Source organism: Lathamus discolor, chromosome 4, assembly GCF_037157495.1.
Source record: "Lathamus discolor isolate bLatDis1 chromosome 4, bLatDis1.hap1, whole genome shotgun sequence".
Classification (NCBI taxonomy): domain Eukaryota; kingdom Metazoa; phylum Chordata; class Aves; order Psittaciformes; family Psittacidae; genus Lathamus; species Lathamus discolor.
The window spans coordinates 44,774,121-44,845,165 of NC_088887.1; the positions used below are offsets into that span (position 1 = coordinate 44,774,121).

General features: G+C 41.4%; 2 protein-coding genes across 7 annotated transcripts; one reads left to right on the plus strand and one right to left on the minus strand.

Annotated features, from left to right (window-relative positions):
- The first annotated feature begins 1,017 nt into the window (after positions 1-1,017).
- Positions 1,018-25,546, plus strand: ACOT9 (acyl-CoA thioesterase 9). Of its 5 annotated transcripts, none has more exons than XM_065677283.1 (16): positions 1,018-1,128; positions 2,984-3,075; positions 4,902-4,928; positions 7,940-7,985; positions 11,617-11,787; positions 11,868-11,905; positions 14,115-14,198; positions 14,754-14,857; positions 15,917-15,990; positions 18,085-18,152; positions 19,086-19,197; positions 20,334-20,424; positions 20,911-20,996; positions 21,857-21,944; positions 22,132-22,282; positions 22,528-25,546. In XM_065677283.1, the coding sequence occupies exons 1-16, from the start codon at positions 1,070-1,072 to the stop codon at positions 22,584-22,586; spliced, it is 1,350 nt and encodes a 449-aa protein (XP_065533355.1). In that variant the 5' UTR covers positions 1,018-1,069; the 3' UTR covers positions 22,587-25,546. The 5 variants fall into 5 exon arrangements, with proteins under 5 accessions (XP_065533355.1, XP_065533356.1, XP_065533357.1 ...); XM_065677285.1 differs by lacking the exon at positions 1,018-1,128 and adding an exon at positions 1,182-1,479; XM_065677284.1 differs by lacking the exon at positions 4,902-4,928.
- Positions 25,547-27,134: 1,588 nt separating this feature from the next.
- Positions 27,135-37,120, minus strand: PRDX4 (peroxiredoxin 4). 2 transcript variants are annotated; one of them, XM_065677290.1, is made up of 8 exons: positions 36,858-37,120; positions 33,027-33,144; positions 31,906-32,022; positions 31,244-31,366; positions 30,469-30,599; positions 28,866-28,900; positions 27,593-27,639; positions 27,135-27,258 (listed from the first exon to the last, which is right to left on the minus strand). In XM_065677290.1, the coding sequence occupies exons 1-8, from the start codon at positions 37,069-37,071 to the stop codon at positions 27,255-27,257; spliced, it is 789 nt and encodes a 262-aa protein (XP_065533362.1). In that variant the 5' UTR covers positions 37,072-37,120; the 3' UTR covers positions 27,135-27,254. The 2 variants fall into 2 exon arrangements, with proteins under 2 accessions (XP_065533362.1, XP_065533361.1); XM_065677289.1 differs by lacking the exon at positions 27,593-27,639 and having other exon boundaries at positions 36,858-37,118.
- Between the last annotated feature and the right edge of the window lie 33,925 nt (positions 37,121-71,045).

The window sequence follows — 71,045 nt, forward strand, 5'->3', positions numbered from 1 at the left end:
ACAAATCCTATTTTTCAATTCACATGGCTTGAGTTTAGGTTGTTTGGAAGCAATTTATCAAAAAGGTGGTAGAGAAAAAAACCCTGATCAGGTGTTACTCTTGCAAGTGATGGAATCCTAGAATGGTTGGGTTGGAAGGAGCCTTAAAGACCATCTAATTCCAAACCCCCTGCGTTGAACGCTGCTGGGGATGGGGCAGCCACAGGTTCTCTGGCCAACCTGTGCCAGTGCCTCACCACCTTCACAGTAAACAAATTCTTCCTAATATCTAAATCTCCCCTCTTTCAGTTTAAAGCTATTACCTCTTGTCCTGTTACTACATGCCCTTGTAAAAAGTCCTTCTCCAGATTTCTTGTGGGCACCTTTAGGTACTGGAAGGCCTCCCCAGATAGAAGGTCTTCCCAGAGCCTTCTCCAGGCTGAACAATAATCTGGTTAACGTACTTTCACTGATTGCGAGAACATTCATTTTCTCATAGCCCCATAAAGTTTTAGTGGTGCCTTGGGTAAGTCTTTAGCAAAGTCTGTTTAACAACTTCATTGCTAACTGGTAGCGTTTTGTAAGCACCATTTTGCTCACAAGTTGAAACGACCAGTGGGACCGTATATTCTGGTCTGTGTGAAAGCTGCTCCTGGCCACTTGTATACTGGTCAGTCAGAGCTGCTGACACGGGTAGCAGCTAGATCTCCAGAAGTTAGATCCTGACTGGCTCTGTGGTCACTGCAATTTACATCCTCACTGGCTCCCTGGTGTCTCCGTGCAGAGCAAGGAGCTGCTCCACAGACCCTGGCACAGGCTGATTGTCCTCTCTGCTCTAAGGCTGTTCAGTTCGTATTATATAAATAGAAGCAATTCTAATTAAATTTGTTTACTATTCGCCCACAGCTTATTTATTTAACTGCAGTGTTTTCTTAAAACCTCTTCCCCCTACCCAATACCGGAGCTCTCAATTGCCCTCCCTAACAGTGCCACCAAGTGACCGGCCGGGGCACGAGGCCGTTCCCCGCCCGTGCAGACATCCAGCGACTGCGGGCCTAGCGGCTCGGGAAGCGCCTCTGGGGCCTGTGGAATGCCTCTGAGAGACGCAGCGGACCACAGGAGCATTACAGAAATAGTGCACTCATCACGGTACGTATTAAAGGCGAGGCTCACGCAGCTCCCTGTGGGCAGGGCTCGCCCTGGGTCTAACGATTGCCGGCGGCGCTGGGCGGGGCACAGGGAGACGGCGGCGCTGGCGGCCCGCCCCTGAGTGAAGGCGCGGCTGCTGGCAGGACTTCGGGGCTGAGCGGAGGTGCCTGGGGGCTGGAGGGACGAGAGGGGAGACGGCTCCGGGGACCGCCCTGAACAACGCGGCGGAAGGGCCGCGCCGGGCGAGCCGCTGGTCTGTGGTGCTGGAGAGCTGCGTGCCTCTGACAGGCGTGGTCCCGGTGACGGTCCCAGTGCCGGTGGCGGCGAGGCGAGCACCATGCTGGCTACCCGGTAAGGCTGGCCCCGCGCCGCTTAGCTTCTGCTGCCGCCGCGGCGGGGCCGGGGAAGACGGTGGCGGTTCCCTTTGGCGGGCCCCAGGGAGGTGGGGCAGAGCCCTGGGCCGCCGTTGCCGCCTTACCGGAGGGCGTTGTGGCCCGACCCGGGCCCCGCGGCTGGGCTGTCCGCACCCGAGAGGGGATCCGGTGCATGGCTGGTGGGGGAGTGTGGTGCGTGCCATGGCTGGCAGGGCGCTGCCGGGCGTGGCTGCCTGGAGTTTAAGGTGATGGCGTCTGGCCTTGGCCGTGGTGGCCTGTCGGTGTGGGGAGCGCCTGTCACCTCGCTCAGGGCGCCTGAAGTGGCATCGGGCGTGATAGGGTCCCGCAGGGGTGCGGGCGGGGTTGAGGTGGGAGTCATTCCCTGGCTGTGCCACGGGTCTAGGGGCTGCATCACTTACACAGAGTTTTCACCACTGCCATTCATGGCATCTCTGGTGTGTACGAGACTGCTGGCTTCTGAGCTGGGTTATCTGTTTGTGTGTGTGTTCCCTTTTACTCTCTTATGTACTCCTGGTACACCTGCAGACAGGAGGAAACTTATGTATGCAAGATATATGCGTGTAGATATGTACCCAGATTGGACTGGGCTTTGAGTAGCCTGGTCTAGTGGAAGGTATCCCTGCCCATGGCAGGGGTTTGAACAAAGTAAGCTTTAAGGTCCCTTTAAACCCAAACCATCCTATGATTCTGGTGCCCAGGAACTTGCCTCTTTTTTGACCTGAAACCCCAGCCTCAGCAGAATAAAATTAAGGGGCAGAGTTCCTGTTTCTTGTCAGGATAACACTGTAAATTATCATGAGGAGTTTTATTTCTGCTGACCCTCTGTGTATTTTTGTGCTACCACAGTTTTGCTTGCCTGGGAGAGCCTCACTGGTTGCTATCTGATTGAACTCTTACTGAATTGTTGGGTGGATTACATTCTCTGAAGGGTTCTCATGGTTGTCCCTTCTTGCTGAACAGCTAAGAGGATTGTATCCTGCACATTAGGCTTGTTCTGAGTTGCAGCAGTAGTAAGCTAGTAAGGAGAAGACCGGGCTTAGCTGAATGTGACTGTGTGGTAGGCCTTGTGATATCCTTCTTGGGGTATTCCACCTTCCACTGCTATGGACACCTGCCAAGTGCAGGACAGGTTTATGGTTAGGGTCCTGGATGATTTCCCAGATGCACATGGACCTGTCTACAGGATAGAAGCTGCTATTTGTCCCAGGACATCTGAGTCAGTGGAAAGAACAGTTACTACTAGTGAATCATTCTTCCTTCCTGTTTTCAGATGAGGACAGGTATCAGTTGAAATTTCAGCTGGCTTGGAACTGTTGCACTGATTGTATGTGATTCTAAAAATCAGGATAAAAATTAAGAGTGTGGTTTCTAAAGTAATCAGCACCATTCCAAAACTAAATCCGAAACTACTTTAATGGCATTAGTTTTAATGACAGTAAATTCTTCTGTTCTGCCTATAGGTTGTGGATGATGAGGAAGCTTCCTTCTCTTCTGGCTCGGACTCTCACTTTTGGGACCACTGGGTCCCCAGAGCTTCCTGACATGAATGAAGGTAAGGTATTTGGCTGTACTTCGGAAGTTGTAGCAGTATTTTTGTGTGCGTTTGGAGGTTAATGGCAACAGGTATGCACAGTCATTAAAGTTACAGATATGGAGGCTCATCTGGTTCTTTAGTCTTGGCAGAACATGTGATTCTTCTTCTGGAGGGACATCTGCTTCTCAAGTTGGCTCTGCACAGAAAGGAAACGTAGTACAGAAAGCTACTATGGTCACTGGAGAGAATCATAGAACCATAGAATGGTTTGGGTTGGAAGGGACCTTAAAGGTCATCCAGTTCCAACCTCCCTGCCATGGGCAGGGACACCATCTACTAGACCAGGTTGCTCAAAGCCTCATCCAGTCTTATTGCAGAAAGAATAAAATGAAATGAAAGAATAAAGAATATTGCTATTTTCTAACTGACATTCATTACCATAAATGAAGCCATAATCAAAGGCTTAAGTGCAACACAGGTCATGAGTCCTGAATTAGCAAAGTCTGGGGAGCAGAAAAATAAAAATTAACGGCCTTTTCAACCTGTCCTTGATCTTTTTTGAATTTATAGTATCACTTTTTTGCTACCTAACTTTCTTTTGAATATAAAATGGCCAATAGATGAAGGAACTGAATGGGAATAATGTTTTACAGAGCTTTTAGTGTGTTAATATCACTAATTTTGTAAACTTAGAGAAATCTTTTAATCAGATTGCCAGCATTGCCTCGTGAAAATGCTCTTGTCAATGGAGCTCTGTGTTGAAGGATTGTTTTGGCACTCTAATAGTAGTAATAAGCCGTAATGTTCCTGTTGCAGAAGTTTTGAAAAAAGTTTTCTTGCATTCTAATCCCAGGTACTGAGAAAAGGGGAGGAGGGAAAGGGCTGGTGCCAGGTACAAATAATTCTTTCATGGGCTTGGATTTCTGCTTGTTTCTGAGAGCTTCTTTCCCATTTTGTTCTCTAAATAGAAATCACAGGTTATCCAGTACAAGAGAAAATGAGGGTTATTCATTGTTAGTGAATTTCTTTTCATACTAGCTAATAAATTCTAATTTGGAAAATTAAAGGAAAGAAGCGTGGATAGAGAATATTGCATTCTTGCAAATATTACCCTGCTCTCTATATCTAGGTGGTAATGATACCACCTAGAAGGCGAGTGGAAATAGTGAAGCTGTGAAGCCACTCTGGCTGGCCTTCCTCTGATTGGTTTTCAAGGAATACTAATATTTTGTGGACTGTATGACTGTAAATATTCAAGATTCTCTTCCAAAATTGTAACGAATAATGTTATACAAACTTTTGCTGATACGTAAACTAGTTTGCTTTAATTTGGTGTCCATGTTTTCACAAAACACCAAATATTTACTAGCTTTTCATATGCTTCCTCACAACTTTGGGTCTCAGATGTGAATATCCCCACTTCTTCCATGGTTCTCCTAAAGGCTACATGAAGCAAGACTTTGGAAGTTTTCTCAAAGACAACTCATCCCGCTTTTTGAAAAATCTTCCAGATACTCTTTCCAAAGTTAATAGTGTTTGTCAACAGCACATGGTAACACTGAGTTTGAAAAACTGGAATTATACTGCAAGCAGATACTACACAGAGTCAGTAGACAAAGGAACCAGAAAGCTGTCTTTGAAGGAAAGGATGAACTCAGTTGAAAACGCAAAGATACTGAGTGTAAATCAGGCAAAGACAGGTTGCCTACAGTGGCTTACTAAAATTGCAGGACATGTGCTTAAATGGAACTCAAGCAGGTAGGATAATCAGGTAACTCCTTACTAGATGTAGTTCGCATTGTTTCTTTTAATTGTGAATCTAACCTGTGTTTTCCACTCCACAGGACACTTACCCCTTCATGTGAATAATGGTGTGTTGTGGTAATCTGTACATATTAAAATATTTGCTATAACACTAGACTAAACAGCTACTGTTTTTCCTTACTTTAGCATTAATGAAAAATGAAATGCTATTACTCTTTTCTATTGACTTGCTTAAAGCCTCTTTGCCTTCAGTCAATGGCTCTGTGACAGTGTTGTCCTAGATCTCTGTCAGCACATTGTGTTTCTGGTGGTGTGCTGGATAACACATTTCTTAGAGGCTTGTGGGATACAAAATTTCTTACACAGCAAGTCCTGTAGTACTTAGCTTCAGGTTAGACATTTGAATCTGCATCTTTAAGTAAGTCCAGAGCAACCTCTATACTGGTGGTAAAATGCATGACAGTGGTCTACCTGAACCTGGGTGCAGCCTGGGGAGGCACCAGCAGAAGAGGACATGGATCTCACTGGCAGAGATGAATGCAATGATCTTGTCCAGTTGTCCTCGTGTCCTTCTTCACATCACAGTGCAAATATACTCAGACCCTGCTGCTCTGGCATTAACGATCCACTGATTGTAGTTTAGGAGATACTGTGAAATGCGCAACGATAGATAAGCCCCATTTGCTGCAATTGTTTTGCACTTTTAAGACATTTGCCAAATAAGAAAAGGGAAAGAGTTTATGGACATCTGTGCTTAATAACTTACTTAAATGTCTGTTGCAAGAGCAATGTAGTCTTCCCCTGGGGAAGGGAAGACAAAAACTATGTACTTATGAACCTGTAAAATGGACTAAATTTTGCTTCACATCATTTTAGGAACATTTTTATGCTTTGTCCGTTTTATTGTTAAAATAAAAGGGACAAAGCATACGTCCACAAAGTATGTGGTCTCAGCCTGGCAAATGTTCACTTGTATGCCTAAAATTGAAATCAGAAGTATTAAATGGGACTAACAATGTATATACATGTTTACAGGTTTGGACCAGAGGTTTTTTTTTCAGCGCTTTCTACTGTTTAGAGTTGAAAAGGAAGATGAACTTGGTTTAAACAAAGAGAAGGTGCTGTTTATTCCCCCTCCATCCCAGCGCAGTCTGCACACTTTTGGAAAATTGAGTTTTTGTGTTCTAGAAGCTGTAACAGTGTTTCTACTAACACTGTGTAGATCCAATGCATGCTATGGCAGCTTCACAAGTGGAGTGTGAGTAACAGGAAAGTAGTACCTATCCTGTAAACAAGCCATCTGCTTCTTAAGAAAAAAGAATCTGACCTTCCCCCCTTAAAAAAAAAAAAAAATTAACTCTTAAGATTTGAAATCAGTTTCTTTCAAAATTTTTTTTTTTTTTTACTTAGAATTGTAGTGGAACTCTTCTAATTTCAAAAGACTTTTTAAGCATAATTTTCTAAAGAAATGAGGTCTAAGCAATCTGTTTTGTCTTTGTCTGTCTATCTCCTTGTCACCCTCTTCTTCCAGAACCTGTTGTTTCTTGATGTCAGCCAAAATAGATGAGCAGCAAATCTTGAAGAGAAATGTGTTTCCACAATCTTTGTGAAAACTGTCTCCGAATCAGAGGTTCATTAGGGTGCCAGAGCTAGTGTTGGGGTCAGCCATGGGCTGTGGTGTTTGCTGGCAGCGGGTGAGTGACTGAGATCTCTGTCCTGGCTGGCTGGTATTCAGCCCCTTGCATATCTCTGGGCTAACCATAGCTCATGCTGGTGCTTGTCTAGGGGGCAGGCAAAATAGAATTAGGCTGGGAGTGCAGGAACGGGAGCTGAAGGTGTTGCAGGGGAAGGAACAAAAGGGAGGTTAGGGGTGTTGCAGTGGAGGTGATGTGGGGGATTTGGGATTGGAAAGCAGCAGAAACTGAAGTGACTGTGTGGAGGAGTGGGGGCAGAGCCGAGCTGATCTAGCTGAGAGAGGGGTATGTGATTTAAATACTGATGATACCAAACTCTGCTTGTTCCAGGGTTCACAGGATAGCTCGCTGATCACTGCGAATACACTGACCAGGCATTTAGCTTGAAAAGTGCCAAACATGATGGTATCTAATAACCTGCAAGTATAAAGGATTAGCTTGTAATGCAGCAGCCCTCTTTCTGTTTCACTGAAATTTGGGTGTTTTTTTTTTTTTTTTTGGTAGCCCTTCCTTGATGTGTCCCTATTTTATCCTAATATTTTAACCCCCTTGTATAAAAGTCTTTGTAAATAAGCAAGGAATCTCAACTATACATTCTCAGCTTCTGTCCTGAGCTTGGGAATTGTTGCTGCTTGTTTTCAGGTGTTTCCAAATAGTGTACATTTACCTGCCTAATAGTGATGGAGTAGTTAGATAGATTTGATGGGATGTTAGCACACTTAATAACCTCATCCAAGGAAAGAGCAGAGAAACTATGTATGCAGATTATTCTTGAAATTTATGAAATACTTGTGCAGAACTGGTATCAGCTCTAATAGTGCAAATACTGCAGGAATTAATTTTATAGACCTGTCTTCCATGTCTTAACAATGTGTTCTTTGAGGCTGATAAAGATTTAGTCTGTGCAACCCTGCTGGCAAGAGCCAGTCTGACGGCATTACCTGCCTTCATGGGTGGGATTATTTAAAAAGTACTCTCCTCAGTCCCAGTCTCCCAGCTGCACTGTTCCTGTTTGTGTTCTTTTATGGCTTTCTGATTTGTGTTATCTCCAGTTTTGTTTGTGTTTAGGCTGAAATACTTTCACGTCAAAATTCCTCAACCTGATCCTGATCCGCTGTGTCTTTCAGCTGCTAATTAGCACTGCAGGTGTTTGATTGCATTAACAAACACTCTTTGTTGGCTAAACACAATAAGCTACAGAATCATGTTACTCAACCCATTATTGTGACATGCCTACTAACAGCATCAGAGAATTTGGCCAGACTTTTGTTTCTGGAATGCTATTTGCATGAATTTGCTTAATTTTCCTGTTCTGGGATGAGGATGGTGCCTCTTGGCACCAGGCAGCCTCAACCTCATGTTCATCACTTGCAGAACTAAGCTTGACTTGCTTTTGAATTTTTTTTATTTTTTTTTTTTTCCAGTGAGAAGCAGATTGAGGGAAATAGTGGGAGCATCTACCAACTGGAGGTACAGTGTGCATTAAATGTATTTTACTTTATTTGTGAAACCTAGGTAGAGCTCAGGGCTGTGGTAGTAGAAGTTAACACATTAGCTTGCTGACTGGAGAAGAAAGGAGATACAGCTAAAAAGTAATGCAAGCAAGGTTTCTAAATCATTGCTTTGTGGATCACAAGGTGTGTACCACCAAAGGAGCAAAATAAGTGATCTTGATGCTTAAAAGATTCTCCCATCAGCTTTGAATCCAATGAAGGTGTAAGAGCGTAGAGTCTGGCTGGAAATGTTACAATGCTGTTGGTTGCTCTTGACTTATTTGTTGGTGGATTACCAACATGGTGGTGGATTTATCCTGCACTGGATTCAGAGGTAGCTGAGCTGGCTCAGTGTGAAGCAGGCTGCATTATTAATGGACTGGCAGCACCTATGTCACTTTGGAAAATTGTCAGCTTGGGATTGGGGTCTCCTTAGTCAGGAGCATCTTGGGCATTTCTTTTCTCTTCTGTAATTTAATATTAATTTACATATAATTTAAATAATTGATGATTTGGCTTTATTCAGGTTACTTTTCTCCCCCTCCATTACACTGAATAAGCCAGAGGTGACTGTAATTCTCCACTGTTATCAGTTCTTAAAATCAGTATAGCCTGAGGGAATTATGTATTGTAGTTTGGTCTTTGCCATATTCATTGTATTGATTGTTAATTTTCTTATGGCTGTGTTTGCTGAGTTCTTCTTTCACACTTTGTACACTGATAGAGAAATGAAGAGGTGCTTGCCTGAGCGGAGTGTTTGATGTGTCTAGGCCTTCTGACTAGGTTTATCTAGACGGGATTATAGTCACACTAAAGAAAATGTCTGAATCTGAAAAGCTGATTTTTTGCTTAGTAAGACTGCTACCTAAGCATGATAGGGCTTGAAATTTTCAGTAAGTCAGCTGAAAAAGGCACTTAAAAGAACAATTCCTGCAGTCCACAATGGCCAGGAAGGAACCCCGCCATATGGAAATACCACCTGAGGATCAAGATCTTACAAGCTTTGGAAAAATCTGATCTTCTATCCATTTCTTTTTCCCCACTGCTCCAACCCTGAGAGGAGAGTAGACTGAAGCCAAGATCACCACAGCAGTTCTTTTCTTAGATAGGTATGTCTCTTGTGGTGTATAAATTACAGCAGAAATGGTTTGCGGAGTACTGTATGTAACTGCTATGAAGAAGTAAAGCCGGGGAGCCCATGGCTGGGAGTGCTTGAGAATGACAGGGTTAATATGGGAGGTCTGAAGGACATGGATCATGTTGCCTTTGAGATCATACTTTTAAAATGAAGTGAGAAAGAGTTGATACGTGTGGAGACTGAGCAGCCACTGCTTTCGTTAAGTCTGGCCACAGAATGATTAAAGAGGACAAACTAAGAACAGCTTGATAGGTAGGGGTCCCTAAATGTGAAGCAGGGAAGGACTGATGCGCATACAGCTGGATTACTGGGAGAGAGGAGAGATACATGTTGGAGGAATGCCTTTGGCTGTTATTTTTTGCTAAAAGGAAGCTTTGGTTCATGATTTCTCTTGTAACAGCCGGTAACATTTTGTATCAGAAAGAAATATTTTTTTGTATGTATTTATTCTGGTTTTGTACTTAAATTGTAATTGAAATTATTAATCTGCTCATTGCTAATTACAGTCTAGATACAGTTGTGGCCATTTCAGAAATCAATATAATTTCTCAGAATGTTTAGGGCAGGCATTAGTTAATATTTAGATGAACTGTCGTTACTATATGACTGGTACTGCAGTGTGTAACAGTATTTATCTGTTGAAAAATGTTATTGCTTTGAGACCAATACTTCTGTATATTGAAGAGCACATTCTGAAGCTGAAGTCAGGAAGAGTTCTGCTGCTGACCTCAGAGGAGCCAGGATGGGACTGGTGAAAACAAAACATAGTTAAATTTTTATTGTTTGGTCTCTATGTGCTTGTAGTCAAATTTCTGGTTTACTCTCTGATCAAGATTTACTTTCCAATATAATTTCTCTGAAACCTTTCACTGAAAGACCTTGGAAACAAATATTTTAAAAAGCATAAAGGTGCATCATCTTGGACATTGCATCTTTTCTTAGTCATGTAGTATATTTTGTTTCTATACAGTGGTATACGTTCAAACATTAACCTCCTGGAGGAGATTGTTATCTTTCTATTTTCTCTGAACTCTGCAGTACTTTTGTTGTTTAGATGTGGTAAACAATATTTCATATTTAAAACAAACAGAATTTTTCTGCTGGACTTTTACCCTCTTTGATCATGGATTATTCATATTTCCTCCCAAATTCTTAAATGGGAAAGAGGGAATATAAATATGTTGCAGCATGACTGCTTTATACTTCTCTTCCAAAAATAAAGCTCAAAGCATAAAAGTCTTAATCTTAAATGGCTAATACCCAGAATTTATCCAAAGTCAAAATTGAAGACATATTTTATTTTTGGTGAAAAGGTTCTTTCTGTTGTTTTCTTTATTTTTCTATTTTTTTTAATTGGTTTTGTAAAACACAATGGCACTCAGGTCTCAGCAATGCAGCATGCACAACTGAATGAATGGCACGTTTCCACAAGTTTAAAATTAAGTTTGGTTACATAGTGTTTTATGCCTTCTCTTGGTATGTGAAATGGATTCATAGTTTTGCATACTTTTTAGCTTTATACTGGAACTGTTGCATGTTTAACCCTTAGGTTCTTAATGCTTTGTTGTTGATTCTAGGAATGGTATGAAATACTTGCTTTTTTCAGTCAGGTTGCACTTTTAAGGGGAGAAACATTTGGAAGAACAGGTAAGAGAAAATGTTGGGCAGGGTAATTGTAAGATACCAGTGCAAGGGACCAACTTGGTAGATTGGAAAGAAGTGACAGCAAGTTGTCCTTTACTCCCTTGTGGGAGTTGCAGCCCCTCTGACTTGGTGCTGGAAAAGCAGCTCTGAAGGGATAGTGCTCCTTTTCCTTTATTAGTTATTTCTATAACCTTCCTATATGGTTGTAAGGTGACTGGGTAGGAATAGAGAGGGAAATAGATTAATTTCCCCTTTCTTTTAGCTTGCTGATCAAGTGTATGCTGTATGAACTGATGCTGTAAAGGGAGAGCTCACCTGTGGATGATAGCAAGTCTTAGCAGATTAGTTCTTTTTGTTGTTAGCGCTAACCAACACTATACATGCTTTACTTCTTGGGAGAGATTGTAAGTTGACAGTCCTTCAAAAATTGTGTCTGTAGGAAGAGTTGTGATACGGTAGCTATGGAAGACATGAATATACACAAAACCTCATAGGTTAAATTATGCCTGATTTGTTCTTTTCAAGGGGAACCATTTTGGTAGCATTCAGAATTAGATAATTTTTGTTCATCTCTTGAGCACAAAGTATGTGCTTGCCACTTGTGCACAAAAATACTTCAAAGTTTTCTGCAGTAGTCCTGCTTAGCGTATCTCATTAGGAGTATTTAACATTCTTTTCATGGCACACTTGCTGTGCCTTGCTGTTTTTTCTACTGTTTTGTTTTCATTTTGATAATATTCAATGTGATGTCTTTTAGCCGTGGTTGCAATTCTGTTGTCGTACTCCATTGTGGGATTATTATTTTTTTTTTTTTTTTCCTTACCAGGGATCATGTGCAAGCAATGCAAGAAAGAAAAGCTCTTTATACTTTACTGGCAAAACGGCAGGAAGATCTCCCTCCTAGGAGGATGAAGGATAGCTACTTGGAAGTTATTCTACCTCTAGGAAGTCAACCTGAAATAAGAGAAAAGTACCTGAATGTACACAACAGCGTAAGGTAACAGAGGAACCAGCACAGTGTTAACTTTCATTTACTATGTATGTAGGTATTTAATTGTCAAAATCCCTATCTTGCAGGTTTGGAAGGATACTTGAAGATCTTGACAGTTTAGGAGGTACGTATCTACGCCCTTGTAAAGAATGCAGAAGTAATGCAGAGAAAGTGAGTTTGTTCACTACTGTTTGGTGTGGTATAGTATGACCTCAGGGAGGGAATCACATCAATGTGTTTTCTCAAAGGAGAAGGAAAAAACCCGAAAGATACTGATGCTGAAGGAGAGGGAAGGTTGATAAAGAACAGACAGTAGCAAAATTGCTCAGCTTCACATTCTTGCCTCTGCCAGTTTTGTAAAGGAGCAGCTCAGGAATAATTTACTGAGAAATGATCCTAGATTATGAGTCTGCATTGAGTGTTAAATCAGAAATTTTGCAAAGTGCGCTGTTTCAAATTAAACCAAATTTTGCTCTTAAAAAAAAGAAATTCAAACCAACAAAACCGACACAAAACCTAACAGATAGTGAGGTGCAATTATTTCAGTCTTCCCTTTGGGGAGAAGTTATTATAATGTGGAAAGAACAGACTATCCATTGAGGGAAAAAATGGAAAACAGTCCATAGGTTCCTGGATTCTGTCTCCAAATTGATGTTAAGCATAACAGTGACTCAGTTGTTTCATGAGTTAGGGTTGGGTGGTTTTTTTTTTTTTTGTTTGTTTGTTTGGTTTTTTTCTTTTTTCCCCTCCTTTTCATTTATTTATTCATGGTCTTTAAAAGGTCAAGTTCTTTGACTTTTGTTTTAAGCTAAAACAAGTGGCAGGTTGTTAATGTAACTTGGAGATACTTTTCTCTTAAAATGTCACCAGGTGACTTCTTTCTTCATCAGAGTTCTCTAGCTGGTTGGGAGCATTTTGATGGAGGTTTTTGACAAAGAATAAGTGCTTATTAAGAGGAATTTCTGAATGGAACAGGGATTTTTTTTTTTTTTTGGTGGGGGGGCAGCAATGAAAGACTGTGAGTCAGATGGGCAAAACTGAGGAAGACAGAGAAACAAGTGAATGTGTCACATACCTATTGAGGATAGACAAAACAACTAGATGATTTGTATTTCTTTCTGGGACAGGGAAGATGCTGGCTTCAATACCTGTCTTGAACTAGAAAAGGAGACTTGAAACAATTTGTACTACCCTCTGTTGGTAGATGAGATGAGCCTGGTTTTCATTCTGTCCCTTGTTTATTTCTCCTGGAAATCTGTGAAGTTCTTAGTTTTTTTTGTGTTGGAGCACAGAATGTCTGCCTTGTTTGTAGTCATACTGGGCTTCAGTCAGTTCTGCTGGGGATATATTCTTTTAATGTGGTTAATCAAGATTCAGTCCCAATTACACAATATTTCAGATGATGGTCAGCACTTTGCCCAGGACAGTGTACTGTTTCATTCTCCTCTTCCCCCAGCCCAGTATATTCTCTGATCTCAGCAGATATACTGCATAAAGATCTGATTGACTTTAGATTTTTTTCTTTGGCAATAGTATTCTGATAAACCCCACTTCTTCCTAATCATATTGATGGCCATGAATTGATAGGCAGAACAGTTTTTAGAATTGTGACTTCGGTGATTTTTTTAGGGAAAAATATCTTGGGTTACCTGCAAGGTCAGAGATTTTCCTTCTTGCATATCTCATTATTAGGTATAAACAGATACTTTTGATTATGGAAGTCTGTATTGAGTGAAAATCATGAGTACTAGGAAAAAAACCAAACCACTTTGCAGCCTTGTATTACTCCAAGAAGTCTGTTTACTTGGATGTGCTCTTATGAGCAGAGCTAATTAATTTAAATAGTGATGCAGCTAGTAGTAATTACAGTGTGATAAATACGTCTGACTGTGCTTTCATACCTGTAAGGCACAGTTTTATCTAATCTGCACCTCCTTAAAGGAATCTGTAGTTGAAAATAAGTCCTCAGACAACATGTATCCTTGGACAACCTGCGTGAAATCAAAATAAAAGGTAGGAAGGATCTGAGACTGTGGGCTGCAGGGGAAGAGGGAAGAGATTATGTGGGATTGAATGTGGAGCGATGAGTTGATTTAAAGTGGTCAGTTACATTTCTGTTTGTAGTAAGTAAATATGCATATAACTGAGACAGCTACTGAATCATTTTTCTTTATAGCAATCTTGTGAGTTACACAATATGTGGAAGTCGTGCACTCTGAACCGTACTTTAGTTTGTGTTTTACAGGTACTTCTCATGCTTCACAAAGATGGCTTTGATCTGCTCCACTGAAGTTTTTGTTAAAGAGCTGACTCCATTTTTGGTCTCTCCACAGTTCTTATTTGCTACACTCATACCAAGCAGGAAATGCAGCCAAAGTCTCCTTTATCAATAGTTACAGCTCTGGTGGATAAAATCAGTAAGTGGCAATTTGGTCAGTAGGAATGGTTTCATTTGTTTGTCTTACTCTTCCAGCAGCTACTGCCATCCCTGGGTTGTTACTGAGGATACCTTCTTCACAATCCTGTTTAGTTCACTTCATCTTGTTTTGTTGAAGGGGGAGGGAAGAGGGTTTTCAGTATTTCATATTTCACATTTCCCTTCCCTTCAAAATACAAATTTTATGCACATCTGTATGTGGTTTCATTTTGACACGAGCTTCTTAGGTTCATTATTGAACAGTTTTTGTTCTAGTGGAGTTAGATCTTGCTTGTGTCGCATGTTCTGCTGAGCACCACTGTGGGTCTGCCATTTGTGTGCCTGCTTCCTTCTGTTCTGGCTTTTGTTCCTTCTCCTGTTTTGTTCTGACAAGGCAGAAACTGCACGCTGGCAGTGTGGTCCCTTGCAACAACTGTCTTTTCTGGGTTGACTTTGTGTGTGTTGCCATTTGCAGAACACAAAAAAGTCTTAGAAAATCCAGTCTTTCTAATGTTAGATGTTAGTGATCCAGCAGCCTCTAATGTTTGTGTTGTAGATTTGTGCAAGAGGATTATATGTCCAGATTGTGACATCAAATTCACAGGCAATGTTTCCTGGGTTGGGAAGACCTCAATGGAAGTGAAGATGCACATGCTGCAGGTTAGTTCCTGTGACTTCTCTCCATTTCATCACAGGGATGAAGTGCTTTGGGGGAATTCTGGATGATATTAGCAACATAAATTACATTTTCTGCAATAACTATTTTTAAAGGGCTTGAGGCAGTCCTAGTGTTTCAAGACTAAGATAACTTCAAGTAGTCTAGATGCAGCAAGTTACTCTGCTTACTTTTCTTTCAAAATGCATTTTTCTTAACCAGTGTTTTGTAATTAAACTGCAACAGAGTACTCCTACAGAAAAAAATAAGTGGCTGTGCTCTGCATGTTCTTAACTAATTTTCCTCCTGCTTTTGACAAACTTTAATTTTTTTATTTGGTATTCAGTTTCAGTATTAAATTTTATCTCCTGTGTTCATCTTACCTGCTGTGTAGGACAATTTTTGTAGTAAGTTATTAAATACTAAAGAATAGAAAATAAATGAAGGTGTAACAAGGCTACACTGTGCAGGAAGCAAGAGGAATATTCATAATTATATTAAAAAATTCTATTGAATATTTACTGTCAATTGATTAGTTAACTGGAATGTTAATTCAGTTATTTAATTATTTAGGGTAGCAAAGATATGCTATGACCACTTATGTTAGTGGCTATAATTCAGAGAAACAGGTAAATATTTTTTATTCAGTTGGTCTCCCTAAGTGGAGTCTTTGATGTAGGCAATAACATTTTACCTTTATTGTCTGAACTCCTCACAGTGCTGGCATTAGTGGCAATTTGTTATTGACAGAAAATGTTCTGGCATTTCTCAGAATAAAGCGTCCTTTTACAATGCCTGCATTGATTTCCTCCCCACCCAGCTGAAAACAGTAGTTAATAAGTATTCCCAGTGTAATGCTTATATTGAAGTATTCCTGAAACTAGAGTTTTAACTTGTGTTATTTCATTCTTTTTGACCTGTTGTGAGAGATCTTGCATGGGATGACAGAAAGGGAAAGTAAACAGCATTAACAGTGTGATGGTGTAGTTGATGTCAACTGAATAGTTTGCTAAGCACATTTACAGTTGTATTTTTAAAATATAATTGTTTCCTGTCTCTCTTAGCTACATGATGGTGATTACAGCCCTGTGTTAGATGCAACCTTTGTCATGGTGGCCCGGGATCCAGAGAATAAAGGGTAAGTTGTAGGAGAGGAAAATAGTTTTCAGATTCCTACTGTGATGAAAATAGCAAACATGGCAGCTTGCTATGTGTGTGGCATATAGCCATATAAAAGGCATATAGCATAGGTGACCAGTCACGTAGTTGATGTTTTCTGCTGGTGTTACTTTCCTGCGGCAAGCTTCAGAGCACTGATTCAACAGTCAGATGATACCAGGAATTGCTGTTAATCTTGGGATTGGACCCTTTTCTGTATTAGTTTTTTTCTGTGTTTGAATGACTGGCCGGATAAACACAGAAATGAACGAGTCTGCTAGAAACCCAACTGCATTCTGAGAGTTGTTAGAATTAATTGCTGTTTTGCCATAAAATGGAAAAGATTGATCTTTGATGGTTAAATAGTCTTTGAGTGAATAATACCATCAATTCCCTAATAGATATGATAGGTTTCATCAGAACAATTCAGTCTAAAACTTACTTATGTAAGTAACATGGAATTAATAAGTATTCACAGAACATAAAAAAACCCCAACAACCCATAAGCCAAATTTCTTATTTTTTGGTTTTACTCATTCTGTAACTCCTTAGGCATTAAACTAACAGGCTGCTTAGTTTCAGTTTTGGTTTGACTCCAGCACCAGAAAAATCGGTTGTATTTCTTACTACTTGCTTTGTAGCCTGCAAAAGTGATAAATGATTCTCTAACTAGTTTTAATAATTGCCTGTGTTTAATGAAGAGGGATATGTTTAATGAGGAAGGCTAGCTTGACATTGTTTTTTAGTCCTGATAATGTTAGAAGTACTTATTAAGTTGGTTTCATTCAGATTTGTAATATTTTCTTAGACCCTACTGTACATTAAAATATCTATATATAGTTATGGTTCTCATTTTATGGACTTATTTTGCAAAAGATTTACATCAAATCTGATGTAATTAGACACTAGCAGATTGACTTAGGACAAGCCTATATGGACTTGTGCAAATAGATACAAACTTTAGTTGCTGTTCTTCAAGCCAGCTGTGTTTTGGAAGCATTCTGTCCATATAAGGAAGATATTTATTCTATGTGAAATAAAAACCTTTCGGAGAGGCACAGGGTATGTTAGGTTAGTTATAGTGCCACAAAAACATGGCTGTGTGGCTCTTGGGCCATAGCAAACTCTCATCTCAGCAGCTTGGGTCTTGAACAGGACAGCTGCTGTAGATGTGTCCTGAGCTGAGGAGAGGGTGAATGTGCTCTGTCATGGAGAAGGAGCTGGTGTGTCTCTGAAATCCAGAGGTTTAGCAAACCAGGAAAGAGCAGCTTGTTCTAAGCTAAAACATCCTCTCTGCATGCCTCTGTCACCATCCCAAGTAAAGGCTTGGGGTAGAGTTGAATTGTTCAGCAGATATTTGTGTGTATGCATATATATTGTTCTGAGCATTTGTATTAATGTTGAAATAGAAAAATAATAATTCGAAATTATGGGGAAGAATGGCTCTTGAAAATAAGTGTTTGCCTTTCTTTGTGACAATAAATAATGTTATATAATTAGGTCAGAATAAACTTAAGTTGTGCAGAAAAATAAACATACAAATTTGTGCTCAAGGCAGCCTCATATCTTCTTTGATAAGTGGTACATGTGGTAAACAGCTTTCAGCTGTTGATAAGACTGTCATGGGAACATGTAGATTATAAGAACACTTGCTAGCTACAGCGCTGTGCACTTTCTGTTCCATGAGGAGTGGTACTGTTCAAGTTTTATGTATCCGTTTTAGACTATCCTAGGTCATCACATCTTAATTTGCTGTATTTTTAAAAATCTTGAAAAATCTTAATTTTAATCCATGTGTACAAATTTAGCTCTTTAAGAAGCATAGATGCATCACCCTTTCTTAATTATGCTAGACAGTGGTTGGATCATTTAACTGCCTCTTGAGAGTTAAAGCTAATTTGATATTCTGCTGGCAGCTGCACAATATGAAATAATCTATTTGTTTCTATGATATAACCTGAAGTATCTCTTTTCATCTTGTACTGTGTATGTAAGCAAAAATAGACTGTTATAATGTATTTAGAGGAGAAACTGTTGTAAAGTTTGTAACTAAAACAGAAATTCCTGTCCATAGGCCAGCATTTGTTAATCCACTGGTTCCTGAGAGCCCTGAGGAAGAAAAAATCTTCAATCAAGGGGAATGTATGTCAGATTTCCTGGTAGTATGCACATGTGCCTCAGGTTCAACTTAGCAGCTAGAAGGAAATAAACTTCAGAAGTGTTGCTACTTAGAAATGCTCCTAATTTGTTCAAAACCATGTTTTTTTCTGTCTCATGTGTCAGTAGTGTAAGAGAGGTTAAAAGCCTGCTATCACATTCTTGGCAACTCTTTGGCTAAACTGACACAGAAGGGCACTGTTGATGTGCTCTGCACCCCAAGTAGAGTTCTCAGTTTCCAGGATGCTCTCTCCACTTCAGATCTGAGTGCTGCACAGGCTTTCCTAATGCTCTGGCTGCTTGATTGCACCTGCTGGGTGCATCACAGCTTCCTGCCTGTCGAGTTCCTTGTTCTTTTTGGAAAGAAATTCAGAAAAAGAAAGGGGGAGAGCAGGAGAAGGACTGTGTAGCTCCATCTTATTTTGTTTCAAGCTGGAATATTAAAGCAGAAAATTAGAGAAACATTAAAGACTGAATGAACTGAACAGAAGAGCTAAAATTTCAACCATTGTGGCCTATGGTAGTAAGGTCGGTCATAAATTTGCATTCTTGTACCATTGGCAAAACCTGAAGAAGGTTGGCTGTTCTGTAAGGTTTCTTCTTTGATATGTTTTTCTATACTTTGAGGGGAATATTGAAGTTTTCTGTAGGAGCCGTGGGTGGGTATCATAGTTATGTATAAAGGTCTTCATCACATTGGTGAGGAAACAGTGAAGTTCTACCTTATTTTTTCTTTGTTACAGTCAATTTTAAAAGCCAGATTTCTGTTTGAATCTATGGGACTGTGGAGTTACAGCTTTTAACTTCTGGGGGAAAAAGAGAAAAGGAAAGAGACGGCTGATTCCAGGTTAAAATGTTCAGAGCCAAGCCAAATGTTTTTTTCTTTGAACTATAATATGGTTTTTTTAAAATGTTTAGTGAACAAACTGAAGAGGATTGATTTCAGCACCGCTTCTTTGCTGAAAATGGCTCCTACTGCAGAAGAAAGAAACATTATTCATGACATATTCCTTAATACGTTGGACACAAGGCAAGAAGGGGAGGGGTGGAGGAGAACTGAAGTCTTACGGAAAAGTCATGTGCCTTTTAAGTGGGTGCTCGTAAGAGGATAGTCTGGAATAAAAGCACACATTTTGTTTTCCTGTTTCACCATTTAAATTCTGTGGCATTTTATTTGAAACACAGGTACAAATTTTAATGTGACATCTGCATCTCTTAAAAGAGTCGTCTGTTGTTAGTGTTAGCTTTGCCAAGATGACGAAAAGTGACAGTATAAGCACAAACTGCTTCTGAGCCAATTGTTAGGAATAATCTTGAGGAAAAGTCTTAGTGATGCTTAACCAAATAAGGGAATGGAATAGTTTTGCAGCTGTGTGACCTGCACAGTCTGAGAGTTTTCTGCCCTGATATCTAGAGAAAAACCTGTGAGGGTAAGAAATGGCCATATTTTGATCAGGTAACCTTGCCATGTGTTTTAAATATAATACATGAAAGCAGTATTTGGGGGAGACTGTTGTTGGTGTACTTCTCTTATATTTGAGCTTTGTGGGAAATCATCCAGTGCCAGTGGTGATAGAACAATGCCTAAGGGCATTAATGCAGTAGTGTATTTGTGGATAATTTGTTATTTCTTTAACTTATTACACAGTTGTTATTTTCAAAACTGTTTACCAAAGTGAGACATGCTTTCCCCTAAAATTAGCAGACGTATTTTGTACACATTCTGTCTGGATTTGAAAACCTCAAACTGTCTACACATTTGATGTTTAATTACTGTTAGCTCATTGTGTACTTTTAAGTCCTGTTATGACTTAGAAAACAGTAAGGCTTTCTCTGACAGGCTTTGTGGTTGTGATTCATCTTTTCTTTCATGTACCTTTCTTGAGCTTGTTCATTCGCATAAGCTTGAGCATTAACAGAAGTTTTTGAAAGATCAGGAGCATAGGCTTATCGCAGTAACAATCAAAGTATCACTTTAGATAAGGCTTCAAGGTCAGTTGGAACAGCTTTTAGTGAAGGAATGTATACTTTTTCAGGGGGGTCCTCTATTGTTTTGTTGGTCTATTTTTTTTTGTTTCCTCAGTGTGTGTCTGCATTTGCTATTTGCATTTTTCACTTGCTGAATTCTGCTAATGTGGGCTATAAAATTTCTTGTCTCTTCCAAAGGACAGTAAGTTTCCGGAGTCGTAAATTACCACCCAATTCAGTGTGGATGGAAGATACAAAGCTAAAAGGGCTACAGATTTGCCATCCTCAGGTATTTTGAAAAATAAATTATGGAAACAGTTACTTATGAATTGTCTTGTAAGATTAATCAATCCATTATTTTATTTCAGTTCTGCAGTCCTTGCAATGTATTTAGATATCAGTTTCTTTTGCCATTTTTCTGTTACATGTATTGGTTACCACTGCAAAATAGATATATTTTTTTTTTAATTACGTTGTTTTCTTACCAGACTACTCATTTTATGTAAAGAGAGTCCTTTGCAAAGTGTTAAGGTTGGGCTTCTGGTTGCTGCACAATTTTGAGGTTTTATGTTGTCAAATGAGTCAGATGAGCTCCTATTAAGTAAAGTTGCCTGAGCCATTTTGACTTTTATATATATATTTCAGTAATGCTTTTTCTATACTCAGATGTTGGGAGTTCTGCTAAATACTGTGAACTGAAGTGCAGACTTCAACACGATGCTTTGGAAATAATATACGTAGTATAGCAGTTTGGTTTTTTTGTTTCCATGTATAGGAACGAAACATCTTCAATAGGATCTTTGGAGGTTTTCTCATGAGAAAGGCTTTTGAGCTGGGATGGGCAATTGCTTGCAGCTATGGGTGAGTTGTAGACCTGCAATATTTATATAATCCAGAGCACTGGGCACATACACATAGGCTGGGAAGCCAAACTAACCGGCCTAATGACAGTCTGAGTAGAAAAGAAGTAGGTGCCTAGTAGAATTTTGCACTGTTAGTGCACAGCACTGTTTTACCTAGAGTCTCTTGTATTTACAGAGATTTGCATCTTGCTTCTTGTTAAACATCACGTCAAGCTAGAAAATACATCCTTCTTCTGTTTTCTTTTATCTTACCAAGCTATTGAGATTGACTTTTGAAGATACGTTTTCCTTCTAACCATATAAAATAGAAATTTTGCCAAATAAGTATCATATCTTCTCATTCCATACAAAAGAGAAATAGTTTCTGAACTTCTTCTAGTAGCTGCTTGTGCTTAGAAAGTGTGACTGAGGTCATCAGCCAGCAAAGGTCTATGCATAAGTTTAATGGGAGTATGTCTAGCCTGATGCAGAGTGAAGTGCTTTATGTCAGTGCTTGGAAAACTGATGGCAGTGGTGGCACGAAGATTGCCTAGCAAGTGTAAGTTATAAGAGAGAATAATGATGCAGTAGCATGTCATAGAATCATAGAATAGTTAAGGTTGAAAAGGACCTTAAGATCATCAAGTTCCAACCCCCATGCTGTGTCCTTAGAGGATGTGTGCTTTTATTGGTGTGAGAGTTTGCCTCCAGTTATTTTTGTTGTGGGTGATAACATAATTCTATAGCACTTCCTGTGGCCTCTCTTTAGGAAAGATATATGCTGTAGTAAGCCTTCATTGAAATGCTGATGAGGAAATATTTTAAATATCTCCAAACGCCCTCATTATTCTTGAGAAGAAATTTCTTTTTCTTGCTCAGGGGTTCCAGACCCTTTATTGTATCTGTTGATGACATCATGTTTCAGAGGCCAGTTGAGATTGGATCCTTATTACTGCTTTCTGGACAGGTAGGAGTCAATTTCTTTTTTAAAAAAGAAAAACATATCTTTGCTGTAGTCATTGTTAATCACTGATGATGAACAGTGCATTATGAGAGTGTGTGACTTCAATTCTTAGACAGTGTAATGAAGTCTGTTACAGTGTGTCAATGCCAGTAACAAATTAGGAACTACAAATCTTGTCTTAACTGTGCAGGTCTGTTACACAGAAAAAAACTACATCCAGGTTCGAGTACACACTGAGGTTTATGATGCAGACACCAAGGATCACCACACAACCAATATCTTCCATTTTACATTTATATCAGAAAATGAGGCCCCACGGGTTGTCCCCAAAACATACGGAGGCAAGTATGCGATTAATGCTTTGTCGTCATAACTCTGTAGGAAAGATGAGTTTCTGTTGGAACACTAGTCATTCTAATAACTGAACTAATGGCATTTGAATAATTTAACAGGGTTTCATGGCAAACCAAATTTATTTTATGCTTTCATGACAGTGTGGATTGCTTCTTAATCTTACCAGTTATGTAGTTGCCCAGTACTGACGCTAAATTACTAATGTGGTTCTCTTTTCTCCACCTTATTTCAGAGTCCATGTTGTATTTAGATGGGAAGCGACACTTTGCTGCTGTAATGAAAGAAATCTGACAGGCACTGGATCAGCAGAATAGCAGCATGCTGTCTTGGAAAGAGTTGTCACCAGAGATGGCTAACAGACAGATGCTTGCAGTACCCCCCAAAAATAAAACCAAATCCGCTCCGAACCAAAACCCACAAACCTAAACCACACAACAGAAAACACCTTTTAAATGCTATTTATATATTTGCATATATTTGGATTTTTTATTCTTTGCTACTAGAATTTGTTGAAATCTACTTTTACATGCTACTGCTAGGAAAAAAGGCTGAAAAAAATACAGTACTAAGCTTCATGTATAGCTTCTTTTTGTCTGCTTTGAGTAATTGCATTATGACCTTTGCTGTCTTGTCACCATCTGCCTTCTTTCTCTTAGTAGCTCTCCTTTGTGCTTCCCTGACAAGGGATAAAAGTTCTATCAGAAAAAGGTGTGCAATAAGTACATACACACAGATAAAGCCATTTGACCTATATTCTTGTGTAAGTTAGGTTTATTTTTTGCATTGGGCAGCAAGCATAAGCTCACAAGTTCCTAGTGTGTGCACAGTGTAAAGGAGGTGCTTTCCGTCAGCCGGGATTTTACAAGTCTGTACAGCTCCTGTTCTGGATGGTTTCATAGTTCCCTTGGGAGAAAACCGAATTTTGTGGTGGAATGAGGTGACCATATGGCCTCTTTGGCATTCTGTCTGTGTACAGCTAGCCCTTGCCAGCCTCTTCTAACTCTTTTTTGTTGTAGATAACTGTAAGTTCCTTAATGAATTATTTCTCATGGTCTGTAGAGATGTGCTTGGTGAATTGGATGGTACTGGGATACAGCATTGTAGGGTAGAATGTTTCGGTTTGTTAGGGATTGGAAGCAGAAAAAGTAAAATGCTGCTCAAATGGCAATGGTTATGTTTAATGCTGGCATTAGGGGTCTGGCAAATCTGTGTTGAGCAGCTCCCAAGTCAGCTGCTGAATGGAGAGAGGATTTTTATCCCACTGAGAATGCAGCTAGAGGACAGCCCCCTTGGCTGGATTATTTGTCTGGTTCCTTTGTAGACTGTAATGAAATATGAATATTGCACAGCTTTAAAAATTGTCAAGTTTATCTGTGAAGGACAGAGTAATTCTCCATCGCAGAAGGGACACCGTGGGGACATAACTATGGTATCTAAGTAACAGGGAGAAAGTACTTGGCACCAGAGTGTTTCTGATGTGATGGAGAAAGTTTAAATAATCTCCAATATCTGGCAGATAAAGCCCAACATCCTGAAATTAGGAAGGTGAGTGGGCGGGAGGCATCAAGTTTTAGCAGTGAGGATGATTAGTCACAAGCATAAAACCTCCGATACCTTCAACTCAAGACTGACATAGTGTCTAATCAAGACACCCAAAAAGGAGTAGTTAGGCTCAATGATAGGTTAAATGGATGAAATATGACATCTTACAATACACAAGAACAGACTCTGGCTTCCCTGCTAGGTTTAAAATCTTTTAAAATCAGGAAGCAGTATGTAGAAGTTACGTGAATCAGCACAGATGCACAAAACAGGTTGATAAAATAAAGCAACATGTTGAAATTTTTTTTCATTAGAAAGTTTGAGAAATTCACAGTTAAGACAAGCTTCCCTTGGAGCTAGGATAGCATGAAGGTCATGGCTCCTAACAGCTAATTGGTACTCCCATGAGGAGGGTGAGTGTTGAAACAACCAGTGTGTTATGCATCAGCCTTTCCTAAGATTTGGCTGCCTTCACAAGTTAATCTTTCCAGGGGAGGCACAGGGGCATTGCCAGATCTGTATCAGATAGATGCATTGAAGTGATAGCAAGCTCTTGGTTCCTTGCATGGAGTTTCTCTCTTCAGACACACTCCAGTGCTCATCCAGCTGTATGCTGTTACAGTCTTTTTATTACAGTTATAACACTGTGGATACATATTGTATTTTCTATTTTTCTCCTTTTTAAAAAACTCTTGAAGCTGAATATGCTTAACTGACCACACAAATAAAGAACTGAAACACTGAACTGAAACTCTGGAAGGCAAGAAGCGGAGGGATCTGTGTCAGACTATCTGCAGGATTACATCAACCCAGTAGTCCTACCTGGGTCACTTTTGTATAACGCTTGTAAGTTAAGGGGGTACCAAGTTCTTCCTCTAATTCCTCTTCAGCCGTATATATCATAATTTGTCAATTCAGCTTTGGGAAGGGATAAAAGAGGCAAAATATACGTAGTAGAGTAAGGGAGCAAGAGTAAGAAGAAAATGAGTACCACAGATGAAGATGCTTAGAAAAATTAGTGTGTTTTCAAAGTTCATCATAACTTAAATGCGTACCACTATCACAGTAGATAAAGAAACATATGTACAGTCACACAGAATGTTTGTATATATATATAGATATGTAAAAGATATAAAAATATATACAGTAGTAAACAGAAAGACAAAGAGTATGTGCTCACATATTTTTTACTCCAAGAAGGTAACTCCAAGTTTTTACCCTCTCTGATAAGAGGCTAAATGTGTCTTTGTTCAAGAGTGTTATTTATGCATGTTGCTCTGTACCTTTGTGTGTGAGAGAAAATTGTTCTTGGATCTCACATTCAGAATTAAAATATTTAACATAATGGTGAGCTTATGTTGCAACTTAATGGCCACCCCATCACTGCTGTCAGTGACTAGCCATTAGCATGGCTTGTGCCTAAAGGTATCGGTAGAAAGTCTTCTTACTTGTAGTGAGCCTTTCTATGTAATTGGCTGTGGCTCTGCAGTGGGAAGTAAATATTTCTGTGCCCATCATGTCTTGGAATACAACAAGGAGGAGGAGGAAGTGTGTGCTAGCTGGATTGCCTCCCCATACCTTCTCACTTAATGGTGATATAAAAGAAGATTTCTGTGGGACTGGCTGAGCACAGTGCCTGAAAAAGCACTTTGTTTCAAATGGTTTTATTGTTTCTGTTCTTAAAAAATAATAAAATGACTTTCTCAGAATTCCTATAGCAGTTTCTGGCAGCCCTTTTTCAAATGCACACAGATCCTTTGCAGCCATGTGGCAGTGCACAGTGTTCTGGGAAGAAGCTTGCTGGAGCCGGTGCAGCATGGGCCACTGAGCAAGTGTTTCAGTTCAGAAATCTGCTCCAAACTTACTGCACGTTTAATTGGTTGTACTGCACGTTCAGTTCAGCCTTTGCCTGGTGGCACAGTAATGACTCCTCTAAATGCAGTTTTACCTAGCTGTGGGAGAGATTATCTCTTCATGGGCTAGGCACTAGCTCATAGGAATATAAAAAGGCAAATATTCAGCTTTCATGAAAGAGAAACTAGGGGCTCCTTTTGTGGAAGCTGTAGTTGGATGATGATACCTGCATAGAAAATACACTGGAGCACTTCGCAAGAATTAGTGATGTGTGTGGAGGAGTGGGTCTTGCACTGCTACAGTGCAGTAGATTTTGTAGGTAACAGTAAGCAAAATCCTTAGGTTGCCAGTCATTTTTCACCTCTGGAAATACTAATGATCTCAAACCCACAGATTTCAGGGTTCTTCCTCTCCCTGATTTCCAACATTACTCTTTCATTCAGGAATCTCTTCTTCACTTCTTTTGCTTCCTTCATTTTCCTGGAGGCAGTGTGTAACTAAGGATCTGCCTTTGTTTCCACCCTGTTTCCCTGGCCAACTCTCACCTTTCCCACATCAAACATTTTTTTCCTCACTCTTTTTTCTCTCCTAGATTTCTCCATCAGCATATCCAGATCTCTGTAAAACCCTATTCTCTTTTTCCATATACATAATCTTTCATTTCAAGTATGTCACGTGGTGACTCAGGTCTTTGCTTAAGGACTATTTCTCTAAAACTTTTCATCCCCATTCAACTGCTTTTTAAAAAAAAACACATTTCCTTCATCCATTGGCTAATCATTCCTTTGCCACATGTGTTTAGAGGGCTGGGGCCTTCAAATTTGACATAGCTACACTGCTGTGAACCTAACTCTGCAATGTTCAAGGTGTGCAGATGTCCTTGGTTTTCTTCAGTCACTAAGTGTTCTCAGTCCTTTTTTTATTTTTCTCAGCTCAGGGCAAAAGCACCATTTCTAGGGCAGGCACGAGTGTTAGGCTTGTTTTTTGCCTTGGGCTGCTTATGAATAGCCATGTGACAGCCTGGCCTGTGTTCGTCGTGCTGCAGTTGTTTGGAGTTATTTGAACATTCTCTGTGTTGATGTTTTCTGGTGTTTCAGTATTGATAAAAGCTGTAGACAAAATCATGAGTAAAATTCAAGCAGCTGATTTACAGCTTGGTAACATGAGAGACTGGCTTCCTACATGCTCCCCTCTTGAGATCATAGGGGCTTTATAGCACAGTACCAGCCTTGGGTGTTTGCGCTGGTCCTCCTGTGCTTCCCTTACCCTCTATACGAGACAGGAACTTCTCCTCTCCCCTTGCAGGCCTTGCAGGGATGGATGCGGAGGCTCGGGCTCAGTGGAGTTCTGCTTACCCTGGACTTCACACAGATTAGATTCCTGTTTAAGCAACAAGACTTTGAGTAGTCTACTGTGGTTACATATTAGTCAAACTCAGGAAAGTAACAAAATTAATGAAATTTTATTGGCAAAAATCAAACGGAATGTGACCTATGTAATTCAACAGGAGCGAGCCTCAGTTTAGTTTATCAAAATACTTCAGTTTTCCAGCTGGATCTGGAATTATCTGTGTAAGAAAGAAAGTGAAAATATTAGTCAAAAAACAAAACCATGCAAACACAACAAACCATAAAACCAGAACAGCATCATATTTCGTAACATGATGCTAAGGCCATCCCACAAGCAACACTGGAGAGTAATGTATCAACTGACTTGATACTAGATTACTCTTTTGAAGATACTTGAAAGCAGAAAGATGTAACTGACTGGGGGAAGAGAGAGTGCAGCCTACCAAAGGAAGAATTCTGGCAGTTGGGAGCACATACATGTATATTCCTTGCCCACAAAGCAAGATTTTAATCAATTAACGTCCGTAATCAAGAGTTTTAGGATTTACTTACAGTTCTTCCCTTGGCCACCACACTCTCATGGCTTCCTCTGGTTTGATCTAATTAAATCAAACATATTTAGAAGGCATGGCTGCATCTTTTGAGACAGGCTTTTTGAACTGCTTTGCTACTTACATTATCTGCGTCTTTTGCACAGAGGAGAAAGACAATGCTTATGTATTGTTCTAGATTTTTAAACTGATAGTACTAAAGCTGTTAATCTCAGCATTCTAAGACTTTTTAAAAAAATATGTTAATGTTGTATTATTTAGGTGACCCATGGTTATGGAGGGCAGAACTTCGCAGTGCCAAAATATGTTTGTTATGCCAGCCAGCCCTCTTTCATTTTATAATCTTAGTATCCAGCTTCTCTCACTATGCTTTTCTGCTGGCTTGAAAGAGGTGATTCCTATCCTCCAGTCATCCCAGGAAGTCCTCCAGCAAAGAAACACGGTTTTTAACATTCCAGTGTTTTTACTATCAATCAATTACAACGGTGGCTACTCTGCCTAGAGGCTGCTGGGACTTGCTTTTGGTTGAGACAGCTGTTAAACAACAACTCTGTCGTCACCAGATGGTTCAGAAGAAAGCCACATGCTCAAGTAAATGACAATGAGCTCATCTGAACTAGGCAGCTCAGCCCTCTAGTGAAAGTTTCGTTATTCTGCTGAGGCTTGATGAAAGCCACAGAACACAAACACCTTAAATGGGTGTTTATCTGAGCCCTCCCTCTTCTCCTTGTCCTCTTACATGTAGGTGAGCAGTAGCAAAGGAGGAAGAGCTGTTGTGCAGCAAAGCAGTGCTCTCTGCCGGAGCTGTAATGGCACACTGGCTCTGTCAGATACTACAGCAACCTGGGACCTTGTGTCTTTCTTTTTTTGGGGTAGCGCCTAGGATCCACAGTAAGACGTGACAGAACCAAGAACTGATACGGACAAAACCTGAGAAGACAGGACAGTCTCAAGAGTTTCCAACTTCTTCCATCAGGTGTTAACAGGAAACAAGTTCTTGAGCACAAACTCATTGCTGCTTAAGAAAGTTTTGTTCACATGGGGAATTTGAAACAACTGGAATAAGTCTAGTATGAGGGAAATAATAATTCCACACTAAACATAATTGAGCTCTTAATGAAATCAGTAGCAATCCAAAAGCTGTAACTGTAATAATGTGAGTTTACTCATACTATCTACCTGAAAGTTGCGAAGATTTTGGACTTAGCTTTAGTGGAAATACTAACTGAGTGGTTTTTAGTAGTATATGCTTGTAAATATAAGCAGTGACTTACAGTTTCACTGCCAGGTTTCCAACCAGCAGGGCAAACTGGGAAAAAAAAAGGACAAAGTTAGTAAAAGTATATTTACACACACTTTTGTGCACTTAATATTCTCTTTCTGAACTTGAAGTAAAAGAGCATGCAAGCATCATATGTAAATATATGTAACTAAGAAATATGCATTTTTGTTTATACATGGGATGGTGGTGTAACAGTTTATGCCTGATACCACCTACCACTCCTGTTAACTGGAAACTGCCTATTTCTGGATGGATATCTATGCCTTCCTTTAATTCTCATGCCTTTCTAGACAAAGTGCTGGCAAAGCAGTATCCTAGAAAGAGCCCCTATTCTAGTAGAAACAAAAGTTTCTTAATGAAATTCAGGTGACTACACAGAGACCTACATTCCTTGAAAACCAATGCTAGGGGAACTTTTTAGCGAAGAAATCAGTTCAAAGATTCCACAAGGAATCAAGTGATTTTATTTGAAGCCTTGCTCAGGAGTAAAGGGATTAGAGGATGCAGATAACTGTGACCACCTGTACAGTTGCACATTCTGGAGTGAAGCTCTTTTCTGTACAGAGCTCTCCCTCCGAGGCTTTACCCTAGTGAGTTATGCTATATTACACTGCTTTTCAGGTGTGCTGTCAGACAAAATGCCACAAATGCAGTTAGGAATTGTGGAGAACTTTCTCCTATTCTGTGCAAAGAATCCAATGAAGTGTCTAGGGAGGCTCTTCCCAGCATTACTGCAAAAGCTGGAAAAAAAATGTTCTGCTCTGGAGATCAATATTCTGTAAGACAACTTTGTAACTCAGTGAGGCTGAATTTCCTTTGTGAACTGTGTGCAGCCTAAGTATCAGCATATATCTTTTTAAGTCTGTACAGGAAAACATAATAATGATTTTGTACCTTCACATAAAGGTACTTTCAAATGCTGGGTGAAATTGAGTTGAAACAGAAGATAAGCTGCTGAACATGTGTGTTAACATTTAAACAAATCTTTAAATAAATTAATGTGTTTATTAAACACAGTATTTAAAGGAATGTGAAAAGTTCATCTTATGCTTGAACTGGGGGAATATGAATTCTTAAGGCAAAGTAATGATCTGAAGTGAGAGCTGCTTTGTCAGGGGAAGGTAAGCACACAGCACTTGTAAAGAAAATACAAGTAATGGCAGTATCACCATGTATCTTAATATGAATCACTCTGAATTACCTGTCACAGATCCTAAATGAATGACACAGGACAAGAATGGCCTGCATCTCAATTATTGTAGTATGCCAAATGTACTGAAATATTGTGCCTGATTCTTCATGGCCTCATATTTTGTACAGGTTTATGCTTGTGAGAGATGGTACATAATGCCTTAATTCAGACTAAGGAACGCTTTATGTACTGCATTCTCATGGATGTGAGGGACAGTGTGAATTACTATTCTAGAAACAACCTCTGGAGATATTGAGTCCTTGTAGCAGGGCAATCAAACCACTTCACTCAGTGCATAAGACTAGTCTCTAATGCTACCAAGTACCTTTCTTCCCAAAAGCTACAAATACAGCTTGTAGTATAAGTAAAGCAATCTTCAACATGAACGTATTTAAAAGAGTACCTTCTCCATGTTTGTCTGTGTATTGGAATGCTTGTACTAAACGAAGTGTTTCGTCCACTGATCTCCCAACAGGAAGGTCATTCATTGTGATCTGTCGAAGGATTCTCTTGTCGTCAACAATGAAAAGGCCTCTGTGAAAACAGATTTTTGCTGTGTGTTAGGAAACAGAACTAATTACAGCGTTGTGTTTATTTTATGTCTGCTGGATGGGAGGAATTTGATCTTTGCAAACACCATACAATGCCCAACACCTTAGAATACTAGTAACCTACTATTATTTTATGTGGGATATCAGATGACACAAGCTGCGGATAAGTTAAAACCAAAAAAGGCTACTTCTCTGCAGTACCTAAAACTATGCTTTGACAGGCCCTGCCAGGGGATGTTGCAGATGCTATGATGTTACAGGGATCCCAAAAGCAACTAATCAAGTTTATGAAAGATATATCTCTTGAGGCCATTAGTTACCTTTAGTCTTAATTCCACTTGGACTTGGGAGGGCTCTGAATAACTGCAGTTCTGGGGAATTCTGTTTGCCCTGCCCTAGGTATCCACTGATGTTAAACAGTATATTAACCTCAACCCCTCTTCTGACCCATTATGACCTTTATTTTTTGTGTTCTTCAATGTTTATTTTGTCTCTTGGCATGGGTCCCCAAGTAAAACCTGCTCTCAAAGACTTTCAAATGCTTTTTAAAATATAAAATAGTAAATACTACCCCAGGAAAAAAACCCCAAACCAAACCCAAAAAATAACTGTAACCAAGTGAAATACCTAAGCGTATGTCCTTGATCTTCCAGATATACTCCATAATCCTTTGAAATCTGGTGTGTCAAATCTGAAAGAAGTGGAATCTTCATAGGTCCAAGTCCTCCTTGTTTTCGGGGAGTATTAATCCTTTGAAGGAAATGAGATACAGATGTATTTCTCATGAAGATTTATATTCCCTACACAAAGTTACAAGTCACAAACCAGAGCAGCACAGACAGAAGGATGTAATACAAGTGACATTTTTATTCTGCACACAACAGAGATGAATACTATTTATGGTTTGAGAAAAAAGTTCAGTAGATATTTTGCTACATCCGTTAATAACAACTTATTTCTTATCAGTCATAAGTGCTTTATACTAACGTGCTCATGAATTTGGTCAGTGTAACGCACTGACAGATACTTGTATTCTTATCTCTTTTTTTGTGTATTTGTAGTATTTTTTGGACTGAGACATAATATATTTCAGGTAACATACTAAACAAGCTTCAAAGATAAAGGCACTTTCATGGACTAGGGTTAAAAATTTTTACCACTGAAAAATATTTTAAACATTGGTATCAGTAACATCATGCTTTTACCCATTATGATATACTTACATAGACTAAAAAGCTAAGATGCACTCAGGAATAATTTTTAGTGAAAGACAAGGATAAGATACATACCATGCTAAGTGAGTGAACTTTGAGTCCACAGAACATGCTACTACTTCGGTGTTTATTGCTCTGAATTCTTCAATTCTGTCACTGAAGGCGATTATCTCAGTTGGACACACGAATGTACTAGATAATGTAAGACAAGATAAAATCAGAATTTCATGAAGCATCCAGTAAATTCTCTGTTTAACTTAAATGGTGGATTTATGATAAATTATTTCAGCTTTTGCTTGAATGCTGCCTGACAAATCTTCCAGCCTCAGACTCTAGCTTAGCTGTGTAAATGATTTGTTACTGAAGATTATAAAGCTACAGTTAACTTACAATCTGGGTTCGTGTTTTTATAGTTACTTTCCTTTAGACTTTATGAATATTAAGTGGCTGAACTTAAGCACAGTAAGCCCTATTTTTCACAGAGGGTCATACTATAATTTGTTGTTACTGTGCATGTCTGCAAGTTTTAACTATTTTGACTGAACTTTTTCCACTACAGAAGAAATATGAGTGGTAAAGATCACAATTTCTAGGGCTTTGAAGCTAAGGGCCAAGCGCCAGGTAATTTCCTTTATAACATTAAGGTAGTTATTCATCTCTGTTCTCTTCATTTTGCGGAAAAGAATGGGATTGTCTGGTAGAAAGCAGAGATGTTTTTACTCAACCAGTGAAGTTACTGAATTCTACATAAAGAAAGGTATTGTTAAGTGTTCTTAGGATTTTATGGGGTGAGTTTAAAGGGAAAATGCCACCTCTTGGATGCACCTCCCATTATAGATGGGATGCTGTCTCCTATTTGCAGCAGTGATTTACAGTAGTGATTTACAGCAGCGATTTACAGCAGCATGCAGAATTACTGGCTGCCTGATGGGTATTACAGAATGAAGGTTATTCTTTTATGTGGAGACACAAATTAGTCGAAACAGTTATTAGGACAAAGATTGTGTTACAATTTTACCAATGCATGACGAAAACACAAATGCAAAGAATTTATTTTTTCCGACCACTTTCTTTTCCCCAAGCCCTTACCAAAGAAAAAAACAAGACCCTCAAAAAAAAAAAAAAAAAAAATTAATGAACTATAAGTCTAGTGTAGCTGCATTCAGTCTTTGTATGTTGACAGTGGTCTTACTTACAAGTCAAGAGGATAGAAGAAGAAGACAAGATATTTTCCTTCATAATCCGTTAATTTCAGCTCTTTAAACTCTCCATTAATGACTGCTGTTCCTTCCCAGTAAGGTGCTGGTTTGGAGACTGAAATATGAAGAACATTCATTTAAAAGATAGAATCCAAAGCATGTGTTCAAAGCTGTACATTAGATAGCATGTGTGCAAGGACAACCATTACTCTTCCTCCTGCTTGAAAACAACCTACAGTACACAGTTACAAAATGAAACTGCCTTACCATTTGAAATGGAGGTTACAGGATGAAGAAATGTAGGTTTCAGCACACATGGAAAGTAAATAATTTGACCAGCTAGTGCTTATACTTGAGTCTTGTGAATCACTAATCAAGGCCACACAAACCTTATCTGGGCATACTGAACAAACCATGTGTGTGCACGACCAGGTCACGGCAGAACACCTGTTAGACTGAAGAGGAAGCTGTTGAACATTTCAAGAACCTTCACTATTTTGTTAGGGATAACTGTTGTGAACCAAAAGCATAAAAGCATAAAATGGTTCAATTTGTCGCTTTTTTAACTATGAAAAACTACTCGGAGTTCAAGCTCACAGAAAAATACATGCTGCAGCATGTTTAGAGATAAAAGTCTAAAAATGCAGTATATATTTATTATATTAAAACTCGCAAGTAAATTGTAACTTGAAGATAGTTTTGTTTTCAAAAAATCCAATTAAAACACATGAAGCACATTTGCTATTCCTATCAAAATGGATTAACCTTGAATTTAAAATACTAAAGAAATTTTCTTCCAGGTGCTATTTTCACATCAATCACAGCATCACAGAATGGTTGAGGCTGGAAGGGACCACCAGAGGTCATCTAGTCCAGCCTCCCTGCTCAAGCAGGGTCACCTAGAGCACATTCCTCAGGATGGTGTTCAGGTGGCTCTTGAATATCCCCAGAGAAGGAGACTCCACAACCTCCCTGGGCAACCTGTTCCAATGCTCGGTTACCCTCACAGTAAAGAAGTTTTTCCTCATGCCCAGGTGGAACTCCCTGTGTTTTAGTTCATGCCTGTTGCCTCTTGTCCCATTCCCTGGCACCACTGAGAAGGGTCTGACCCTGTCCTTTTGACACCCTCCCTTCAGATACTTATACACACTGATCAGATCCCCCCTGAGTCTTCTCTGCCCCAGGCTGAACAGGCCCAGCTCCCTCAGCCTTTCCTCACACGAAAGATGCTCCAGACCCTTTGTCATTCTGGTAGCCCTTCACTGGACTTGCTGCAGGAGCTCCGTGTCTTTCTTCTACTGAGAAGCCCAGGACTGGACACAGTACTCAAGGTGAGGCCCTGCCATGGTTGAGTAGAGAGGGAGCATTACCTCCGCTGACCTGCTGGCAGTGCTCTTCCTAAGGATACCACTGGCCTTCTTGGCCACCAGGGCCCATTGCTGCTGGCTCATGGACAAGTTGTTGTCCACCAGGACCCCCAGGTTGCTCTCCGGAGCGCTACTTTCCAGCAGCTCACCCCCCAGCCTGTTGTGGGTTCCCCCTCCCTGGGTGCAGGACCCTGCACTTGCCTTTGCTGAGTTTCGAAAGGTTCCTCTCTGCCCACCCCTGCAGCCTGTCCAGATCCCCCTGCACGACAGCACAGCTCTCTGGGGCGCAGCCACTCCTCACAGCTTTGTATCATCAGCAAACTTGCTGAGGAGTCCCTCTATGCCCTCACCCAAGTCACTGATGAGCAAGTCAATACTGGACCCAGTACCGGCCCTTAGGGAACACGACCGGTTACAGGTCGCCAATTACAATCTGTGCCACTGGTCACAACCCCTGAGACCTGCCATTCCTCAGCTCTCAATCCACTTCACCATGCACTTGTCCAGCCCACAGTTCCTGAGCTTGCCTATGAGGGTGTCATGGGAGATGGTGTTGAAAGCCTTGCTGAAGTTCAGCATCCACTGCTCTCCCCTCATCTGCAGCCAGAAGCAACAGAACCATCAACAGAAGGCAGATTGGTTAACTGTGATTTCCATTTGGTGAACCTATGCTGACCTATCCTGATCACCTTCTGGCTGGCTTGTAGTCCCAGGGTCCTCCTTCCTGCCCTTTATGAAGGCTGGAGTGGCATTTGTTTCCTCAACCAAGTAATGTGAATTCTGAGACAAAGGGCAGGGTATGCTGGAGATACAAGGTGATCTGAATACGCTTGTGATGTCAAGGACATCAGCATACAGCTCCAGGAAATTAGGGAAATGCTGCTGAGAAAAATATATGGAATCTTTATTATCTGGATGATGACTGCATGGTTTGGCTTGCCTTTTCTTAGTACATCCCACAGCTGTAAAATATAGTGAGGATGTATAACAAGGACTGCAAAACCCACCCCAAATCATCAGGAGGCAGTCAGTTGTCTTTGGTTTCACTCGATACAACCCACAAGGGATACGGCAATACAAGTACAGAGGGTCAGTAGTTATGACTGACAAACTCAGTTCACATCTTTTTAAGAAATTATCTTAATCTCTCACGCCTTCTGCAGAATTATTTCTGATCAGGTATCAAGCTGAGGACTTCTAATGTTTTGCTGAACCTATGCACATATGGGACTATTTTCAAGTGAAAGCAACGATTGATCTCTGAATCATTTCAAGCTTTTAAAAAATGTTTCAAATACATTGCTCCTTACAAAATTGTGACACCCCAAATCTAATCTCTTTGGAACAAAATGTTCTTTCCAACTGACCTTCGGATTAGGAGGGAGAAGAAAAAGAAACTAAATAAAATACGTTGTATCTTGACCCCTTTCTCAGTTGGGATTTTGAGGAGGTTAAAAACACTTGTCTGAGATGCTGTAATAGCATCTCAGACAATTACAGAGGGTGGAGAAGACAAACAGTATTGGTTACAAATATCTTGGCTGGGTTTCTATTTCTTTCATAGTATCTGTTTGCAAACATTTAAAATGAAAGTTACGCCATGGCTCAGTAGAACCAGTAAATTCCTACAGCAAAGGTTTGTTTCTATGTGATTTCTCTCTATTCTGTGCTCTGCAGAACGGGACTTTTGGAGAGCATCTGACCACCGGAACTCAGATAATGCCTCTGAGCATCTTACTGTGCCTCCATTAAAGATATTTGCACCTAGCTCTGCCAGAAAGTGTTTAGACAACAGGAGAGGTTAGGCACAAACCAAGCCCAGTAATAACCCGCAAGCGCCGCAGAGGTGACTGTTCGGTATTTCTAATCACAGCGCGAGCACGAAACACTCCTGTATATTGCTTAAAGCGTTTCCCTTAGCTCAGCCGCTGTTTGTGGAATCCCACGCGTTGCTAAATGTCTGTGAAACAGTAAACTCGCTGGCAGGGCACCACGATAAAAACGTCGGACTGGAAGGGGCGGCGAGCCTTCCCTCCCGTCCGAGGCCTCCCGGGGGGCGGCACGCTCGCTGCTACGGCCAGGAGCCCGGCGTGGGGAAGGGAAAGGAAACGAAGGGATGTGGGAGCCGCGGGGGACACCCGCAACCAAACCGCTATGGTCCCCAAGGCAGGGAGGCCGGGCAGGGCCAGAGGCCGCTCTCGTTGGAGACAGCGGGCAGCGCCGCAGGCCATCGGCTGCCGGGATGCAGCCTCGCCGCCGGGGGACCCCCGGAGGAAGGAGGGGACGGGACGGGGTGTGTGTGAAATGGCCGCCATCCCGCCTGACGTGGCACTGCCCCCCTCTCTTCCTCAGCTCAGCGGCGCACTGCCGACACCTCCCGCCCGCCCCGGCCCCCCAGAGCGACAAAGGGCGCCCGGTCGGCTCCCCCCGCCCCGCAGCCCTGGCCTCGCCCGGCACCTACTCTTGGCCTGGCTGAGGTGCAGCGAGTGGTCGGTGACGGGCACCCGAGCCGCCTCCCCGGGGTAGACCTGCCCGCCCGCGTAGTAATGACACTGCTCGTCCCCACGCTGCCGCGCCGCCTCCGCCGCCTCGCCTCCTCCCGCCGCTGCCACCGCCAGAAGCAGCAGGCACACCGCGGAGGCTCCGCCACCCGCCCGCAGCCGCGCAGCCTCCATGGTCCGCCGAGCGAGCGCACGCTCCCGCGGCGGGGAGGAGCTTGCCCGGCCCGCTCGCACACGCTCACGGCCGCCCCGAGGGAGCCGGGGAAACCCGAGGCCGACGCCGTGCCCGCACCCCACAGAGCTCCCCTGGGCTCTGCCTCTCGGGGGGGCCGGGAGCTGCCTGCAGCCCGCGGCCCGGCGGGGTGCATTCTGGTGGAGGAGGAGGGGAATGCCATGTGTGTGTAGGGGAAAAGAGGGAAGGAAAAGACACGTGTATGTGGAGAGCCAGCGGGAGCGTGCGGCTGCGGGAGGGAACTCCCTGCCGCTAGGTGAGGTTTCCCATCTGGTACCCCTGCTACCTGTGCCAGCGAGGGCGCTGTGCAGCCATTACCTATCAAGTGTATCAGTTAAATCGCAACCGGGATCCTTAAAAATTCGGACGCCAAAGGGCTGGAGCTACCCATGACCTTTCGTGCTTGAAGCGCTGTGGATGCCACCCTCTGGGAAAACTGGTGGTTCCAGGCTTAACCGTGTCAGGTGCTTAACAGAGGAACGTCTGCCTTGCACCCTGCCTCTGCAGGTGGGCTGTGATAAACGTACTTCCAGGACGGCATGGTGCCCATGCCAGAACGGACAGTACCATTTCTCTCTTTTAAAAATGATACAGAACGGGCATGTTGCAGAGCCAAAAGAACATGCTGGGGGCTGTTTTCAAAGAATACAGGGTCTGTGAAAGAAGAAAGGGTTTAGTAAGGCACCTGTCATTATCTGTTGTATCTTGAACAAATCCTACTAGTTTTCTGTTTTCCTACAATAGAATCCACCCTTTTAAAAGGTATTTAACAAAATTGAATTAATGGAAGTGGGAGAAATAAGACCTTGCAGGCATGCTCACGCTTCTTAGCCTGTGATTTTAGTGTTCCTTTTTCTCAAAGCTCCAACTCCTCTCCAGAGGGAACTTCTTTCTTGTCTCATCTCTTGCCAAACTTGCCTTTAAGTTCCAGTCTAGGTTCCACAGGTTAGGGATCATGCTTGTAAAGTGGCATTCATACTGTTATCGTCACAGTAATAATCTTGCTCATGCATATTTGCCCACCTGAAGGGATTGAAGATTACTGAGGATCAGAAGGGTAAGGCGCTGCAACAGCCCTCTGATGCTACAGAAGCAACATGCTCACATAGATACTGGGCTTCATCGGTGTGTGTGAAACTATAACAAGTTGTACTAGATGTCTGCCTGCAGCGGAAATGGACTTGATGGCACGTGAGATCCCCTTGTCTTATTTTTTCACAGTGAGTCAATGGTGACCAGTCTCTGATTATACCTCCTAAAATGCTAAAAGCAGGATAAAATTTGGTCTTCTTTCCAGTGCTGCTGTTTGACTTATTTTCCCTATCAGGGGCATCTCATTAAAGGGAGGGTGAACAAACCCTGCTTGCTCACGTTAAGCACTCTGGCTCTGGCAGAAGAAAACACTTCCAAGCCTTTGTACTCCCCCTGATTTCAGATTCAGGCATGCCTTACTTACATTTAAGCTTGCTAAAATGTGTTGATAGATTACTGTCATACATGATCCAACTCCAGGAGTACTGAATTTATTACCAAGCTTTCCTCAATCTCAGTGCTTGTCAGGAAAGTGACAGTCATGGCCTGCATGGATTCACACAGGAAGTTATTTTGGTTGTTCCTGCTCTTCAATTTTTGCTGGTGTTTTGAGCCATAGGGAACGGCAGTGATTTGAAAAGTAGTCATATAGTAAACCTGAAAAAAAATGAGCAGCTGAGAGGTATGTGATTTGCATGACGTTAACATCCTTCAGTCAAAAGGTATTCCCGAAAACCTATAAAGGGAAACCAGTAAAATCAACACTATAGAAATAGAAAAGAATAAGGCCTCTTGAGAGTGGAGAAAATGCTGAAGGACAAAAATGGGGTTTATCTGCAGAATATAATGTTAGTTAAGTAGCACTAATTTGAGGATTATATGTGTTTAAATATATGGAACAGAGTTTGAAAGAGGAACAAGAAAGACTTTCTGGCTGCTGCTGTACTATCAAGACTTCTGCAGGTGATTAAAAGAATTAAAAATTTCGTAAGTGCAATCCAAGATGAAATCCAAATATGTGTCACTCTTCAGCGTCCAAACGGAGAGCATGAGCAGCCTTTTTTCTTTGGCAAGTGATGAAATACTTGTACTGAATGCTGATTTTTGTGTTCAAATTGATGAAATTAAGTGATGCTCTTAATACGTGCGAATGTGCTACATTCATCCAGTTGCACAGCTCTTCTGAAGTTGGCAGGGTTTACTATGTGCAAAGGAGAAACTCTTAAATCCTTCCTTTCGTCCACTGCATTATGGGCTGTGCTCCTGCATGCCATGCCATATGCAGGCCCACAAGGATGGTCCAGTTTTGGCAAAGGGCTTGATTGTGGCAGGGTGTCACTGCCATGGTAGCACTAAAGTTACGGAAACAGGGAATGATTCAGGCTACTAAAGCAGTTTAGAAATGGTTATGGAGGTTCAATCTGTTCTTGCTTGTAGTGATAAAATGGCTCACTATCGTTTAAATGACCTAATATAAAAATATCTTGGAAAAATTAGCATGATATATTGTAGCAAGATGCCTGTCACCATTTCCTGGAACAGATGGAGCAGATGTTCAGTATTGCGCTGGTGAAACTAGCAGTTGGTCCTATCCTCCTCATGGTTTACAGGGATATTTTAACAAATATATTGCGTTGCTTGTCATGCATGACAGAGAATCTATAGCATAGACAACTTTGCCGGAGAAAGGAGAGTAGAAAACATCTGTTTTGTAAGTGCTAATGGATCAAAATGACCATAATTGAAATTACCAATTAGAGAAGTCTTCTCCTTTTTGGCTCTTGGTAAGGCTAGACTGGTGGGATCAGCTGTGTGTGCACTGACTGCAAAGGGTCCTTGAAGAATATACCAGGCTGAGAAGCGCTGAGTGATGCTTTGACAGGAACCTCATCCTGACTTCTCACTGCTGCTAATATTTTCAGCTAGCAGAAGCAGTATAGCTGAGTAATGTAAATATAAACTTCTTAAAATCTCCCACTCAGCAGTGTGAGGTATCATAGATATATTTTTTCCTACAACCTACTTTTGGGGAATATGCAAGTGCTTGGAAATGCATTTAAGTTTTTCCTCTGCAAACATACTTGCCATAAAAAAAGTTCTGCTGTTCTGCTTTGTTTCTTTCCCTGTCTCCTCCAGCCAGGTGTGTTTCTTGTGGCATCAGTCTCAGAAACCCTGCATGTCCTGTGTGACAGGAACAGGATGGAGCTTGTTATTAATGTGTTTGAATGAGCATAGCAAGAAAGGGTGATAATACTGCAAGCCACTGGGCAATGAAGGACTATGGTTTCTAAAGCACCGCCTCTGTAAGTGCTGACAGAATCTATGAGTTTGTGAATATATACAAATATTGTGAAACCACCTTCTTGACCTAATAAATAACATTGTCTTTGCAGGGCAGTGTCTGGGTGGTGGGTTACAAGTGTGTTTATGCTCTATCCACTTTTACTTCCTTTAACAAGCATGTATTCAAAGAAAGTGCCCCAAATGTCTCTGAGCATTAGCACAGTTTTTGGGCAGTCGCACGGACAGGTAATGACAGAAAAAGTCAGTGCTGAACACCACCTGTCAGACATATGCTGTCTTCTACAAGTCAGTGGACTATGAAGGACAGTTGCAGTATTGCACTGGAAAACCCATGCTGGATGTCTGGATCTGCCGTTGCCAGCATGTTGTTGATGTGCCCTCAGACAGCCACAGCTAGGAACTTGCTAGCCAAAATAACCCAGCTAACTTTGGTGTTGCTGACCAAGAAAGACCTTCACCCACAGAGCCGTAACTCCACTGTGTCAAGTGCAGTAGTCTCTGTCAGTGCCATTTGTAGGTTCATAGGCTCCTGTCCTCAGGATGCCACCCTTGCTTCTGCTTTCTCAGATCTGAACTGAGACTAGCACACTCTAAGTCTTGTTCTCAGTCAGCCTTTGAGAGAAGATGGAAAACTTGTCACCTCAGCTAAGACAAAAAGCAAAGCTGCATCCTGCCCTCACAGCTGCCTGCACTGTTTTTTTTCCTTCATGGATGGAAAAAAACCCTGTGGCAGCCTAATTTCATATTCTCTTAAACCAGACCAGAGGCAGGTGTTGCTGACAGTTGCCTGTTGCTGCAACAACTGTTGCTGCAGATGCCTGTGTGTGCCTCTTCTGTCACTAAAGCCTTGCTCAGGGTTATGGGTGTGCTAGCTGCCTTGCATTTAGGATAAGTGTATGAAAATGAAATGTTTAGTTATTGTCAAAAACAGTAGGCCCTACTGCCTGAAAGCATGGGTGATCGCAGCAAGATCTGTGGAGGAGTGGAGGCTGCATTCCCATGACACTGGTCTTAAAATATCCCCAGCTCCTCTCTTTATGCCTGCCTGTCCCTCTTCAGTATTCTCTTGAAAAACTTTTTTTATTACTTATTTTCTGGCTCTATTCCATATCTAAATTTGCTTTTCTCTTCTATTTGGAAGACCTGTGAAAGAGAAAAATGGCTTTTGACCAGAAATGTTCTTGCACCTCGATGTTTGTCGCTTTTACAGTGCTCACTAGGTGGCAGTAAGATGCTGTTATACCCGTAGAATGAATGGAAGTCAGAATCATAGACCAGTTTGGGTTGAAAAGGACCTTCAAAGGTCATCTAGTCCAACCCCCCTGCACTGAGCAGGGACATCTTCAACTAGATCAGGTTGCTCAGAACCACATCAGCCAGGCACTGAAGTCATGTATTCTCCAAGTGCCTGAAATTTACTAAAATCTGAAGATCTGGTATCAAAAGCCCTTTTTCTTCTTTTTCTTCTTTTCCTTTTTTTATTTTCCTTTTCCTTTTTCTTTCTCTTTTCCTTTTCCTCTTTCTTTTTCTCTTTCTTTTTCATTTTCTGTCCCCCCCCCCCCCCAAATACAAGGTTCACTGGTGTTGGAAACATAAACTGGAATCTATATTCAGTACTCATAAACAACCTCATTTCCTGTGAACTTGTTACAACAATAAAGGTAATCAACCTTGCATAACTCTTCAGTAAGAAGTTTCCTCTATTATGTCTCTGAGAGTGAAGATGCTGTGGATACTAAAATAGTCTCTTAAGAAGGAGGACAGAGTAAGAAAAAAGCAACCGTAAAACTTGTTGTGAAAGAGGTAGAAGTTTGTAACAGGAAGTTTTAGACTCGTCACTGTGGAGTACTGAGATCAATATTGGATTTTTGTTTCTGCTTCCTTTTTTGGTAGCTACACGCAGTTTTCTGGGAGTTTAAATAGCATTCCAGAAAGAAACCATCTCTACTGTAATTGAGCTGACAGGAGTGCACTGGCCCTCATTCCTCTGCTGCTTTTAAAATCCCCATGTTCCATTTAGAATTGCTGTAACCAAATGCAGACTTTACAGATTTTTCTTGGTAATAGCCTCATTCATTCCAATTCAATTTTGTATACATTTCAGAGATTCAACTATTTCAACTTCTCTGCTTGGTCTAATGAAAGGACCTAGGGATTTCCTTACAAAGCAAAATTTCTTAGTCATTAGAAGTGAAATAGATCCAATATTGGTGTTCCCCAGACCATTTAGCTCAGTTAGCTTCTATAGTGTAATTTAGCCTATAAATTGTGTTAGTAGTGAACTGTACATTAGTTTAGGTCAATACCAACATAATCTCTGAGTCAAAGCTCTTTCTCTGCTTTGGATTTTCAACTTTCCAAGGTGCCTTGGGAAGCATGCTTCTGTGCAAGAGCCAATATTTGACCCACCACATCTAAACTTGAAATTGAGTGCTGTTTTTTCCTCATTATTAAAGGAAAAAAACCCATTGCTTATAGATGGGAGTTTTATTTATTATTGTGTGTTTACTTTTTCTTGAGAAAGGCATCATTCTTAGAAATTTAGAGAAGTTTTCAAGTTTACAAACTCCTAATTGAAAACACAGGGATTTTGAGATACAAGATGTATTCAAGGTACCATACTTAAAGTATACTACCCATGTGCAAATGTTTACACAGTACAGTCTCGTTTACCACTATAGAATCAAAATATGGAGGAAAATGTTCAGAAGATACTAATCCAGCTGCAACTTGCTACAGCTGGGTGTAGGTGATTTTCTTGTATCTACTTACAATACCAGAGTGAAAACCAAAATATTATGACTGTTTTCTTCAGTATGGAGTCTAAAGTGATAAAAAAGGGAGTGGGTTGGCTCATACCATTGGGTAATCTAAAAATAAAGTAGCAGTTCTCCATGCGCATGGTTCATGAGGTGCCAATAAGTAATTCCCCCTGATTTTAAAAAGATTTAAAAACTTTCCAAGCTTTTAAAGATGTGAAGTATTGCTGAGATAAAATAACGTGTTGACCTGCTGCACAGCTAGCTGTTACACAGAATTATTCCTCAGGCCTACGCTTTGAAATAGCTGTTAGGAAAAGTTGGCTGAGTAAGCTGAAGTTCCCAGTTAAGAAAGCTGATAACACAGAATAGTTCGGGGCAGAGTTCCTCTCTTAGACCTGGGTGTTGATTTCTGAGATAAGATTCCTGCCAGATGGTATTTTTAATGGAAACGAAACAAGCAGCACTTAGAAAAAAGGGAAATGTCAGATTCTGTATCTCTTGATCATCCTGCAGGAAAGCAGACTTCAAGGTCATTTGCAACGCTTGATGCCATTTCGCAGAGGGCTGACATGATGCTTTTCATCCTCGTGAGTCTGCAGCCACGTTACCAATAGACTGGAGCCTCATACTGCCTAGCAAGGAAGAGTTAATTTTAAAATTGTCTTGTTAAAAATGCCTGACATCACCTCTTCAGTGATTTCATACTTATTATCCGTAAGGTCAGTTTAGTTACTGGAAACCCTTGGATACAGCCAGAAACAGCTGTGGCAAGTTGGCATTGATACTGAACAGGCTTGGCTGTGCCACAGGCTTTGTGCTCCATTCGTTCCCAGACAGCAGCAATACGCCTTGCAAATCACCTGCTCGCTGTGCCTGACGCCTGGGCATGTTTGAATAGGTCACCGCAGGGATCTGCTGTTGAGGCTTACCAAATTATTTGTTAAGGGTCAGTAGCTCATTATAATCCCACGCTGCTTCATGCTTCAGCATATCAATGTTCCCATCTCGGTGCTCCTGTGCGCTTCTGGTAACGGCAGGAGAGCCGCTGAGGGGTTGTTACTGTGGGAGGGAGGGAAAAGGTTGTCACCAGCAACCCAGGGTATGTCCTTCCTCACCAAGGGGTTTTTCTGAAAAATTACAAGCAAAGAGCAGTCAGAAGGCTCCAGATGACAGGGCGCATAGCGTGGCCAGTAAATCTGTTAAACCCTTCAGCACCCACTCAAAACAAAACATGAGCCTGCCCGCTATGTAGCTTCGGCAGCTGGCTGTTTTTGGGAAGCTGGAAAGATTTTACTGTTAGCCCGAACGTCTCTGATACGAAGCCTGCTGTCAGTGACAGCAGTGCTCTCGCAACTGAAGAGTGCAAGCTTTGATGGGCAGCAGTGATCTGCTTCTTGGCAGACCAATGGGGGAGTCAGTGGACCAAAACTGCCTCCCTTTCCTCACCCCCAGTGGCACGTAACAGCCCCAAGCCTGGAAGAAAGGAGATGGTGAGCCCTGTGCCTGGGGCTTCTGCGCAATGTTGCGAAATCCAGATGCTGAAAAAGGAAGCAGTAATGGTAATGGACTTGGAGATCTTTGGACCTGTTTGCTTCCTCATGTACACATATGGTTCACATCTGTGCTTCCATGAAAGGCTAAACCTGCTGCTTGTTTCAAATGAAAGTTGAGTTTTCATGTAATTTTGAGACTTTCAAAGGAGAAGCTTTGGGAAAATATGCAAATATTGCAATGCCCAGGCTTCGGGCAGCCGAAGGTCCAAGAGCCTGGTGGAATCTCCTCCTTTTTCCATGGGTCAGATTCAATCTTGGATTTTAGGCAAGGTGGCTGTAAGGGCAGAATGCAGCTGCTTTGCCTCTGCTGTGCCTGCAAGCTTGTCCTGCCATGAGCTGGCTGAGGGAAAAGCCAGCAGCTCCTTCCACCCTCCCTTCCCCAGCAGGCAGCTGCGACTGGGAGATGGCGCAGGGTCAGGGCTCTTTTCATGTGAAATGAACTGTTTCAGGCTGTTTCACAACAGGAAAGTAGTGCCACCCCACCTGGTTCTCCTTTTGATTTTAAAAATACTGTGAAGCTCAAAGCATGCTTTCACAATGCTCCATGAGCTCATGTGGTCATCTTTAGGTTCATGTACATATGCAGACACATAAATGTATTGGTGAGAAAATTCGAGTTAATTGTTTTTCTTCCACTGGAAGGTTTTACCTCTTCGGAGGAGAATACTCCATTAATATTAACATACTTCATAATATCTGTTTTCAGAGGCAAGAACATTTTTAATCCCCAGTCTAGCTTCACATGAGTGGATACACATCTACTTGCTAACGAGAGCACTGGTATCTTGAATTATAATGGCATATTTTGGGCCATCAGTGTGGTCTGTTTTCAATTTCTTGTCTGGAAGTCTTTATCTTTGCTATCTATCTAATCTGTCTGATGCCTTCTGGAAACAATTTTCCCTTTACACCACTTCATAAACTTCTGCATACACTAGACCGGAGGTTCTGGGCCATTTCTCACATTTTGTAATGAATTTTCTGATTGAATGCTTTTACAGATAGCACCTCATACATGCAAAGCAGTGCCTAAGATCCTGGTGGATTTTTTACTGATTGTATGTATAAAGCTCTAAGAACTTGTGATGAAAGTTAAGTTGCCACTGAAACTTGCACATTCATGTTTTTTCAAGGCATTGAGTGATAAGAATAAGTCCCTTAACATAAAAATAAGTAAAATTAGGAAGAATCAGGTATGTTTGCGTAATTAAATTTTATTTGGAATAACCACAACAATTTGGAATAACTACCAGATGTTGACAAATAGCTGGATGTTGTTAGAAGAGCTCTGTTACTGGCACTGATTTAGTTAATGTCTCAGGCTTTAGATGAGTAGCCATAACACTAAGATGATTAACCTAGAACTGTAAAGGGAAGGGCCAGTATAGTTCTGTGGGGTTAAAATTTCCATCATTGGGCAACCCATATGAGTTGCTAATCAGGCTTTTGTTAACACTTCTTAAAAGACAGCTGCATCAGGCAATGATCACCAAGGATGGCTGAAGGCGGGGGAGAAAGGCAGGAGCCTCACCCTACTAAAGCAGACCCCTGGCCCTGCAGGTGAGCTCTGGGAGGGCCTGACTTAGCAAGGGAAGTGTAGCCTGGCTGCAGGAGAGGTTTGGCTGCTGAGGGATTATTCTGCAGGGGGTGTTTAGAGCATTAGAGGAATGGAAGCAATCCACAGAATAGAGCAGCTGAAGGAAAACAATTGGATTTTTAGTGGGGAGGATGTCATAATGGTGAGGAAGACTACATTGTAAGCAGCGTGAGTGACTGCTTACTGAAGTCACTAGACAGGGAATCCCTTGGAGAAGAAATGGTGCTTGGTATCATTCGGAACAGCAAGTGGGGTCTCATTTGCACAATTATGGCTGGAGGTCATATTTTGCTCATTGCAATCACAGTGTATTCTGATTCAAGCAGCTTTCAGTAGCAGAGCAGGAGCACCTGCCTTAAAACACCCGCCCCCCCCCTCCCCACTCCACTGTACTAAAGGACCACAGAAAGGGCAAATGGCTATTTGACACCAGTCTTTAAAAACGACTTTGGAAATATGTCAATGTGGCTTTTGTCAAGAGAAATCGTGTCTGAAAGAAATCTGCTGCTGTTCGTCTGAGTTGCTGACATGTATGTGGATTAGGGTGACTTGGTTGGTATGGTGTTCTCAGATTTTCCACAAGCTTGTGATAAAATCCTCAGTCAGAAGATCCTAAAGAAGCAAAACTGTAGCAGGATGAAAGGAAAGATCCCCCCAAGAACTGATGTGAGAGGTAGGAACAGAAGGTCAGGCATTTCAGTGGGAGACAGCAAGTGGAATCCCACAGGGATCTGCATGAAGACCTGCGATGTATGTCATATTCATAAGTAGTATGGAAAATGTGCTAAATAGTGATGTGCTGGCTGTTTCTTTAACTGAGTTATCCAGGACAGGGAAAACTAAAAGCCTACTTTCAAAAATGCGGAAGAGTCTCATGATTCCAAGAGGAATTGCAGTTTAAAGTGGCAGCCTGCATTCGATGTCAATAAGCACAAAATAATGCACATGGGAAAAAATAAACCTGACTGTGTGATGCTAAAGATGAGCTTCAAACTACCTCTTACTATTTGGGGCTGACAGCTCAGAGGGGCTGTCAGTAATTCTAAGAAATGTTGGCTGAGGGCAGAGCAATGCTCAAGAAAGCTAATAGATGGTCAGAAATTGCTAGGGAAGACACAGAAAACAAAATAATCATTCTGCTGTGCATTCACCTCTTGATTACTGAGCACCGTTGTGATCTCCTTGTCTAAGAAAAGGTATAGCAGAGCCCAAAAGGGGCAAACAAACCTGACAAGTGTTTTCAGAAATAGAGAACGGCTTCTGAATTGAGATTGATTAAATAGACTCTTTAGACAGGAAAAGAGAGGTAGGAAGGCATGCGATAGCGGTGTTTAAAATCATGAGTGGCATGGAGAAAATAAGTAGCAAATGATTATTTGCATTTCTCCCAGAACAAGAACAAGGGACATCAGGTGGAATTACCGGGTAGTGGCTTAAGCTAACAACAGCAAACAACTCGGTCCTTGTGGTGTGTGATTAAACAGGAACCAGTCTCACAGTATCTGCTGGGTATCAAAAGGCTAGACAGGCTGAAAACTGATCAGATGAATTAATAGGAAAACAAATCCATCAGGGGCTATTACGCAGCAAGATGACATTCTTGCCTGAGGAACTGCCTGCGTGGCAGGCTGCTGGATGCAGGGAGTGGGGAAAGTGACTGCATGGTTGCCCCTTTTTAAATTGTTCTTGTTGGTATGTGCTGCTGGCTCCTGTCAGTGGTGGAATACTGGACTACATGGACCCTTCAGCTGATCCAGTATAATTCTTCTGCATAATGTTTTTGTGAGGGATCGATCTGGGATAAAGGCACATAAAACACCCCAGAGACCCACAGGGTCCTGAGGCTTGACTTCTACATAAACAACTTAAGCCTTGCCTGTATGTCCACTTGGAGTCTTGCAAGAGAAAGTATCCAGAAGGGCAAATTGATCCAGCCACGTGAAGAGGTGAGAGCCCTGAGGACTACTGTAATGAGCCAAAGAGATAGCCATGCTTTTGGGTATTGAATTCTATCCCCTGTGGGATGAAGTATCAAAATGAATACTGTTGCTGCACCTTGCATGTTATCCTGTGGTGCCTCGTGCCTCTTGGTGGAAGGAAAAGAATCATTTGGGAAAGGTAAAATTTGGGAAAGGTTTTGAGTAATGCATGATGCATGGCTTTCCTCATCCTGTAATTCAGTGTTTCGTAGTTCTCTGAAGAGCTACTGCTTCACCTTTTGCATTGTACACTTTATTGTTCTGTTTTCTGAGCTTGTGTATAACATGGGAGTGAAGGAGCAAGCCAGTATATCGTCATTGCTTAGAGAATGACACTTTAAAGCGGTGGCAAAATTACTCTGTAGCTAAAAGTGCAACCGTGAGAATTGTGTCTTGGTACAAGGATAATGTCGAGTTGGAGTTAAATTGAATGTTTCTTCAGGGAGGGTAAATTTAATCAGGTGCTCAAAATCAAATTAAGGTGGAAATCAGTTTGGAAAAACACAAGAATTACAATCCAGCTAATGACCTGGGGTAATACTGGCAAGAAATGTGCTTTCATGTTGTAACATGAAAAATCGTTTCTTTAGGAGGGAGCTGCTTGTAGCTCATGACTGCCCAGGGTAGCTCAGAGCCCAGCGTTTCCTTGAGAGAGCAATTACAGTGTGCCACCCTTGCACCATTTACTTCCCCTCCATTGCAGTGATACCAACAGTTATTATACTGTGATCAAGCCTGTCAGTGTTTCTGCCATAGTGTTATTTTCTAACTTGGCCTTTAAACAGGGAATGTTTTTCCATCCCAGCCTGCAACAGCCTCTGTGGCTGGTGGCCCATTAGGGTGATCCAGAGGTGCCATATCTTCTGCAGAAGCACGGTCTCTCCTAGGTCTCTCCTTGTAAGAAACATCTCTACACCTGCGAACAGAAAATGAATCCTGCATTTAGCCACGAATTTGCTGCAGAGAGGGATTTGGATTTTAATGTACGTATTATTCTGATTAACACAGGTGAGTAGAGGGGCTTTATTCAATGTGGTTGGTAGGAGTGAGGACTTCCCTGCTGATTTCCTCCCAGTACAAAGGAAAGACTCTGAAGGAGCCATGGCTCAAAGGGACTGCTGCTGTTCTCAGCCCCGAAGGTGTTCCCTTCTGGCATAAATTTGTCTCTCTTATTGATGGAGAATTTGGAGATGGTGGGCTGGAGCTGCAGCCATGATTCAGTAGGAGGGGGGAATGTGGTCTCTGGTATTACCTGGAATTGCGTTTAACTTCAACCAGCACGGTACCTTGATCTTCTGTGACCTTTACCTATCAGAAGTTATTAGCTAATTGAATTCAGAAGGTAACTCCCTAACTGTTTTCAAACTAAATTAACTTGCTTTGAGGGACCAACTTATGTTTGTATTTCCACAGAGATAATGAGTTTAGGCTTCAACTGAAACCTTGCCAGATAATGAGGAAAGAAATAAATCAATGACCTCACTCTTATCTGGTCTTAACAGGCAGGCTTTCCTTTGCTAAAAGTGACCCTGAAACGGTCTGGATTGATTCACACAAATAACAAGCCCTGCATCCTGCTAAGCGGAGCTGTCCTGGGGAACGCTTTGCTCTGCGAGGAGATCTAATCCTAACATCAGCAGAGGTGCAAGTATTTGAAATGCAGTTTTTCTTGGAGTCGAAACAAACGTTTCTGAGAAATACAAATGAGCAGTAAGACAGAGTTAAGGAGGAAATTAGCTTCAATACTAATTAGAGGGAAAAAACCATTGTTACACTTGTGTCTGGGACTGAGCAATCTTCACAGGCATATATTCTCTCATTCTCCATCGACATATGCTTCTCTGATTAGTTAATTATCTGGCATTGTTAAATAAGAAAGGTTTTCAGACGTTAAAGGGAGTTTGTTTCCTGGCGAGAACTGGTGTAGCTGTATGATGGAAATCTTCCCTTTGGTGCCTTGATTAACGGAAGAAGCAGACAGCTCAGCAATGTTCCCCTCCAATAGTGTGTACCTCCTTACTCTCTGTATGGATCTCTTAGATGAAGGCTTAAATCTTCAGGTAATAAATGTGATTGATAATAGTTTAACAGAATATATCAGGCAATCTATTCAAGTATGAGAGGTAAGAAGCAGAGGTTTTTAACTACCAGTGAAGAATCCATAAAACCTACTCTTTAAGCCCAAATAAGAAGATTGAAATTTTATAGCAGCAATAGCAGTAGCACTAGTAGCAACCATTTTGGTTTAATAAGAGATGTGGTGTTTTAGGGAGAGATGATATCTTTTATTAAATCTGTTGACACAGGTTTGATAGTAGCACTGCATCTTTTAATGTTGAACTTCATAGGAAAAAGTGCCGTTAGGCAAAACTCATGCATTTCTGCTAAAAGACAGGTAGATACTGATATTCTACCCAGAGATTTTTCAGTGCTTTTAGGGGTTTGACTGATAAAATTAGAACTGCTTTCAAGAAGGGGGCATTTGTATCCAAGCGTAGCCAGTTTGGAGGCACTACAAAATTGGGAGTAGTATTTGATATACCATATGGTTGCACCGCCATTCAGAGGGACCTCAACAGGCTGGACAAATAAGCTGACAGGAATCTCACAAAATTCAGGAAAGGGAAAGGCCAAGTCCTGCCTCTGGGTAGGAATAACCTTAGTCACTAATACACACTGGCTGGAAAGCAGGTTTGCAGTAAAGGACCTAGGGATCTGGGGACACCAAGTTGAACATGAGCCAGCAAGGTGCCCTTGCAGCAAAGAAGGTGAATGGTGCCCTGGGCATCATTAGGCAAAGTGCTGCCAGTAGGTCGATGAAGGTGATCCTTCTCCTCTACACAGCAGTGGTGATACACCTGGAGTGCTTGGTCCAGTTCTGGGCTCCCCAGAACAAGAGAGACATGGATGTACTGGAGAGAGTCCACTGAAGGGTTGTGAAGATGATTAAGTGGCTGGAGCATCTCGGGCACCTCAGCCTCCTTTCCTCCAGACTAATCATCCCCAGTTCCCTCAGTCGTTCCTCATAAGGCTTGTTCTGTATATGTCGGCAGAGAGGCAGCAGAACCTTTCCAGCCTCTCTTGATCAGTGCTCATTAGGAAAATTCCTTCTTGGCCAACATGAAATCTAGTTACTCTTTCTTGGTGGTGTATCACTGTCACTGTCCACCTGGTGCAGGAGGAAGAAGCTCAGGCTAATCTGTCCTGTCCTGGTCCTAAAACAGGATGGTGGCTTCCCACTGGAGTGCTTGTGTGATCATCCTTTGCCCTGGCTGTACTCAGCTTCTCTCATGTCCCTGACCAGCACGGGCTGATTTATCCTCAGGTGGTCCTGGTAGCATTGCCTACAAATCGCAGAAGCATTTGAGACACACAGATGGACAAATGCTGGGGTTTGTAAATCCTGGTGGAAGCACAGGTTTGAGGTAGTTCCAATCTCCTAAGCACTGTATGGGCATGCTCAAGGACTGAGCTTTACACACCAGAAGAGCTTTAAGGCTGAAAATACAGGTGACTTAAAGGCAGCATGTAGCACTAGGCAGTGAATGCGTGAGCGAGACATTCGCTCTTTATTTTTTGAGGCTCTCAGGACTGGACTGATGTGCCTGCAGGGGTCAGTAGATAGTTAATGTCCATCTAATCCTATCACAGTTTTGAGCTTTCTTTACCCCAAGGGAAATATCTGCCTGTTATGTACTGCAAGCACTGAAGTGTCCAGGCCAATGACTGTCTCACTTGCCACAGACAGGGAGCTGTTACAGTAGTGTGAACGCCATGTTTCACCTAGCCTGGTTCAGTGGCAGTGCTGTACTGTCCTGGCTGCACTGGTTTTGGGAACAGATTGGTGCTGTGGTGGCTTAAATGTGCTGACTCCACAGTTTCAGCAGTGCTGTGGAGCACCAGCAGTGTGGCCAGGAGGGTAAATGCGCCTAACAGGGAGGTGGTTTGCTCTAAGCATAAAATTAATTCATTATAAGAACATTACGGGATAAAGTAAAATGGTCAGAGTAAAATAAATCAGATATGGAAATTAAATATTATGACTCAAAAACAGGAACTGAAAATGTTCTATGTAATGTCTCTTATTTTTCAAGTGTTTGCAGTGGAAATCTTTCTTTTAAAATGGACACATTTTTGAAAATCTTGTGATTAAAGAAATTAAATTAAGTATCATCTGCCCTACTTAGAGCCTTTTTAATCTTTTAACATTTTGTTTCAGTAGGAATTCAGATTAAAAGAAATGCAAGATAAAAATGTTGATGTTTGAAAAGCTGCTTTGGGTCATTGTCTTCAAGTGGTTGCCATAGCTCCTAAGTGACAACTTCGAGACCTTTATATAGTCAGAGTGCTCTAGGAGCATGAGAATTGAGGCTTGAAATTTAGGGGAATTTTCTGCCATGAAAAGTGAAGGCTTGAGTCCCTGCAGCTGGTGGACACCCAGTCAGAGACCACACAGAATGCAACAAGCTAATATATTAAAAAAACCCCAAACAAACCCATATATCCTCAGTGAAAGAATATTCTTGTGAGAAATTGGCTGCTATTCAATTCTAAATTTGATTAAATAGATAATTTTGTCTAGGAGTCAAAGCTGATCTATTCAGCTGGATCACATGTCCACAGAAGCAGAGTATTTGTTTAGTACATGTACCACAACCACAACTCTGATCATAAAACTTTCATCTTTGTTTTAAGTGGCTTTGTGGTACCAAATGCGTCATTTCCTTTTACATAAGCTGTTGCCTTGCCTGTGTAATACAGTCCATTCAATGAGCAAGGCTCCATCAATTTTATCAATGGTCATCAACTATTGGCAATTACAGACAACAATTAGAATCATAGAATAGTTAGAGTTGGAAAGAACCTTAAGGTCATCCAGTTCCAACCCCCCTGCCATGGGCAGGGACACCTTCCACTTGACCAGGTTGCTCAAAGCTCCATCCAACCTGGCCTTGAACACTGCCAGGGGTGGCGCAGCCACGGCTTCTCTGGGCAACCTGTGCCAGTGACTCACCACCCTCACAGGAAAGAATTTCTTCCCAGTGGCTAATATAAATCTACCCTCTTTCAATTTAAAACCATTCTCCCTTGTCGTCTCACTACATGCCCTCTCCAGATGAAGCTCAACATGAACTGTCAGTTTGTGCTTGCATCACAGAAAGCCAACCATATGCTGCATCAAAAGAAGCATGACCAGCAGGTCAAGGGAGAGGATTCTCCCCGTCTACTCTGCTCTTGTGAAACCCCTGCCTGGAGTACTGTGTCCAGCTCTGTGGCCCCAAACACAATAGGGATGTGGACCTGTTCAGACAAGTCCAGAGGAGGGCCACGAAGATGATCAGAGGGCTGGAGCACCTCTCTTATGGAAACAGGCTGAGAGAGCTGGGCTTGTTCAATCTACTATGAACCCATCCATGGGCTCACCAGGCTTCACAGATGGCAGGTTACCTGGCTGTGTAGCCTCTGCAGCCTTACAACTTCAGTTGTGTCAGAGGAAGAAGGAAGCCCCTGCATTTCTGTAGGAAATGTGTGAATTTGCAGACTTAACCCTGTTGCAGATATAAGCCCTGATCCTCCACCAAATTCCACACTGAGTACTGGGCCTTTTGGAAAGCAGAGTACTGCGAGACCAGAACTGGATTCCTAAGCAGGGTTTGTTTCTTGGTTGTTTCTTGATTGGCTTGTGTACTTTTGATGCAGCCCAGGATACGGTTGGCTTTCTGGGCTGCGAGCGCACACTGCCGGCTCATGTTCATTTTCTCATCGACCAGCACCCCCAAGTCCTTCTCTGGAGGGCCGCTCTGAATCTCTTCTTTGCCCAACCTGTAGCTGTGCCTGGGATTGCTCCAACCCAGGTGTAGGACCTTGCACTTGTCGTGGTTGAACTTCATAAGGTTGACATCAGCCCACCTCAACAAGCATGTCAGGGTCCCTCTGGATGGCATTCCTTCCCTCCAGCGTATCAACCGGACCACACAGCTTGGTGTCATCAGCAAACTTGCTGAGGGCGCACTCAATTCCACTGTTCATGTCACTGACAAAGATGTTGAACAAGACCGGTCCCAATACCGATCCCTGAGGGACACCACTCGTTACTGGTCTCCAGACGGACATCGAGCCATTGACCACAACTCTTTGTGTGTGGCCGTCCAGCCAGTTCTTTATCCACCGAGTGGTCCATCCATCAAATTGATATCTCTCCAATTTAGAGACAAGGATGTTGTGTGGGACAGTGTCGAACGCTTTGTACAAGTCCAGGTAGATGACATCAACTGCTTTACCCTTGTCCATCAGTTCCATAGCCCCATCATAGAAGGCCACCAAATTGGTCAGGCAGGATTTCCCCTTAGTGAAGCCATGCTGGCTGTCACCAAGCACCTTGTTGTTTTTCATGTGCCTTAGCATGCCTTCCAGGAGAATCTGCTCCAAGATTTTGCCAGGCACAGGTGAGACTGACTGGTCTGTAGTTCCCCGGGTCTTCCATTTTCCCCTTCTTGAAAATGGGGGTTATATTTCCCTTTTTCCAGTTGTTGGGATCTTTACCTGACTGCCATGATTTTTCAAATATGATGGCCAGTGGCTTAGCAACTTCATTCGCCAGCTCCTTCAGGACCCGCAGATGGATTTCATCAGGTCCCATGGACTTGTGCATGTTCAGGTTTTTAAGATGGTCTTGAACCAGATCCTCTCCCACAGTGGGCCCAAGGTCTTCATTCTCACAGTCCCTGTGTCTGCCTTCTAAGACTTGGGTGGTGCGGTCAGAGCATTCGCCAGTGAAGACTGAGGCGACGAAGTCATTCAGCACCTCATCCTTCTACAAATCCAGGGCAGACAGTTCTCCAGCTTCCAGAGAGGGCCTACGTTGTCTTTTGTCTGTCTTTTATTTGCAATGTACCTGTAGAATCCCTTCCTGTTATCCTTAACATCCCTGGTTAGGTTTAATTCTAACTGGGCCTTAGCCTTCCTAACCTGGTCCCTAGCTTCCCGGACAACATCCCTGTATTCTTCCCAGGCCTCCTGTCCTTGCTCCCACCTTTTATAAGCCTCTTTTTTCCTTCAAATTTTCCTCAGCAGCTCCTTATCCATCCAAGGAGGTCTCCTGGCCCTCCTGCTGCACTTCCTTCTAGTTGGGATGCAGCACTCCTGAGCTTGTAGCAGGTGATCCTTGAATATCAACCAAGGGTCTTGGGCCCCCCTGCCCTCCAGGGCTATATCCCATGGAACCTTACTAAGCAGGCTCCTGAAGAGGCCAAAGTCTGCTCTCTTGAAGTCCAGGGCAGTGAGCTTGCTGCACGCTCTTCTCACTGTCCTGAGGATCTTGAACTCCACCATCTCATGATCGCTGCAATCAAGGCTGCCCTGGAGCATCACATTTCCAGCCAGCCCCTCTCTGTTGGTGAGCATGAGGTCAAGCCTGGCACCTCTCCTTGTAGGCTCCTCTATTACTTGCAGAAGGAAGTTGTCTTCCATGCAACCGAGAAGCCTCCTGGATTGCTTGTGCGGGGCCATACAGTCCCTCCAACAGATATCAGAGCGGTTGAAGTTCCCAGTCCAGGACAGTTAAAATATATGCGTAATTTCATGTGTTATTTGAGGCATGTTTCCTATCCACATGAAGCTTATGTGCTCTCACAGATGTGCACACTTAGACCCCAAGCACAAACACATCTGGTCCCCTTCTCATTGCAGGTCCTGAAATGAAAATAAGATTGAATTCTCCCAAATGGTTAGACTGAATGTCGAAACATATGAACAAACGAAGTTTGGATTCCTGTGACTCTGAGCTTTCTGTCTGGGTCCTCTACAGACTGCTAATGCATGAGTGCTCAGTGAAGCTTTTCCCACACTTGAGATATTCATAACTGATTGCTTTCTCTCTCTCGTGTGCAATCTGTTTTCTAAAGAGGTGGGAGTTTGTTCGCCAGCCTTTCCCTCTCAGGCGGCATTAATGAGGTCTTTCTCTTCCACCCACACCCTATTTTCCAGAAAAGTGTAGGAACTTAGTGACTCTAAGACTTTTTTGCTTATTAGATCAAAATTTGCCAATGAATTCAAAAAAGGTTAGGGAAAAGATACCTAAACAGTAGACAAACAGGCAAGGATGCAGACACCAAGAGCCTTGTTTCATTGAGAAAGGTTAGTATTTTATATTTCGCTCTTAAAGTAAGAACCAAAGCTGACTAAAGGAACATCTGGAAAGAAACAGTGCTTTTCTGATCATGCAGTTCTTCAGGCCTGGGGACCTTCAGGACAGGTTAGTGGCTGAAGGAGTTTGCCTGTTGATGTTAAGGTTTCCTCTCCCATACTTATCAGTCTGAGCAAGTTTGAACATCACGCTGTCCCTGCTGATCCATGGCAGGGCTTCATGGGTTTCCTCTTACATTTGCAATCTTTCTAAGTCTCACTTGCTCTGCATTTCCTGGTGGTCTTAGTATAAATTCTGCCAGGGTACCCACTATGAGCTGAAGGAGAATGTCATTAACATGTGTCAATGTGGAAAAACCAAATTATTCAGTTTTGCTTTCCTCAGCAGCTTGCTTGCTGTGATCTTTCTTTCTCCTCTTCCCACTTCCAATTATCAAAAGCCTGAATACATGAACCCACTTGTGAAAGAGCTGGCTTCCAACCAGGTGAAAAAGACTTCCATAATTGCTGATGGTATCAAGCTTCTTCCCTTGGAAGCTTTAAACTGGGCCATCCTTTACTCTTCCTCTTCCAGCTACCGAGTTTACAAGTGCAGGTATTCTGTGCTGGCAATAACTCACTGCTTACAATCAAACACCAGCATTTAATAATCACTTACCACTTGTCCAGGTGGGTTCTGGACACTCTTTCTGCCACAGCAGTGTCTTACAGCTGGTGCTTGATGAGTCCTTTCCAGATACCTTCAACACCCTCCCCTAAAATACCTCTGCATCTTCTTGTTCTTGCCATGGATCCTTGCCCAGCTGCTGGGGCCAGCAGGAGGAAAAGGTCTGGGATACTTCTCAGCCAGCCAACAGCCAAAGTGGCAGACTCAAAGTTGGAGGAGTCTTGCATCCCAGCAGGGGTTCTCCTTCTATATAACTGCATGCTTAAAAGAACAGTAGCTTGAAAAGTTATCAGAGGGTATAGAAGGATGTGTGTTCTGGAAACAGCTGTGCTCATGCAAGCTGTTACTGTGGTCTGGGAAGTCTCAGAACTAGAGCTCCAAGGCTTCATTTTACTTAAAAATAGCCGAATAATTAAATTTAAAATAATAAATTAAATTTAAAATTAGTTTAAAATGAAATAATAGTGCTTAATGTATTTTCTCTATACTTTTTTTGCTTTTTGTAGGGGAAATTGAAAAGTATAATTTAAATCCTAAAATAGAAAGGATGTTTCTTTTCAGAATTACCGGAAGCTGTGATTTTGGACCCGTTTGGTTCCAAAGTCAAGATTTCTTGTCTGATAATTCCTACTAGCAATTTGTGTTATGTAAAGCAGGGACTGTTAGCTTGAAGGCAGGTGGTGATAACAGATGCTGTAATAGTTAACTTTCGGCTATACTGTTAAAAGAAAAACAGAGAGAGTTTTACAGGCTGTTAGACTTCAGGTAGTTTAGTGTACCATCAAAACGACACCACAGCAGCTACCTACAACTTACTGAAGATGGAAAACACCAATTTAATGTGGAGTTGGTACTCATAATTATGATCAAACTCCATTTTAATAATGTTGTCTGTATTTGCAATACTGTAAACGTGAAAATGAATTTTGCTGAAAGAGTGCCAGTGTGAAGCAGCATATAATTTTGTTTTTGTTTGTGCTGTACTCTGCATAATTACTGTAATTATGCATATTAGGCTGTTCTGTGTAATGGCACCAGAAGGTAGATAATTTTGTCAATAACTGGCTGTAGCAGCTTATATACATTTTGCGCCATCCACAGAAGTGCTTTGAAGATCTCTTAATACTGCTGATTTGCCCATAATAGGTCAGAAATTATTGCTGCTCTTTCCAGAATGTCTCTCTGGATGAGATGCCTTCCAGAAAAAATCAGGTGCTACTAAAACACCCAGAACTTTGTGTCTGAGAATACACAACAACAACAACAAAAAAAGGACTCACGTTTTCAAAGAGAGTAAAATCTTTAATTAGCTGGTAGGGCTACTATCAGTGTAATATGATGAGCTTTGAAATCCTTAGAGGTGTATTTCAGTTCAGATTATACTTTGCGCAAGAAACTGCAAATATGCTCAAAGCTACCTACTTATTTTTCAATAGAACAAGTTTAGATTAAGATGCTTTAATGAACTGACATGAAAATTTTAAAATGAGTGTATGCAGAAGCACATTGATAGTAGACAAAACAACTCAGGGAGGGAATGCAGGTAGGAAAACTGAGTCAGGCAGGGTGATGTAGGCATGAAGTGAGATGCTGCTTAAGTAAACTCAGAGGTTTAAAGGAAAGGTGGTATTTAGGAGAAGGTTCCTTCAGATGTTTAGGAAAAATATTTAGCAGTGGCCTTTCCTTATGTATGAGGTACCTTTTAGCAGTGGCACTATGTTAACTGGAGCCCTCAGCCATTTTCTGAAGGCATTTTGTGCACAGTGTTGAGGGTTGCAGTGCCAAGGCCAACTCTCCTGCAGTTCTGGCTCTGTGTGGCCACCCAGTTGCAATGGGTAAGCCTCTCTCAGCACTGAAAATCCTGACACAGGGGTCCTGGGGAGACAGCCCTGCCCCTCTATTTGAAGTGGGGGTTTCTGGTGGTGGTCTGCAGGCGCTGTGACCTATGAGCCTGGCGTGTGACTCTGCATGCTGGTCCCATGCTCTCTGTGAACCTGCTGGCAATAGCCATTTTCACAGCTGCATTGCTATCCCTCATCATGATGGAAATTGCATAAGGATTTTTTTTTCTGCTGGAAGAAACATGGGTGGATGGGTAGTGACTCATTTGTCAGAAAAGTTTGGAAACCAGTCACTGAAAGCACAAGTGGAGGTGTTTGGAGAGATGAGCAGGGCACAGGGTATAAAGCTGTCGTGATTTGCTTCTGTATGTTATGCTCCGCATACTCATCAAATTAGGACTGAGTTCTGTGGGAAGGGATGCCTGAGTGACACTGCTGGTTAAATGCATTAAAAATGTCCTCAGCCCTGGAGAAGCAGGAATGCTGCTGCTAGATAAGAGCAGTTTTTCTGAGAGGATCCGTTCCTGCTTTGTGTCTCCTCAGGTAGAATGGATTCACCCTGAAGTACAAGCTGCATGAAAAATTTCAGTGTCATTTTAAGCTCTGCTTCAAGAGGCATAGTTTGGCAGGGCTGATTTACGATACAGGGTCTGTGTGGGATACACTGTTATTTATCATGTATTGATCTGGCAATAATAACCTATGCTTTCCTGAGATGTAACGCTCATGACTCCCTTCTTGTTTGGTAAAACTCACCTGCGACCTGCAATTCATTCTAAATGAAGCAGCAGCAGACCTTATCATGGATTTGAGCTGGCACATTCATCCTGCTCCGTTTCTTTCTTTTCGATCAAATCACAGAAGTTATAAATACGTATCATTCCAAATGAGACTAGCATTGGTTGTATACTAGATCCTCTCCTTGATCTATTTGATGGGACTCTGCACTCACATGCCATGGGGGATTCTGGGTTTTGCCATCATGCTAGAAGTCAGAAAGTAGCAATGTCTTTGCTATGTCGCTCTGGCAAAAGGTCATTTATTCCCCTCTGAAATTTGGTTAAATTACTTTCCACTCTTAAAAGCAGCCGCAGATAAACATATTTTTCCCTGAGTGATTTGAAATTATGAGTGTTGCTTTATTGAGTGATGTGTTTTTCAGACAACCTACTCTTACTGTGTTGACTTTGTAGAATATTTAAGTTAATAAAATCTTTTGTCTTTGTTGGTCACCTCAAACACATTTGTGCACTTCAGCTAAAATTGTCTCTGCTTTAGTTACTATCTAAAAAAATGGTTACAGAAATTGCATAGCATTGCTTGTCAGCACATAGTTCCAGGGGAGAATGCCACTATAATTTAAAACTCAAGTCAAATGGTCTCCTTCATAAGTAGGGTAAGAAAGTTCAGTCAAATGTCAGAATATTGGTAAGAAAAGATAAAATTAATCTGAAAATTCAGCATTAATTCAGATGGTGAGATTTAACTGTAATCAGCTAAGGACAGTATCTGGACTGTCATTGTGAGAATGCTAAAGGACAGGATTTGAGTTCTACAAGTTGGTAAGTCATCTATCAATTTCCAGTCTAATTAGAATTTGTAGGAAGTCATCAATTTGCTTTTCCTTTTTTTTTTTCCTTTTAAATCACACTAACATCTAACAGAACGATAGCTCAAATCCAAGTTTCAAAGCTACTCTTCAATAAACAATGAAGGTGCTCCTGTGTAGGTTTGTCGCTTCCCAATGGATTATCTGTGGTTGCCTTCACAGGGGTTTAAACATGTGTTTACTATGAGTTGAGGTCCAGGCCAGTTTTTTCCTCGCAGTTTGTGAACATGGGATTTAGATTTAGGGTTCAGTGTGCACTCTTGGGCACTCTTCTTGGCACTCCCAGGATTATTGAGATGAGTGAGGATAGGATGAGTGAGACCTACATCTGGGTACTAGGATGGAAGCTGTAGTTCTCTGTGGCCTTCTGGATTCATTGGTATGGCTGGGGCCAGTTTTGTTCAGGGTGCCCGAAGTCTGAACAAACTCTCCAGGCACTGCCCGTGTTATTTCCCCAGGAAGTCTGCCGGCTGAAGTCTTTGTGTTGCTTTTTTCTGATGGTACAGTTTGTAAACTTCGACAGCTGCTGCTTATTATTAACACTCCTGTTCTGGGAACATCTTGGCCTGAGTTTTTAGTCTGTATTTTCATTCCTGACACGATTTTTATCATTCATATAGATGTGTATAGCAAAGAGGAGGCCACACAGATTGAAGCATCGCATCATTCTGTGCTTCACTTCCCTGGGTGATAAAAGTAGCTCTTAGAGTGCTTCCTACAAGGTCGAAAAATCCAAGTGTACTTGAAGAGTTTAGACATACAGTTTCACTCTGTTTTTCAGGAGATTTCAAATGAAAGTCTGTCTTGTTTTGATGCATGAGAACTTCGTGATGCTGCTTACCTGAACTAATTTCCCGGCATAAAATCAATCAGTTATTCAAACTTGTATAGTGGAAAGAATCAGTTATTCAAACTTGTATAGTGGAAAGTCTAAATGTCATTCGTTTTCTTGCAGGGGTATGACAGCCTTTATTGACTTCTTAAAAGTAGTAAGTTATTTGCACTGCTTGGAAGATAAAAAAAAAAAAAAAGATATCTATCAAAATTGGTGTTGCCTCATTCTTTTTCTGAATTCTGGATATCAAATTATAGCCGGTAATCCCACTTAAAGTAAGCAAAGACATACTTTGTCAGACCAGGGACCATCTAAAAGGGTATCCTGCCATTTGTCCAGAAGCGGATACTCAAGTAAGAGAAGAAGGTCAGAGAAAGTACACAGTGATACCTCCTGAGCACTCTCCCAAACGCTAGGGATTTGTGGCTTAGGTTATTCCTCACTGCAAGCCTACCAAAGCCTGCAGGCAGGTTTGGTACCCTGAAGCCGAAAGTTCTTTGCACCTTCTGCAGAATGAGCCCTAAAGCTGAGAGGCACTTAAGTCTCTTGTGTGTTGCAGGCAATTCCAGAGACCTCTTCCTTCCCACAGGAGGGAAGGTTGCCTCCAGCTACATGGGAAGTATGGATCTTGGCCAGGTTGGAGGAGCAATTGGAGCTGTGAGGCAGAGAAAACCAGACATTAAACGTTATAACCCACACTGCAGAGGAGTAATAGGTATGGTCACCATCCCTGAAGTTGACTGCACGGCCTGCTCTGGCATTGACCTGACCCAATTCAACAGTGTCACCGGTGGTGAAAATCCTCACAGCAATTCCAACATTCAGTGGGCCTTCTCTCCCTGTTTTATGCACAGTTGTTTGTTACTAAAACTATAACAATTGTTGTAGAATCACCTGTGTAAATAAATCAGTGCCAACTTTTAAACCTGAATAGTTTCTTCATGTTAATAATGCTAAACGATTACAGCTCATCTGTCCTTTCTATAAAAAGTACAGGACAGACTTGCACAAGTTTTTAAAAAGAGTTGTGACTCTCAAACTGAATAGGATTTTTTGGGTAAAAGCCCAAATAAGTAATGACTTGATTATTGGCAATGCTTAAATTGATTTACTTCAAGTAAATAATAATATATGAAATAAGTAACATGCTGAGTATATCATGGGCAAATTAGTTTCTTATTTAAATTTGCCAGCATTTTCCCAAAGAAGGATGTTTTTGGTTTTGATAGAAAAGTAGTTTGGTCTGCTTTTGAATGAGTCAGTTATTTTTTTGCTTACCAGAGCTTTGCTTGGAGTGGATAATAATCAGTTGAAAATTGGACAAAGTACCATGATTCTTTTGTTGTCAGTCTTATGGATTATAGCTCTGACTTAATGAAGAAAATCAATGTCCCCACATTATGTGAGAAACAGTGGCTTTGAGCCAAGTGTGTTCCCAAATAAGATTTACAGGGAGAAGTTTAGACAATTTTTCAGGAAAAGCACTGGTCTCCTCCCTGCATTCTTCTTGCTGTGTGATTTCTTTTTCTTGTATGTTATCTACATGTAATAGTAAGTAATGTATTATCACTTGCTTAATTGGTTTCTTCACCTTCATTCTTTTGTCTTCACGTATTCCATCATCATGTCCTGAGTGACATCTAAGTTATTTCAAATGTAACATCAGTGACTGAATTCTGCTACTTGTTTGTGCTCATAGTAGTAGAACCTAAAACAGCTAAGGAGTTCCTACTTTTTTCCTTTGTCTTTAATTAGTTGTTTTCCTTTTATGATGTTTATTAAAACTCAAGTTAATTTTGGACTGATGGAGATCTCCAGATAGATGTAGTAGTGTGCTGCCATGCGTATATGACTACATCAAGCGCCTTCTGAACCAGTTCAGCTACTACACAGTTATAGTTCATTAAAATCTTTAATATTTTCATATTTTCAGATGCTATAGTGCCATGAGTCTTCACCTGATTTGAAGGCTTTACAAGTGTTTTAATGTAAAGAGCTGGTGCAGCTATAGGTAGAGATCTGCCACAGAAACTTTCCGAAGGCTACATTGTCAGTAAATCTCCACATGAAGAGCAAGTTGTCCATAGCAATTTTCCACTCCACTTGTTCAGTTCTACTGCAATGACACTATTCCTTGGGAAATTTCTTAAACCACTCACCACCAGTATAAGCACCAGTATTCTAGCTATCATCAGGCATTAATAGTATCTTTATATTATTATATTTGTAAATAAACACAGACACACATATATACAGACACGTGTGTATGACAATTTAAATTCTTTATGCAATTATGCACAGAAAGTAATTTTCTGTGTGCACACAGTTATATAGGATTTGCCCACTTTTTTTAATGAATGTCCAAGTTGTAGACTGACTGTTCTTTTAGAAAAGGCACTCAGGGAACAGTCTGGTGTCCAAATGAGAAGGCATTTGAGTAACTCTACTCATACTAAGGCACACAGGACATTTTGAGCGCATAGGCCTTTGGAAGCATAAATCTTGTCCAGTAATTTGTTAAGCTTTTGTCATTTTTAAGATTAATCATTGCTGTCCCTTCCTAGCTTCTGCCAGATAAAAATGGAAATTATATTTAGGAACAATGTACAAGAGTACATACAGTAGAGGAATATCTGACTTTCTTGACCTCTTTTTTTTTTCTGTGGAAAACTGAAGGTTGAAAATGGCAACATGTACTGCTGCAAATATTTTGTCAGTTCCCTAACAAATTATGTTGAGAAGAAAACAACAAATACAACAAAGAAAACAAGAAAGGAAGAGATGCAAATGTTTACATGCTCACAAGTGAATACAGATACAGATAATTTACATTGTGCTCTGTCTTGCAAGAATTCATATTAATATAAGTTCAAGCAATATGGAAATACAAGCGCTTCTGAACACTTTAAAGGAGCTCCTTATTTTGAGGCTCTCATGAAAAGAAATAAAGCCTAATTAAGAGTATTGTATTATTGTTAAAAAACTTCATAAAATAACATCGCTGACACAGCAGAGGGCAAAAGTTGTGGGGAGGGGCCTGTAAAACTTGAGTTCCTGCTTTTAAGGTAGCACAGATGGTCAGATAAAGGAACCAAGAAAGAAATAGAGTCTAGACATATTTAATAGGTGTTAACAGATGTCACCTGATTTTGGATTCTTAGTTAGTTTTAAAATTTCTAGAATGTATGTGTGGGATTGCCTGCCACTAACAGGGCAAGTCCAGTGAGCCCAAGGGCCAGTGCCATTCACACTGGTATTGATCCTGATCTCTCTGACTGCTTCTCAGAAGGCACGCGATCCTTTACGGTCTTTGGTTTTCTTTATAATGCACCTGGGGTTCATTGTAGTTTGCTGGAAGGGAGCAGTGGTCCTCCATGGTGCCTGTGATTGCTGGAGATGGGATTTGAAGTGATCCATAGCTAGATTATATCTCTCCTTGAAGTTAGTATCTTAATTTTATTGTCCTTGTCATCTAAATTCCTCAGTAGCCTTTCTGTCTACTAGCTAGAAAAGGATCTTAAAGTTCATGGATATCATCAGAACCAGTTTTAAGGATGAGAACCACACCCAGGAGGGAGCAAGACAGTGGTAATCAAAGGTTTCTCTCAACTGTTTTGTGTGTCAACTGCAGCTTTGGCTCTGCTGGAGGTTGGGTGCTCTTCTGGTCCTGTCCTGTTGTGTTTCTGGACTGAAGAAAAGTATCTGTCCCTGAAAATCTGCTCCTTCAGTCCCTCACTGAAGCTTCTAGAGATTCAAATGCCACAGAGGGTGCTTGAATGTGTTTTATGTGACCTATTGTCAGGTGAAGAGAAGTCTGAAGTCTTGGCCTGATCAGAGGCATGAATTACAAATGTTCCACATGTAGTCAAAACTCCCACTCCAAGGGGTGCGTGAGATGCATGGAACTCAAAGCAAAACTTTAGTCTGAATCTGTGTCTTCTTCAGGCTTGAAAAATAGGGCAATGTATTTTACTTTGATAACATTTTTCTATGAAGAAGATGGGATGAAGTGCACAGAAACTATGGATGGGCGGGGGCTAGAGAGAGCCCTTGCCGTAGCATGAGGCGGTGCCAGTGCAATCATTGCTGGTGCCAGCACAGGCTCTGAGCTGACAAATGCTGACTTCTAAGAGGAATTCTGAAGACTGCAGAGGGAATTGAAATTATGAACGACCATAAATATTTAATTCCTATTATTGCATGCTGAGAATTGCAGCACTGTCTGCAAAACACTATAAAACATAACAGTGTTAAACGTATCTGCAATGCAAATATGCTATAAATATTGTAGAGAAAACAGAAGCATAAAATTAACTCTTAAGCTTATTCATAGTTATAGAACTCAGTATGTTCTTGTGCATTGTGATGATATTTCGTAATTATACCAGCAGTTCAAAATGACCAATTTTCTCCCGGCATAAAATATGTTGTGATTTAATTAAAGCAGAAAGCTAATTTAAGTGGAATTGAGAAAGACTAAATCAATTATGAAGAATGCTATTATTAGATTTGAAAGTCTAGCAAAATTAGTCAAGTTGTATAGCACCACTTTTTCTCCTTTTTAATGCAAGAAGAAAGACAAATCCATCATTGTTTTCTATGGCTCAAGGAGGGTAATTCACAAAATTTGAGCAGGTAATATTTTCAATCATTAAGATGTAATAAAATAATCACTCAGATGTCAATGGCATTTTGGCAGAAATCAATACTTATTTACATTGAAAGCAGAGGTAGTCCAGCCAAACCTGTGCCTTTGGTTTTGAAAGTGCTGTGCCAAATCCTTAGGAAAGCTGTCATTTATTTTCCTCATGCCCCCCTTCTGCCATGTAAACCAGGTTTCACAAAAGCAATGATTTTCATGATTGAGGGGGAATGATGTTTTCAGGGATGACAGGACATGCAGCTGGACCACAGAACTTTGCCTGAAGCAGGGACAACGCGAGTCACTCAAATAACAGTTACTAGTTCTGGTTTGCCACTGTTTTGGATTAAAAAAAATATTATTTTTTATTTGAGATTTTGCTTTTCTGTAGCTAAAGTTAGAAACAGTAACCTGCTTTTAAACTCCTTCCGTTTTCAATCAAAGTTTTTACCAAGTAGTTCCAAGAGTCCTCCATTGCCCTTATCCTGACCTACACAAGCTGTGTATCTGCATGGGTGGTTACTTTTCAAACACATCAGTATGTTAAACCTGTTGATAAGCAGCTAATGAAAGCACAAGAGATGCCTTTATTATTCCTGGATGTTATGATGTACCAGTCTTTTCACATTGCTAGAGAAGAACATTGTGTCTTCTCAATACATATCCTTTATTCTGCTCTTCTCCCTGCCCACTCGCTGGCTTGCTTATAGAAAGCTAATGAATGCTCAGCTGAAATAAGGACATTATCAACTTTTCTAAGTGAGAAAAACTCCCCAGGGGATGGTTTAAGAGGCTAGAGACACCAACAGAAGTTGTACCAGTGTGGCATCAAAGAAGCCCTATGGCCAGCGAGCTGAGGTCTGGTAGGACCAAATCTTTGCCAATCTGTGGTTTAGGGACTGATATTTTTGCCTGATCATAAGAGAGACAGAGAAATGACCATAAATTCTGACAAAATGATGCGAGTGGAGACCTAGGGTGTGCATTCCCAGGTCATGGCCATAGGCTACTCTAGAAGACATATAGTATAATTGAATAGCTTTAGTGTCCAGCCCTCTTATGGTATCGGTATCATCAGACAAAACCAAAATCCTGAGCTGAAGTGGTTCATGAAGTTTTCAGCACAGAAGCTGTGACTGGTTAGCTTGCTCTCAGACTGAAAGTTTATTAAACCTGTTCAGGGTGAGGATGATGATTTCTACCTCAATATCAGTGCTATACCAAACTGTGCTAATTGGAAAAATTCAAGCCACTACACTTTGTGCTGAACTAGACTAAGTGCAAACCCATTCACTACATCCCAGATAACCTCTAGTTGAGCAGAAATAATCTCATTGCTTTCAGTTGTGTAATATAGCTGTAGTCTTTATAGGCTTCTAACAGCAAAAAGTTACATTTGGCATTGTTATTTATACCAGGTATATGAATCAGCCAAATGAGGTTAGCTAAAGTGATTTCCCAACAGAAATACATCTATGCCATCAAGTCGAAAAATGTCGTATGATCTCATTTCTCCGCTTGTTTGTTTCCTCCCTCTCTTCCCTCCTCACTTCCTCCCTCCCCATGTATACATGGGAGATGATTATACTGGCAAATACACCAGGAGTGGACCTTGCCTTAGAGGAAGTGACAATAAAACCCCACTTGAAGGAAGGAAAACTCCAATAGGTATTCCCACTACGCAATTTAACACACTTGTCTATGCTTTCACTTTTTGCTGTAAATCTGTGTCAGTTTCACTGAACATTCTGAATGTTTTAGCTTCTGATGGACAGTCTCACTTACCTGTGCCGTTCTCTGGCTTCACAGTTCAAGAGTTTCTTTCTCCAGTAATAACAAAAAATATTCTCCTAAAAGTTTTTAAAATGCCATCTAATGATTGCTCATATGAATTCATAACTTCATTAAAAAAAACCTGTGCTTGGAGGCTGGTAGATCTTCAATGACCGTTTAATAGTCCAAGCTTTAAAGGGTGTAAGTTCTCAGTATCTTTTATCAGCAAAAAAGTCTTCAGTATTCAGACAGCTTTGCAGCACTCAAGCACAAAGCCAACCACATTGAAGTCTTGCAGTGCTTTAGAAATGAATTTTAGAAATAATAGTGGTAATAATAAATCTTCTCACAAGAAACAAAAGCCTTGCTCATAACTTTATGTATCTTGCTGAGAAGCTGCTTTTTTCAAGGCTTGCAAGAAATCGGCTAATGGTGTGCTGTCAAGGCTCTGATTCCATGCAGTAATAGTTTATATTAATGTTTCAAAAATTTACCATGAACTGGCTTAATCCAAACTGAGAGAAAATGCTCTTAATTTAAATAACACTGTCTACAGATGATTGTGCAATAGTGTGATATTGGCTATGAAGCTGATTTAATTTAATTGGTATAGCCAGTACCAATTTTAGGAGGCAGAGGAATGCATTTCTTTTGCACAGCACCCTCAACTTCCATTCTCCAGGTCTCATATGCTACATTTATTTGTCAGGAGAAGTAAGTTTCTTAGTTCAACTCCTGCTCTCCAGACACTAATCCTTCTGGATCTGTCTGCAATTTCGACTGCAAAACACCATCACAGTACCCAAACCAAATGAACTGATTCAACACAGGAGATGGCTTTGCTGTAGCAGCATGCAGCTCAGGTTGTTCACCCACCTGAGAAGCAGCTCTAGCGTGACAGAGGAAAGCCCACTGATGTTGTGGAGCCTGCTCATACCTGGCATAAACTGCTATGGAACTTTTGTATGCAGGTGCATTGCAAAAATGTCCTATTACAAGTGGTGTATGAATGCGTGATTAAACCTTAGCTGGTATTTAGACTCTTCTATTTACTGTAAAAAAGCCTGCAGTGTGCAGCATACTTCTCATGTCCTGAGATTCCTGTTAAATATATTAACCAGCAGGTTCTGAATCCACATTCAGAACTTGTACATCACTCAGAGGATGGATTTTTCTCTTTCCCCCAGGAAAGCTTACTTTCCTACAGGAAAAATGGTGAAGCTCTCATCACTGGTAAAGACAGGAGATACTTTTATGTGATTCTAAAAGTCCCTCCCAGGCTCTCCAAGGTTGCCTGTTGGGAGAGTCCTTGTTGCTGGTGATGACAAAACGATATCGCACAGCTAGCCTTAAGAATTAGGGGAATATATATAACATCTGCTCAGAGCTGGCCCTGCTTCAGGCTCTGCCAGGCTAAGAGCTATGGAAGGACCTTTTGAATGGATGTGAAATCATTAGTAACAAGATTTATAAGGACAAAAATGAACTATTGTGATTTTTTGTGTTTGGTCCATTTGTTAATGCCAAGAGCTGTTCAGGCTGTGGCTGGTTCATGGTCTATCTGCCAGGATGATGCCTGGTGCTGGTGCCAGTCTGCTGAGCTGGGGTCAGCCCAGTTACTGGCTTGTGCATTCGGCTTAGGACACAATACACACTTACTTCTCCTTCACACCGCTGTAGATGGGATCGCACCTTTTTCTGCTTGTGTTCTGCTGGATCCTTCCTCACTCTTGAATATGGGTCTGGGTTTCAGGTCCTTATGAGCTGGAATACACCTAAGGTGCACAGCTGGAGCTAAGGAAGAGGGCCATGTTCCTGGTTTGCCAGAGATGTTACTGCTCAGATCTAGTCTTCACTCCTTTAACCTTTTCAGCCTTTTGTTTCCTTGGACTCTTCTCTTGTTGGTAGCAATCTCCTGCCAACCTTAGGTGGTCCTGTTTTTTTGTGCTCACTCGGGGTTGTCATCCTTTAGCTCCTGTTCTGACATCCTGCCAGCCTGCTATTGCTTGCAAAACTTAGAGGTGAAAGTGCACAGTAAATTAGCAAAGTAGCTAAGGTTAAGTTATCTCCCTGCAAAGCATTTCCTCCTCTTTTGTTTTGAAATACAATGGCAGTGCAGCTCCTAAGTGTTTCCAGGACTAACCAAATGGTTTCAGGATTGCTTTCCTTCCAGGAGAGGATCCAGCACCCAATTCTACGTTCGAGGGCTGAGATTTAAACTAGGAATGCTGGCATGTCTCAGCTAACTGATATTAAAGAGATGTTTATAGAGGGCTGCCCGGCAGCACCCAGTCTTTACCCAGCAGCAAGACGTGTACATGTTTATTCAAAACACTCCCTTTTGGGGCTTATTCTGCCTCTGCCCTTTATTGCTGTTATTTCCCTAACTTCTTTTCCTATTTCTTTTCCCTGCCTATTTCTCTTCTGTTTTCCATCTGCTTCTCTTTAAATTTCCCCTTCTCAGAGAGCTTCACTGACCACATGCTCTCCTTACAGTGTTCAACAACCAGATTGCTAGTGCTGGCACTACAGTGTTATAACTAAACCTGGTTTTACTAAACCCAAATGAGCAAAATTAAATGCACATTAGCTCGCCATTTCAGGCTGCCTGTGGACTGCAGTTAACGGCTCCAAATCCATTAATGCTCAGCCAGCAGTAAAATACTTTTCATCATATCCATGAGAGTTAGAAACCCATATTAAAAACCATGTGGTTAAGCCTCCTGAATGGCTCCTCCTAGCCTCATAAATACATAAAGTTGTCACATATTTCATGCTTATAATTTGCTGTGGACATGAACTACCAGTTTTTGGTTATGTAAGTTGAAGCATAAATGATAACTTTCTTTTGTTTGGTTGTTTTTTTTAATTTTTTTAAATTTCAAAGTGTTTGTCAGGAAAAAGGATGCAAGGAATGAGAAGAACAGTCAGTGAAAGGTGATTTGTGCTTTTTCACTTTATGTTTTTCAACCTAGCTTTCCTTCCCAGTGGCATTTATCAGCTAATAGGCTGTCTACTCGCTTTTATCAGCTACACTGTCATAGCTAAATATGTCCTCAAGTCAGGGTAGTGACAGTTGTGTGATGTCTGCTGTGTTTCGGGGTGCTCTGGGGACCCAGCTGAACAATTTCAGTGCTTGCAAGGAATTTGCTGTTGCTTGAGATGGAACATCAAGAG

Coding starts and splice junctions, on each gene's coding strand:
- PRDX4 (XM_065677290.1), bottom strand. CDS start 37,071: ATGGAGGCTGCGCGGCTGCGGGCGGGTGGCGGAGCCTCCGCGGTGTGC. Junction 33,145..36,857: donor GCACCTCAGCCAGGCCAAGA/GTAGGTGCCGGG, acceptor TTCATATTTCAG/TCTCCAAACCAGCACCTTAC. Junction 27,640..28,865: donor GGAAACCTGGCAGTGAAACT/GTAAGTCACTGC, acceptor TGATTTAATTAG/ATCAAACCAGAGGAAGCCAT.
- ACOT9 (XM_065677283.1), top strand. CDS start 1,070: ATGCCTCTGAGAGACGCAGCGGACCACAGGAGCATTACAGAAATAGTG. Junction 1,129..2,983: donor GAAATAGTGCACTCATCACG/GTACGTATTAAA, acceptor TTCTGCCTATAG/GTTGTGGATGATGAGGAAGC. Junction 11,788..11,867: donor AATGTACACAACAGCGTAAG/GTAACAGAGGAA, acceptor CCTATCTTGCAG/GTTTGGAAGGATACTTGAAG.